Source organism: Diadema setosum, chromosome 13 (assembly GCF_964275005.1).
Source record: "Diadema setosum chromosome 13, eeDiaSeto1, whole genome shotgun sequence".
Taxonomy (NCBI): domain Eukaryota; kingdom Metazoa; phylum Echinodermata; class Echinoidea; order Diadematoida; family Diadematidae; genus Diadema; species Diadema setosum.
Window position 1 is genome coordinate 28,242,724 of NC_092697.1, and position 60,948 is coordinate 28,303,671.

Genomic DNA, 60,948 nt, shown 5'->3' on the forward strand with positions numbered 1-60,948 from the left:
ACTTTTTAACACTTTAAACACTTTAGACACTTGCTGGTTAACATTAAAGGAAACCAAAACCCAAAGAAAAATGTGGATTGCGCGAAAGCAGCAACATTAGTAGAACACATCAGTGAAAGTTTGAGGAAAATCGGAAAATCAACGCAAAAGTTATGAATTTTTAAAGTTTTGGTATTGGAACCGCTGGATGAGGAGACTACTAGACGTTATGGCGCCATATGTGGACAACAATTTATAAAGAACATGAAATAAAAGGAATTCCACAAAAATTCATTTTTCATGAAAATTACACATTCCATCAACTTGATACTGACATGTATTAAGGGTAGCAATCATTCCCCCCTGCTTTCTGAAAGCAGTTAGTCAAGTGCTCTTTCATTATGCTTCAAACTTTCATTGATGTTACTAATGTTGCTGCTTTCACTCAATCCCCATTTCTCTTTGGGTTTTGGTTTCCTTTAATAAAGGGCCCCTGAAATCCAAAAGCATGTTAGTTTGTGTTGATTTATGACACCCTCAACATCACTTTTGAGGTGAAACGAATATCTAGAAACATTCCATATATTTTTAACAATTAATTTCTTCTTATATTTTTCTTCAGATTACTTGGGAACGCCCACAAAAAAAAAAAAATCCATTTAAACCAATATTCCTCTTGTCACCTCATCTGTCAATCATTACTAAAGTACTAAAATGTTTAACAAAAGATATTGGAATGCACCTTCCCCTCGACTCAGCATAACTTGCACGTTTCTGTGATATTAATGTGACTAACAAAAGACATGGCATAAATCAACACAAATCAACATACTTTTGGATTTGAGGGGCCCTTTAATAGTTTGTCTTCCTGTTCTTTTTTTTTCCTATCTCCTGTAGGAATTCTTTTGCAGTTAGTTCAAAATGACTTACAATTTCGACGTCTTTCCCCAACGAGCTACCAACAACAACTGCAAAAAGGTTACCAATTTAAAGTTAAAAGTTGATTCGTATTCATGCATGACACGAAAATAGGTTCAAGATACTGGTGGTTCCCACCTCCCTAGGAGGGCGTTGTTTTGTATCGACCTGCAAATTCATCTACTTATACGTGTCTCTGCATCTGGAAGGTGCCAGGGGCGTTACAATTTCTGATGTCAGCCCGTTAATGCACCCAAGGTCTCGATAAAACAATGGCAAAGTTATATAATGATATGATAAAAACCTAAATGGCATACTCTTCAACCTGGCAGGGAAGCGCATGTTTGCATTATATGTATATATTTGTGTGTGTGTATCGATATATATATATATATATATATATATATATATATATATATATATATATATATATACATATATAATTTGTGCATATAATATTCAATAATGGGACGCATTTTTCCATGCCAATGTAATAAACATGTAGGCCTATGTGTATATTATATAAGAGAGAGTTTGAGCTTTATATAGATCGAGATTTCAGAGCGCATATCATTTTAATACGTGTTATAGTCAGCATCACCCTATTCATACAGAATAGCTCATGTTGTCGTTGCGTCTTATATCAACATTGGCAAGAGTTCTGTGAGAGCATGAGGAAATCTTACGTTCTGTGACTTGCCTGTCATAATTTCCGTTCGAATCTGATGAACCATCCTGTCTCCTTTGCATTTTGCTCTATAGTTCACCGTAGAGGTGAGTGGACACAAAATGTTTGCGCGGTCGTGTACGACGGAAATGCTCTCCAGTCGATCCCATCCTGAGTCTTACGTAATGTCACGATTATTCAGGTGAGAAAAAATGAACTATACAGTCGACTCACGTGGCCTGACTTATATTTTCTCATAGAAGAGGTAGAGAGCATGAGTATATACATCACCACGATTCAAGACAATTGCAACAACACTTTACATTTTTCGGTCGATTTGCAGGACCACGGACAAGGAGCAACAAACCGTAACGACTAATCCATTAGTAACTGAACCGCCCAACACCGCCCATCAGATTACTCCCTAAATCGTCTGAAACACCCGTCCGCCTTTTTTTAATAGTTTTATACTTTGCTTTGTTATTGTTTCATATAGAATATATGATTACGTAATTCTAAAGAGATAAAAGGTTAACAAAATTATGTCAAAATTATTTCGGTGACACGCAAGTCTCTTGCTAAAATCTTAATAGGCTTTCAAATAAACAGATATTATAATACAATAAACATGCAGTGCTCTATTTTGGATAATTTAGAAAGTTGTCCCAATGAAAGTAAAAATGTTGTACTTTCCAGAGAACAAGAGGCCGTTATGTACTGTATCTGCAGTTGCTAAAGGGTTAACATAAATTATAATCATTCAAATTTTTACATTGGTTGTTTCTCTCCCTAACTCACATTTTAGAACTGTTTTGAAGCACTGAATCTCAGTTTTTTGTTTCATTTGCAAAATGGTAAAGAATGCCTTTAACCATCAGCAACTTATGATGGGGAAAGTCTATAGAATGCCATAAGACTTTTTATTTAAGGATAGCCTGTCTGAGGAAATTCCACAAAAGAAGCCCAAGGCAAACAATAATCAGGAGAATTGTGTAGGGTTTTTTGGTTTCGGGGCTTTTTTGTCGCTGAAATGAGCTGCTGTTGCTCGATTGTACTCAGAATCACTTCTTATTTGGATGACTTCTATGTCTCCAAATTTCTCAAACCATTATTCATAACATCATTTCATTTCCCATGTGTTTCATGAATGAAATTCAAATCCATATAAATCGTATATGAATGATAAAATGAAATTATGATCGCATCGTTCTACGTTGACCAATATGTGAATGCCGCAAAACTCGAATAAAAGCTTATCAATATTTTTTTCAAGACTCTCTCTCTCTCTCTCTCTCTCTCTCTCTCTATCTCGTACAGGTACTTACAGCGAACACACAATTAAAGGAGACCTCCGGATGATTTTCTGATTTTTACATTTGAACAACTATAAAATTAGTTATACTGAGGACAGAGTTTCAGAATTTGTGATAATTAGGATGAAGAATAAGAATATTTTCTAAAATTTAGAACAAATTGCAATGAACAAGGATGATGACATGGCAGAGTCACCATAAGAATGCATGAGTTGGGGCTCAAGGAAGCAGAACAAAAGAAGAAGGCATGCATATACATACACGCGCGAGCGTGTGAACGCGCAAGCCAGCGGTATTGTAATGGAACTGCACTGCTACATTTCTGAAATATGTGAACCTCCTATGTCATCATCCTTGTTCAGTGTAATTTGTTTAAGGTTTTTCAAAGCATTGTTTCTCTGCTCAAGAATCGAAAATAAATTCCACAAATCTATACATGGTGTTGTCGATTTATGTATTACATGATGTAAAATTATGAAAATCGTCTGGAATGTCCCTTTAAGGTGTTGTTAGTTATTTCAGCGGTTCGTTAATTCAGAAACGAATGATGAGGACTGTTTGCCGGAAAAACGGTGTGTTTGAAAATCCCCATATCCTTCTCCTTCAAGTCGGATCTTACTAAAGTTTTTAATTCAAGTTGTTTGTTTGATTTCACGCTGTCTAAAGTCAGCACAAACGTCAACTTGGAAGAGCTGTACCATGTTATTCATTCTCCAAATTTTGATATAGGTGCCTATATGTCGTACATCAATCCGTCAAATCGTATTCGCAAATCTTTTCTACAGGCTTATTATAGATTTTCATCTTTTTATCTAAAATCCTTTATGTTCTTTATGACGTATCCACAAACAATGTCACACGAAAGCCTATAGAGACACAGGGCATGAACACAGCACAAGGTGAACCTAGAACTCAATACTCATGGAGAGACTGAAGAAAAGATTAGCTGATCCTAACACAAAACGTAAAGATAAGCTATACAAGTCATCATGACAACAAATGAAAACTGTTTCACTTTTAGTGAAAAATAAGCTGTAATATAAAATTGTAAAATTCGTATTTTTCTGAAACTTCGCATGACGACGTTGTGTTCCGTATTACTATTTCGGATGACATTCTGTTGATCTTCCATTCTCTTACATTTTCTTTTCTTGGTATTTCTCCTTTCTAAATCGTCACCAATATCGTCACCCATATAAGAGCCAAATTTACTTTTCGATCTTGAGTGCCATGTCATATTCGTCTTCATTCTTCTCTCTCTCTCTCTCTCTCTCTTATCTTCTTACACATTACAGAAATATATCAATCCGCTCAAATGGAAATACATTGTATATCATTTTGATGGCTGATAGAATTAGTCATCTATACCGTCAAATCTAATAAAAGTTTGACTTTTTGTTAACAGATCAATAGAATGGTCTACTTGTAAAACTAATCTGTTTGGGAATCATGAACTATTTATTGTATAAATGTTATCAATATGAAGGAAAAGGCAGTTACGTTTATATACGTTTATAAAACGAAATAATAATAATAATAATAATAATAATAATAATAATGATAATCATCATCATCATCATCAAAGCAAGAGGTTCATTTTATTTCATTTCATTTCATTTCATTTATTTATTTCATTCTCATTTTCATTTTCATTTTTTTCTTTCAACAAAACATAACACAAAGTCGTAGATCAAAAATTCAATCATAAGCATATTACAAAGTAAGACAATCAATGGTAATCAACAAACATATAAAGATATGCACACATACTGGAATTACAAAGTTATGTTTGAAAGGTAAAAAAATGAGGTTACAAACGTTTTGTACCTGAAATCTAGACTGTCATGAAAAGTCACCCGTCGCTTTTTCACTTGAAACCAGTTTTCTTCCTCTATAAGTTGGCTATTATGCCACAACCCAGTTATCCAGATTGCTACTATCGAGAATTCTATATCAATATCACGCAAATTGAAAAGAATGATAAGGAAGCCAACCGAAACACCTGAAAGAACCTGACAGAAAAAAAAATAATGGTAAATGGCTCGTGAAGGAACTCCGAAAAACAGGAGTATTGGAATCGTGTATGAGCGCTGTTAACCACCATGAACAGCATTGGTTTGGAAAAGGTAAGCACATCGAACATGTGTAAATAGAGCCTTGCAAAACAAAGAAAGAAGGGGTGGATAGAGAGAAGGAGAAGATGAGAGCTCGACTAGGAGAAATTGAAACATAGGGGAAGGAAGTGAGAAGAGTAAGACAGCGAAACATTATCTCAGCCCTATAGTGATAAACGAGGTGACGAACAATGGAAAATAGAGCAGCCATTTGGGCTGCGAGATGAGTTAGACAAATGCACCATTAGTATACCAGAGTGCTGCTGAAAACGTGCTCAACATTCGACTTATTTGGAAAAAAAAAGTTATTCGATGACATAAAAGGAGGCCTGCTTGTAGCAAACTCGACTAATCGAGGCAGGAAACTTCAAAGTAGCTTTTAGAAGCGGTGAAACCAACTTGCCCCGTCTTTGCAGATGGATAGTCATCTTGAAATGTTGAACACAAGCACATCAAATAACGAACCTCGCTTCCAGCCATGGCATCCAGTATCAATCTTGTCAGTGATCAATTCTGTCCTGACTCTTCCTCCAAATATAATTCTGCTCATCCTGTTGTCAAGGCAACGAATGATCGAGGATGCGACCAGATGGTTGCACAAAATATTCATCTGGAGCAATACGATTCTCAATCTGGCGTGGTGTTCGTGGTCTGTGTTTTGGTTCGAATCGCAAGGAGAGACAATATGCCGAATTACAAACACACTGTATCCACTGGCGCATTATTGCTCGTTTATTTCCACAATGTTTTGCCTTTGCTTGATAAACGTCGACAAATTTACACAAGTTGCGTATCCTCTTCGCTATCCAAACATAATATCGCGAGCGAAGATGAGAAAGACTTACGGAATCATGTGTATTATGTGGCTGCCTTTCTGCGTCATTCAACTTCCGTGGCCCAATCTACCTTTTTACTACTTCTTCTACGATCGATGTGTTGGTGTTCGTGTCTTCGATGATTTCCCAGTATGGATACCTATCTTCGAAAGATCATGTCTTGGAGTACCGGCCGTTCTGACCGGCGTCATCATGCTCGTCATCAACATCGCTCTTTTACGTATCGCTGGTCGCCACGCGCGTCGAATCGATGTCATCAACGTGGCGTCCTCCTCGTATGCGGTTGACGGAAATAGAGAAAGAATCTTACTGGACGTTCAGCAGCGAAGACATAATCGAAGGTGGCGCTGCCGGCTGTCAACGAAGGGTATTCCAACATTGCTGCTGCTCACAAGTTCCTTCTGCGTGTGCTGGACGCTGTATGTGTTTTATGATCTCCTGCCCGACTTCTTCGTGAAAGACTTGTCACTGGTACTGGGAGGAATGAATGGATGGTTGCAGCCCGTATTCTACATAATTTCAACAAAGGAAGCGAAAGAATTATTGCTAGGTTTCGTTCAAGTTTAAAGGTAGAAGCAAAATGATACGTGATTATTTCAGAGACCCAACATGCCCAAATCAAGTCGCCAAACCAGTGAGTCTCGTTTCAGGAGTTTGTCCGTCCACGAGAACGCGTACATTATTTGTAAAGTCTTAACATCAATTAAAAAATGCCCATGGGTTACAAAGGCCCGTATCAATCCCAAGTACGTTACTCATTTTGTATTCAATTGTGTGTTTGGTTTTTTTTTTTCGTTCCAAGCATAATGTTGAGAGCATGAAATAAAAGATGAACATTAGTCTCCGGCTCTTTCCAGGTAGGCATGGTCTTGTTGATATATTTTCTTCGTCACCTCAGTTTTATTATACAGCTTAAATTCGTACTGTCTGTGGGGTTCTTCAATTCTTTCTCATAGTGTCTCTACTGAATTCTTTGAGTTGTTAAATTTCCTTCAACTACAATGTGTAATTTTGATTAAGATAGTACATTTAAGTTTCTATAAGTAATTTTATTGTATGTTGTATAATGTAAACGCCCTTAAAAGAGACATCCGGAAGATTTTGAGACTTTTACATTAAATTTTTTGAACAACTATCAATTGGTTATACTGGGTACAGGGTTTCGGAAGTTATAATGATTGGAGTGAGGAATCAGAAAGTTTTCAAAATTTATGATAAATCACAATGAACAATAAGCATGATGAAATGGCAGTTTCACCATAGGAATGAATGAGTGGGGGCTCAAAAGAGGCAGACAAATTAATGTGAAAATTTTAAGCAAGTGGTGTTAGATTGGAATCATATTGCTACACCTACTTTTTACCGTGTGTGAGCCTCCTATGCCATCATCCTTGTTCAGTGCATTTTTTTTTTTTTTGGGGGGGGGGGTGGAGTATTCGTTTCTCGGCTCAAAGACCACAAGACATTCCACAAACTTATTATCATGAAGCTGTCGATTTAATAATATGCTGCATTATGTGAAATCATGAAAATCATCTGGACTTGAAGATCTCACTAAGTGCTCTGTTTGGTATGCCTTGCAAACGTATGCACGCAAACCCACATGTGTGTGTGTGAGTAAATAATTCATATTATTTTGCACATTTATATCCTGTGTATGCACACATTATGTAGATCTACACAATGGCAGATTATGTTCACACCTCATTCACGCGACATTGACTTCCACACATACCTCTTATACACTGAAATGTCATGATAATGAACAAGATGATAGGTTTTTCGCAAGCGCAAAATTTTCATGTCTGTAATCAATACATCGTCTGATATAAGCACACGTCCCAAAGGTCACATCATTAGAGAACGAGTAGATTTTGATCAGCAGTGATTCATAAAAAGAAAATTTCTGTGACTTGTAACACTGTTGATGTCGATAAAGACAACTTCCTTCTCGTCAATAATTAGGACTGTTGGAAAAAAGTGTAACCCCTCAACATGAATAAAATAACCCCCCGGGCATCAACGGGGTTGGGTGCTGTTTGGGCTTCAGCGCCAGTCCCCGCACACACATACTCAAACAAAACAAAACAAAAAGTGAGTTATAATCGATTAAAACCAGGATATTTTGGTATTTTTTGTTTGTTTGTTTGTTTGTTGTTTGTTGTTTGTTGTTTTGTTTTGTTTTGTTTTGGTTTTTTTTGGGGGGGGGGAGGGGCTTCGTCCCAGCTACCTCACCATCCCTCCCTCCCACTTCCTCTATCTATCTATCTATCTATCTATCTATCTATCTTTATACTTCTGGGGGAGGAAACAGAGTCTTTGACGTACTACTCTCACATTCAGGGGCGGATCCAGGAATTTCGTAAAGAAGGGGCGCAGGACGGTTTAGATTCCTAGCGCCACTTTCCCGTTTAATATCAGCTGACAAGTAAAAAAAGAAAAATTAAAAAAATATATATATATGCATATACAGTATACGTATATGTATATAATATATAAACGAATGAATAAATTAAATTAAAGAATAAATAAATAAATAAATAAATAAATAAATAAATAAATAAATACATACATAAATCAAAAATAAATAAATAAACAAATAAATAGTAAATAAAAGAAATACAGTGCCAGACACGAGTGACCGGCACTGTACTTTTTTTTTTTTTTTTTTTTTTCTAGCGACTGCTAAACCTCGAAAATTTACAGCAGTGGAAGATATTAGCGGTTGGGAAAACGAATATAAAATGACTCACGTGACTGCATGAGACATGTCACGGGAAAACTCTACGCACTCAAGTTGACTGAAATAAAACAGAAATGACAAAATTAGATAAGCAGGTACTTTCTATGTGAAACAGGGCCTCTTTCATAAAGAGGTTATCAGGTTAAGTTTTGCCGTAACTACTGGCAACTGATTACAGCACTGCCTATTTTTCCCTCACATACAGTATAATTTTTTTGTTTTTTGTTTTTTTCGGTCGATACAGGATTGCGTCCGATTTTTTAAATTAGTCTTTATAGCCCTTCAAATGCTTGAGATAGAAATTATGACATTTAGCATCTGTTTGTCAAAATCATCTCTGTCGTTAACCCGTTGAGGATGAGCTGATTTTGTTATAACACGCATATCCCATAGACACCTCCCCGGGTATACTTAGTTTGCAGGCACAAACCCTTGTTGGTCGTAGAGGAGTCTGCGCCAAGACTACTATATGCACCAGTTCGGCACTGTCCCATAGGCCCTGTGTTGTAGCTTCTCGGAGAGGCTGCAGTGTAGTGGTGCGTGTATTAGTCTTGGCGCATGCAGACTCCTATAAGATCAACAAGGGTTTGTGCCTGCAAACTTGGGTATATTCGGGACTGGTTTTCAATGAGTTAAAACAAAACTTTGCTCCTTTTTTTTCTCCTCAACTTTTAGAATATAAGGACAATTTGTTGACATATAGCATCCTTGTGTGCTACCCTTATGCTTTTGAATATTATCTTTTCTTAATTGTTGTTACACAAGAGCGATAAGTCTGTTAAAGCTTGATAGTGGAAACATTATTGTGTTCGTTATCAGTTTTTTACATTGTTTTATGTGCCTTTTTTTTTTCATTTTGATGATAGTCATTGCTACTCAAAGGAGGATAGTAGGCATGTATCTGTCCTGACTGATTTGAAGAGATATATCAATCCTCAGATTACCATTGCTATCACAATTCTAGCACTTCTATGGTTATCATTATGGGCATAGCATGCTACCATAGTATTGTTATAACAGTCATTATGTGAAATTGTTGAAGGAGTACAATGTACTATCAGTTATGATTACCGTTGTTATTATTATCATTATCATTATCATTATCATTATTTCAATCATCATAATCATGTCCGCCTACATTGTCTCTTTGAGATTAAATCATATTTTTTTTTTCAAACAAGAGGATAGCCGTATTGAACCTATTGTAAGGTGTATGTCAGTTCAACGTGACCTTTACGTAGTATGTACAGAAGACCACGATGGAAATATCTGTAAACACTGGCAGGGCAGAAGCAAATAAAATCAGGAACAAACAAAACGGTTAAAAGAACACTGATCAGTCATAGCATAATTATGCAAAACAAATCGTATACGTGCTCTCAGACTCTGAAAGACATTCATATATACAATACGCAAACATTAAAGAAGCAATCTCTGTGTATTCGTCGTCATTAAAGGGGATGGCTAGTAACTGTGGGAATCAGTGGGAATCCTGGGGGATGATTGTTCCAATCTTTGTGGGACTTATTTAGAGTACATTATATATCTATTGTTGTGTGAAAATCATTTGCTTCAGAATAGTCTCATATTCAAGTAATGTGCACGCCCCGTCGCTGTACAGGCATGCTAACTTGGAAACATTAAACTGCACATTACTTGAATGTGAGACCATTCTGAATCTATTGCAATAAGTACAATCCTGTTTACTCGCAGTTCGCTCGATCGATATTATCATACATTATGATAAATGATGATTAATCTAAGTCTATCATCTATCTATCAAACTTGAGAGCCGACACGCCATTCAATGAATTTAAGTGGTTAACACGTCTGTAAAAAAAAAAAAAAGGAGAGAAATCAGTAGTGTTATATCTACCTATAGACACAATGGTTGTTAAAAGTGAAATAACTAAGCAGAGCAGTGTAGTTCTTATCCGTCATTCAGAGAATCAGAAGAAATTGAATGATTTGAATAGCAATTCTAAATTAGACCAGCGGAAAAGACGTGAAGAGCGCCGAATCCATAATCTATGGAGGGTGTGTTCACTGGCAGCTCTTTTTTCTTTTCTTTTTTTCTTTTTTTTTTTGGGGGGGGGTCCTTTTTCTTCAAGGAATCCAAAGCTCACTTCTTGTCGCAAGATAACAATGAAATCCACTGTAGCATTATTAGGGACTACTGCTAAACTCGAGGCAAAAAGAAAAACGGAAGGTGTTTTATGAGGATCAGGGCGATGGCTGTGTGGAAGGGAGAAGTTATGACATGTATCAGGATAAAAGAAATTGTTTCTGCTCTCTTCATCTCTCCCCCCCCCCCCCCCACCGGACCACACACACACACGTCCCTCTAGATCTCCGTGGAGATCCAACGTTGCATTCATATGACTGGTATGATAAAATGCGGGCTGTGAAATACACTATGTATGGCAGTGTGTGTAGTCGTATTGTTGAAACAGTGTCATCACAAGAGTTGGATATCCACGGGTCATACGCCTCATTAGCTAGACATTGAAAAAAAAAATGTCAATGATTCATACACCCACGAGTCACACAGAACTCAAAACATACAGCCCAAAAGCTAGACACTTAACAAATAATTGGCCCACTATAGCTCGACACTAAGGAAAAAAACAAAAACAAAAACAAAAGTCCACGGGCTCGAAATTACATCAATTTTGTCCTTTATGTAATTTCCAGTTCGGGTCCATTTTACCTAGGTAGTGTCGAGATCGTGGGACTTATTTGCATAGTGTCAAACTCGTGTGCTGTATTTACCTAGTGTCTAGCTCGTGGAAAGAACGCAGCTTAGTTTACTTAACGTTGAGCACGGGGATTTTGTTCAGTGTCTCGCCCGTAGGTTGTATGACTCGTGAGCTGTAAAACTCGTGGGCTGTATCACTCATAGCTTATTAGATAGTCGTCGTTGACTAGGTGGAAGAGCTTGGTGTTTCACTTATTCTGAGAGAGATGCTGTATGGTCAGCCATGGCGACAAGGTCTAGGATGAGGTTTGAGACTAAATACAACCAATCACCAACACCAAGACCCCAAGAGTGAGGCAAGCATATAGACGGGTAAATCCGCAGGCCCCAAGGCTTTGCTTCTACGGAAGAGGGCAACGCCTGACGGATAGGTGTGACATATGGGGACAGACTCCGTCAGCTCGCTGCACCTATAGCCTCATCAAAACTGCACGTTTTAATTCTTGAGCCGTAATGGAGTCGTTCCTGGCCAAGTACGTTGTCATGGCCGTCGCGCAGCCATGATCACCTCAAATAATTTACTCAGCGACTGGCTTAGTTCTTCTTTCCACTCTTTGAGTCATTACCACTGACATTCCAAATGGCAATGGTATAATCAAGGGTGCCGGAGGCAGGTTTGGAGAGCTGGAAGCCTCGGGGTAAATGACCACACATTTGAGGCAATCATCAGATGGTTGCTCTCCATTGGATAGCCGCGAACTTAGAGTTGGCTGCAAGATTCATGACTTGGCTGGCCTTTTTAGGATCCACCGCAGCCCATCTGAAGAGGAGCTCCTAAAGGTTGGACAAACATCTGACATGTACGGCAAATTGATCTGGCCAGCACATGCACCCTACTATCAGTAGGTTCAGATGACTACTGGAGGGATCACCGCGCCTTCGTATCTCTCGTCCTGACATCGAGATCAACGTACTAGCTGCCTACCTAAGCAGGTCTCAGCAAACATTCCCTGCCGACGCTTCAACTTCAAACTCAAGAAATTGTAGGCATAAAAAAAAAAATCAGGGAATTCATTGAAAGATACCTGTTGAGCCTCCCAGAGTTACTTTACCTCCATTGAAGATTTCTGAAGCAGCCTTGTCGATGCTATGACTACTGCTGCCAAGGAGACGATCAGCTTTCCTTTGAAGAAGAACCGAGACTGGTTTGACGAGAATGATGACACCACCTCCCGTCTCTTTGAAACCAGACTCCGGATGTGCCTCTTCCTCGAGGACCATGCCACAGCGGAGAACAAATGGAAACGCCAACAAGCATCAACGGAATGTCAGCGAGGAATCCGAGAAGGTCAGGGCGAACATCTAGTGGCTGAGGAAAGCAAAGGTGATACAAAACTGTGCAAACCAACAAGACCTGTGCCACTTTTGTACTGCAACTCAATTAAGCCCCAGTCACGTAGACATGCCGGATCGCCCCGGATCTGATCGGGGTGATCTGGGGATCAGAGATCCGTATATAACGCCTTGGACATCCTTGGAAGTCCATGTAGGTCTGGAACGTCCTGGAGGCCAACACAGCAACTTTTTGAGGTCAAAAACATCCGGCGTCAAGCGGGGACTACCGTGTTGGCAGAGCAATCCAGGATGGTCCGTGAGGCTGTCATGTAGCTTCCATGGAAGTCAGTGTGGCTGCCTGGAACGATCGTGTAGGCGCCCTGATTATCCCTGGCTATGCAATGACTGTCACGGATCATCAAGGCATGCAACTGCACGGACCATCACATTCAAATACGGTATTACAGGGATGAACACGGATCTACACAGTCCCTATACGCGACGAGAACGAGAAGAAGACTGGTGAAAATCCAAAATCAGCTCGCTTTTTAAAGTAAATTTTCGTCTGCCGGCGTGGTCCGTGTAGCTGCGATGCTGGTCCGTGTAGACGACCTGATGGTCCGTGTAGACGCTCTTCTGGCATGGACCGGGTAGTTGCCGGTAGGGTCTGGCACGGTCCGTGTAAGCGACGTGTAGATACCGTGCAGCTGTTCCGGCTTATATCCGTGTACCTGCCGTGTTGATACCGTGTGTACAGTCATCAACGCTCGTCGACGCTCCATCCATCATCGCCGGTATGATCCGGTGATCGCCGTTAAGATCCTTGAGGATGCGTGCTTGTAAGTGACTGCTTTCTTGGGTCCTTTATTTTAGATCACGCGCGTAGAGGGCGGCCTGAAGAAAGCAGCTGTGGCTTTCCGATAACAGACACGCTAGGGAATCCTCGATCCCGCTGGAAGTCCCACTTCGAGAGCCTACTAACGACCACTCATGCACGCCTTATTTTTTATCAAGAACATTTTAAACGTCGAAAGTATCATACGAGAACAATTGTCGCCCCTGCACAATTTGTCGTCTGACCAAAAATTGTGCTGCTCGTGCAGTTCCCAATTTTTGACCTCAATGGCGACAATTTGTGCAGGTAAAATGAAACGTAGCTCCACAAATTGTCGTCGGTCGTTGTCTTCAAGATGCAGAAGATAATGCTAAGATGCACTACGAATTGTGTGGTTGGGCTGTGTGTGTGTTTGGAGTATAATAATATGTGTGGAATACACACTTCCTTGAAACCTCACCGTGACTTTTTACATGGCTTGTTTGCATGGATGTAGCCATGTAAGTTTTGTGTTGGTATTCCAGTGCCTATGTCAAGAATGATATTACCTCCCAAATGTGCTTCGAGAACGGGCGACAATTTGTGCCGTCAGCCCTCTGCACAAATCGTTGCCAGGCGACAAATTGCGCAGAGGCGACAAATTGTGCCGTCAGCCCTCTGCACAAATTGTTGCCAGGCGACAAATTGTGCAGAGGCGACAATATTGTGCCGTCAGCTCCTTTCAAAGGGTGACAATTTGTGCAGGGGCGACAATTTGTGACCGACTCGACCCATGTCGAGTTTCAGCAATCCGCCTTCTCGCATCATGTTCAAGGCGACTTGGCGAGTTTTCATAAGTCAGTCACCTCCTCGCCTTCTCTTTAAACAAGGTGCCTTGATGACTTTGTGTACAAGTCGTGATCCTTATAGGCACTCTTACTTTTCCGAAGAAAACTCTTGTGAATGTTCGATCTGCTCTGGCTGCGTCTACTACATACAAGATTTATTTGGGTATTTTTTGTTCATGTCCGTTGTAATTTCCATAAAGATGGTAAAAACCTCCTTTTTATTTTGATTTGATTTGATTTGATTTGATTTATTTCTGCTTAATTCCGTTACATAATGATTATGTACACGTCATTTATGACAAACAGTATATCAACACATAGTTTTAGTACAATTATACAAGACAAATACAAACAGCTTAGAGAACTTAAACAGAAGGGTCTCCAAAATAAGCCGAGGCTTGACGGTATGGAGACTCTATGCTTAGCTACTCTGGATAGAATAGGAGAGAGAGAGAGAGAGAGAGATAGGGAAGGGTAGGGGGAAAAGGGAAAAGGGAGAAAAGGGAAAATTACAGAGTGTATATATACCACTCCAACTACTTTACAACAATAGTAATTATAATAAATATAATATGATAATGATATTAAAGTTAACACGTTCAGTTGCCTTTGCCGGAGTAATGACCGAATATGCACTATGAAAATAGTAATATGTGAATACAAAGTATTCTACACATAAGGTTATCTAACATGAAATAAAATATATCGTGCTTATTTTATGTGCGCAGTAATGGTAAGGCACATCGTATACATACATATACATGCTCATAATAATATACATGATGTACCTATCCTATACATACACATAAATACCCATGGATATATAAATAAAGCGATATAGATGTATGCACACATACATGCAATATGTATCACGTACATGTTCATATACATTTGATTATAATACAATAAAGAAATCAGGGGGGCGTTTCATCAACGAGTTCGTCGGAGGTTTTCACCGACGAATTTGCTATCAGCCAATCAGACGCAAGGATTTACACTGACAACTGTTAAAAGCTAATGAAATCCTTGGTCTGATTGGCTGATAGCAAATTTGTCGGTGAAATCTCCGACGAACTTGTTGATGAAACACCCCCCAGAATGTTATCCTGGGAAATACTGCTTGAGGAGGTGAAGTTTTACAGCCTTCTTAAATGAATACATAGTGGTCATGTTTTTAATTTCGGTGGGAAGGGAATTCCAAGTGTCAGGGCCGGAGGGTCTGATAGAATGATCCGCGAGTGCGGTTTTGGGGTTAAATAAATGCAAATTTGTGGATTGTCTGGTAGGATAAGAGTGAATCTCTGAATTTGACCGAAATATTCTGTTAAATATTGGAGGTAAGAGGTTTGACTTGAGGCAAAACATAAATACAGCTTTTTGGAGAAAGTTTATGTCATTTATCTTAAGGGATTTAAGCTGGAAAAACATTGGGTTGGTGTGATCTCGAGAGCGTGCTCGACTGCACACTCGAATTGCTTTTTTTCTGCAGGAGAAGTATACGGTCTGTGTTACATTAATTTGTGGGTTGCCCAGATAATATTGCAATACGATATAGTGGCAGGATTAAAGCATTATACAGGGTAAACAATACACGATTTGGTAAAAAAAAAATACTGAAGCTTAGTTAACAGGCCAACGTTTCGGGATACAGGCAAAATAATGTGTTTTACATGATCATCCCATTTTAGGTTTTCATTTATATACACACCGAGAAATTTATTAAATGTTTTCATTTCAAGAGATGTACTATCAATATACAATTCATATTTAATCTGGTTAATCAGCTTTCTCATATTTAAAATGAATGAAATTACTTGCTTAAATTAAGTGCCAGTATATTACTTTTAAACCATGTAGATAATTTCGGTTATTCATTATTCAAAATAGTAACTAGGTGGTTTGGGTCAGTATGTGAGTAAAACACATTTGTATCATCAGCAAATAATATATACTGTAACATGGATGATGCGTTTGAAATATCATTTAATATGTAGATTAAAAACAATAACTGCCCTAAGATTGAACCTTGGGGAACTCCACATACAGGTAATGTAGCGGAGGGTACTGAATCAAAGGAAACAAATTGTTTTCTACATAACAAATAGTTTTCAAACCATGTAAGTGCAGTACCCCGAACCCCGTAATGTCGTAGCTTATATATTATTTTGTGGTCAAGAGTATCGAATGCCTTGCTCAGATCCATAAAATACCAATTACATGTTTGCGATCTGCCAAGGCATTCGATACTCTATCAAATAACTGCATTAGCGCGTGATCAGTAGAATGATTAGTTCTGAAACCGAATTGATCAGGATTGAAGAAATCATTTTATCAGTTTATTTCGATATGTCTTATAATTGAAAACATTTTCAGGGCTAGCTTGATGGAGACTTATTTTGTACAAAATGTTTCTTTTATTCATAAATTCAAAATTCCTCTTGTTACCCAAGGTTTTATAGGTTTATTTCGTTTTCTCCCTGCCTTGGTCTTAGGTATACTAGTGTTGAAATATATCTCAAATTTAGCCCAGAATAACTGATGCTCTTTCGGTATCGTCACAGGTTAAAACATCTTCCCAATCTTCATTCTGCAAATATCCATTTAACCTAGCAACATTTTCAGTGGTAAATTTACGAGTGTAAAATGTTTGTCCATTTCTACGAGGAGGAGGGGAATCAGTCATTACAAAGACAGGGATATGATCTGAGATTTCAGAATATACAAGACCTGAATGAATATTACAATTGTGTAGTCATTGTCTATAAGGGTAGACGAATTGCTAACAATTCTTGTAGGTTTGTCGATGACGGGGAAAAAGGCGTTCGAGTATACTACACTTTTGAATCTATTGACATTGTTGTTATCCTGTTGCAGGTCTATATTAAAATCTCCCATTAAACATATGATTTTACTTTCTCTATTCAGGTTATGTAATATATCATCAAAATCTTCTAAGAAAATATCAATACAATTATTAGGGGGACGATATATATAACATACAATTATATTTTTACTGTTGACCATGTCTATTTCTATACATAATAATTCAGCGGAATTATGAACAAATGAGAGGTCATTTCTGACCTTATAGGACAGAGACTTACAGTATATAAAACCCAACACCACCACTACGACCGTCCTGTCTGTCACTGCGAACAAAATGATAATTAGGAATATTATATATGTCTGGGGATCTGGCGTTTAACCAAGTTTCAGTGATTCCAACTACTGAGAAAGAAAAAGACGTATTTGTCAATAAATCATTGACATTATCAAAGTTCTTACTTAAACTCCGAGCATTACAATGCAACAAACCGAATTTGTCCGGACAGTTTACAAAAGTACGATTGAATACATCCGGCAAATAATTCTTACAATTTATGAGTAGTTGTACATTATTATCTAAGTCAGGCATCATTGTAAAAATAAGTTCTGGAGTGTTTATGGCAAAGATATAAAAAGCAGTTTTAGTACATGAAGCAAATCATCAGCATGATGATGGAGTAGTACATATCATGAGGAGTTTTGACAAATAATAGACAAAGAATTATAGGGAAAATAGCAAGTTCTCAATATATCAGTGCATTCGCATAATATGATCTGAGTTTAAATAATGTAAGAGACAGGGAGTATAACATAATTGATACTATTGTTAGAGTATGTGCTGGATATAGGCTGATTATAATAGATATAAACTCATTCTAGAGTTGTGTGCTGAGGTAAAAGCATGGCGTCCTTGATTGTTCAACTCTTTTTCTTCTCCATCTTGTATTTATGATGTCTGTGCGTTGCACGTGGTGTAAAACTAGGTTTTGTCTGAAGTATGAAAATTGTTTTCCGATTGTAATTCCGTTCATTTAACCTCGAGTTCAAAGGCATCCTAGAATTTAGATTGCCATTGAACATATTGGTGAAGGTCGAAAAATATCTTAGATATTTCCTTTGTCATAAAAGCCCCATAAATTTTAGATGTGACATTATATAGTATAGTTATTAATTTGTTTCGTTTTACATCATCTGTTTTTGCAAATGTCGCTTCACAACTATACACTGAGTTTTATTAAGAATATTTTAAACGTCGAAAATATTATATCAAACTTTAATTCCGTTAGTTTCTCTGATACGGGATTGCAATGTCTAGTTACATAATTCTCGATAGGTATTCATTTCAGTGCAGTCAAACGCATGTACCAACTTGAGGGACGGGACAATGGTGAGAATTTTGGCAGTCTTGATTAAACTCTAACGACATCACCTGTCACCTTGAGTTAAGGAGAAAACGTGCATGGTACCAGGGAGATGGTGGCACGGTTTCTGGCGAACAGAGTATTTGGATAGACTATACCATGATTATTACTTGTTTGACTGAATAATTAAGTCTGTCTCGTGATGATTGCTGCTTGTATACGGAGCAAGCAATTGGGTGAGGCGATGTGTTCTATCACTCTGACCACGAAGGGATAGCGCCATGCTCTAATAAAGATGTCATCAGTTGCATGTCTTCTGCATGGACATGCAATGTGGCCATCAGATGGATAAAATAGTGAACCTTCAACGTTTTTGTGCTGACTGTTGTCTTGATCTTACAAAAATAAAATGATACTGATAATAACTTCATTCACAATTTATATGATAGTAATATAACAGCAGTCTCATATCATACCAAGAGCTGTCTCAATCAGGTCAACATTTGTTCCGGAATTACCCTGTCATTTCCAGTTAGTTTACACCTGGGTCAGGAAGAGTTACATAGAACGGGGAATAGATCTCTTCCATTAAGGACTTTATATAAGCAGTGGACGTGATGCAAACACTATACGTCTTCTTTGTAGGAACGAACCCTATACAGTGGACTTCCGTTATAACCAAGTCCGTGGGACTGACAGTTTTCGTTCGTTATATCGAAATTTCGTTATAACCGTTAATGTCGCAGCCTGAATTTTTACTTCGACGTTGTAACCGGAATTTCGTATTAACCGTGTTCGTTATAACGGGAGTGAACTGTAAGTATACATGAACACGACGGAACGATGCGGAGCTTCTGTTTGAAGCTCCTTATAATTAGTACCACATATCTTACGCAAATAAGGAACACGACCATAAAATTTTGTCGATAGGTTTGTTAATTTATTTGGCATATACAAATAATGTACGCTTTTAAAGTGAATATATTTTCATTCCAGTCGTACGATCATGAGTATAATCAGTAAATATTGAGAAAAAAATAGAACGATTCTTTGAAGTTTAAGGAAAAATAGGACAAGCCATCAATAATGTATGATTTTATTAAGAATGTTGATTGAGTCTATGCAGCTGGCTTAGAAAGATACAACAAACCATGACGATCTGAGCAGGTGAACAAAATAAACAAAATATTACAGAAAAAAAAAACTCTCTTATGTATCTTTCTTATTACGAGTGAAACCAAAAACAAAATGGATATTATAGATATAATAGAAGCAGTAGCAGCAGCTGCTACCCCCGTTTTATTAACATCTTCACTACACACCATGGAGATGAGGGTGAAAGACATGCACACTGGGGGTGTTTCATCAACACTTGTCAGCGCCGACAACTGTCGGCGCTGACCAATTTCAGCAAAATCCTTGGTTTTGATTGGCTGAGATGCTCTGGTCACTGACTGTTACTATGGTGATTCAAGTTGTCAGCGCCGACAAACGTTGATGAAACACCCCCCTGGAGTATAAAACGTTTGTTTCAATGACTGTCATGTTGCATTAAAAAAAATGTAGTGGCGGATCCAGAGGGGGCGCACTGGGCGCGCGCCCCCTCTTTATTTTTCGTTAAAACAAACGAAATAAAAAGAAAGGGGGGGGGGGGCTGTACAGTTGCGCCCGCCCCCTTTAATTCTGTAAAGGCGCCTCCCCTGTACGGAAATCCTGGATCCGCCCCTGAAGTGGCTATTGGGTTACATCCCTATAATGATAAAGCACGGGCCGCGAAATGAGGATATCAGTTCTCGACACTAATATTTTCCCCTGGTAGCCCATTCGGGCCACTTGACAAAAATCGGCGAACTGAAAAAGCAAAAATAATGTATTGGCCCAATATGAAAGTAGACATAGTAATCCATTTTTAGTCTTAGCTGCCCGATCCGGCCACCGAAACATAACCTTAACAAAAAACAAAAAAAAAAAAAAGGATGGAGGCCCGACAACATTTTTGTAGCACCGCGTCACAGCATGTCGAGATCCGCATAATTATTGCAACAGATTAGCAGTTAGGCCTATCACCACATGACGCCAATTAGATACAGAAATCTCTTTAGCAGTGTTACTTCTATTCTGCTGTAAAACCATCCCCGTCAAAGTTTATGAGTCTGATTTCTCTGCTGTATAAGATGCATAAGAATCATATACCTCAAGGTATTTCAGATTATTTGCCATGGTAACTAGGAAGTAAGATTCAGCTATAGGAAATACAAAATGGATGTGTTTTTCACAGTCCGGATGTTTCCACGATTGAAAGTTGGTCTATAAGGAATTTGTCAACACTGTTGAAGTAAATGTATCTAAGTACACATAACTTTTGCGGCTTCTTTACAACTTCCTAAAAGCGTTCATTTAAAAAAAAAAAAAAAAACAAACTTGCAAAATCAAGTTATGATGTTTCAGTCTTGAGAGCTGTTTTTTTGTTGTTGTTGTTGTTGTTGTTGTTGTTTGTTTGTTTTTTGTTTTTGTTTTTTTTTTTGCTGTCGATCGGTTATTTTGAGAACCTCTTTATCAATCAATTTATCCCTTCTGTTTGCTCTACCGCTCCCTCCCTCCGCGTGTGTGCGTGTGCATGTATGTGTGTGTGTGTGTGTGTGACTGGAAAATCTGTTAGTGGTAAACCACTAGTTGCCATACCACTTCAATATTCAGGTAATACAGCGTGGAATAAAAAAATGTTCGCTTGAATTTAAAAAAAAAAAAAAAAATGAACACCAATCGCACATTATTTTTGAATGTGTGTGTAAAAGGCGTGCGCACATATTATTTAGAAAAACAAGGACGCCAGCTATCGGTACTCACAGCTATCAGTGACTGTTGGGATGAGAGTCTGAACGAAACTGCCTCAAAAAAGGCTCAAATTTTGTCATCATGGGGCAAATGTGGACAGCTTATGTAACACACCCTGATACAGCACCAGATCTAGAAAACATCCCGACATTTGATCCTCTATATGGATACCCAGATGGCAGACCAGAGAGGGGTAAGTGAACATTTTGCACCATGAATTTTCTTGTGGTCCCACATCTTGATATCGGGGTTAGCGCCTGGACGCCAGCTTACCGGTCAAAACGTCCCCACGTCAAAACGTCCCCGAGCCAAAACGTCCTCGGGTACGACCAAAACGTCCTCGGGTACGACCAAAACGTCCCCGGGCCCAGCTGGCACCAAAACGTCGTCGGGTCAAAATGTACTATGTCATAATTTTCTTATAAAATCTAAGTATCACTTATCAATTCATAACGGTAAATGTGAAGACATTTTGTTATTTAGAGCAGCATTTAGGTAGGTTAGGTCGCTGCTAGCTAGCTGTGCTGCCGTGCGCGGTGTCTGCTCCTATGCAACGCGAATTCGATGCAACGCAGCCAAACTGATCACCGAGCGAGTAGTTGCGATCAAGATTATTCCCATAAGTAGATAAGTGACAAGAAAAAAAAATGGTGAAAATTCCATTTCTACTGGACTCGAATCTCACTCAGATGCAAGTATTTAGGTTACTGGATAACTAGGGTGAGTTTGTGCATGTTTGGAGGTCATTCGACAAACAGGTGCGAAAGTACACTAGCGTCGCGCGCGGACAAAAGCGGGGACGTTCTGGTACTTGACCCGGGGACGTTTTGGTTGGAACACGGCGGGGACGTTTTGACGTGGGGACGTTTTGACCGGATTCGGGACGCCATGCCTGATCCTGAACTACGTACCACTATTAACGTTAAGTAAGGTTAACGTTGTTAGGGGTCTAGGGACGGGACCCTGGTAGATATCTAAAAATACCTAAAATAGGTGATCCAGACACTCCACTCTAGACAAGTATCAGCTTGTTTTAAAGGACAAGTTCACCTTCATTAACATAAGGATTGAGAGAGAATGTAGGGCCTAGCAATATTAACTTAGTAGGCCTACTAGAGTAACTGCGTCAGTAAGCGGCCGTGCAGCCGTTCGCGGCAGGTACAACATACTGTAAACGTGGAAATTTTCGCGGTACATTAATTTTCGCGGATTTCGCGCTACGCTCGGCTAGCGCGAATTCAAAAACGCGCGAATATATCTTCACAATTTTCTACGCACATTTTGAACGGGATGAATTGTGTGCGCTTCATCGATGATACTGCTACGTAGTACAATGTACAGGCATGTTTACGCTACTAGTACTGTGTGAAGAGACGATACCCTAGATTGCTGCGTACTGTAGCATGCATGTGTGCACCGCACGCATCGATGCTACAGTCCCCCGTGACTACGGTACTAGAGTCACAGCTGTACTACGTATTTGAGTGCTTGTACTCGCAGTCGAGCCGCTCGCTACGTCGCTTGTCGTACGCTGGCATAGCAAGCTATGTAGCAGAGGCTTTGGATGAAAGCAGTGAATGTGTACTACAGTAAGATAACCTGCTGCGGAGCGCGAATTTAAGAACCCGCGAATACGTTTTCGAGCCGCTCAGCGCGAAAAATTAATCGCGCGAAAATATTGACGTTTACAGTACACGGTACTCATAACTATACACAGCCCAGTCGCTGTACATGGTACGTCGCGACAGGGCTGTACGCGCGCGACCACCAACCACTAGGAGAGCGACGTAATCGTATTACGATAGCTTTGACTTTTGATACTTACGTTCATTTTTGTCACCTCAAACCCATCGAGTATACTCTTCAATATTTACTCTACATCTGATGCTATCAGTATTCAAATGTACAAAATGAAACTTACCGAAATTGATCATCATATCCAGCATGTCCACACCGTACACAATCTTTCATGCCAGGCCAAGTTTAGATATCGGGTGGTCACGTGATGTGAATGCCCTTTCAAAAGGTCGCGCTGTCGACCGTGCTGTTACACTCAAGCAGCGTACGCACGGTTACTAGTATACAGCTATAAACTGTACTGGGCTTGGCGGCGGCTGGCGTCTGGTCGGGCGACGAGCATTGAGCTCCATACCACGGTTATTGTGTAGCAGACGCCAAGGTTTGTTCGACACTTTCAACGCACACGCGCTCGCTCTGGAGCACATCCGGTCACGCATGCGCATATAAGTCAAGGCGCCATTTTGTATCCTGCAACGACGAAGCCCGACGGTCAGGAATTGCGCCAGAAAGTGTAATTTTATTTGTTCCACGGACTTATCGCAAGTGGTCTCCATGGACCCAGTGTGGCGGACTATTCTTCTGTAATAGAAACATGCATTTAACGTGAGTAGAGTATTCTGTTTAAAGGAGAAAAGTATACATTTTCCTAAGTTTTGTAGTTGTGTTGAGGTTCCTCACTTCGAGGCTGCATGCCGCGCACGTCAGACGCTGTTTTCGCATCTATAGCGTAACAGCGTCTGGTCGGGCTAGGTAATATACAGCTAAACACAGCATTGCACTGTTACATGCACACTACACATATACTAACACACTAGCAATCAACAAAAACCAACCGATAAAATGGGCACGATCTCTGACGAAAGTGAAATTTTCTCACCTATTACAAAAATGACAACATATCGCATCCAAAATGAAATTTTCGGTACTTCTTAACGTGACAGTTAGGAAACAATGGTCCAAGAAACTGGATTTTTTTTTCGTTTTCTCGATGTTCATGGATTTTGAAAACATATCCTCACGTAAAACAGAATTTTCGCGAGCCGATGTGGGCCGCCATTTTTTTTTCAGAAAGTGGATGTTACCATCGAAAAAAATGAGAAAAACACGAGAAAGACATCAACAACACCGCCAGAAGTGCGATCTTGTTTGCGGCCAATGCATGTGCGCACGCTATTTTCACGTGCTTTCGCAATGGGAATTGGCGCTTACGCAATGTTCGCGAGACATGTGAAGGCGTTCAGCTAAAGATCGCGGAGCACGCGCGTATTGCATAGGGATTGTACATCGTGCCGCAAGCAGAAATACTACGTCGCATATCGCCCTTATCGGCGAAAATTGTGCCGGGTTTTGCCATGGTAAATCATGAAAACTGTGTTGGTCAATGGTAAATTTCTTTCATGAAAACAATTGCGTTAATGAATAATCTTGTCTATGATATATGAAATGGTTGAAAATAATTTGCCTGATTTGTTTACAAGTTGGAAAAACTCTTAACAATGCTTAAACTGCCGCAAATGGGATATTTTACTCTAGGCCTAGTAGAACACATCATTGAAAGTTTGAGGAAAATCGGACAATCCGTTCAAAAGTTATGAATTTTTGAAGTTTTTGTGCAGTCACCGCTGGATGAGAAGACTACTGCAATGTATGTTGTCACATGCGTACAACAATAAAGGAAAATATATCATTAAAGAGAATTTCACAAAATTTCATCTTTTGAAAAAAGTCTTTTGAAAAAAGTAGGCCCTACACATTCCCTTGACTCGACTCGTTACTGACATATGGGTAATATTATTCCCATTATTGCCTTTACATTTAGAAAGAGGCAAGTCAAATGCTCCTTTATTATGCGAAAAAAAGTGAAAATATGTTAAATTTTCTTTACATTTTCTTTATACTGTTGTACTCATATGACATCACAAGCCTTAGTAGTCTCCTCATCCAGCGGTTCCAACACAAAAATGATTTTAAAAATTCATAACTTTTGCATCGATTGTCCAATTTTCCTCAAACTTTCACTGATGTGTTCTACTAATATTGCTGCATTCTCTCAATCCTTATGTGTATGAAGGTGAACTTGTGCTTTAAGTAGCACAGTCGGCATACTCGTGTCGTGAAATAGCGATCTAGAAACTCTAGATATCTACTTTTGTACTGTCTGTATGATTGAATTTAAAGGGAAGGCAAACTTAAAGAGCAATGTGGATTGAGTGAAAGCAGCAACATTAGTACTATAGTAGAACACATCAGTGAAAGTTTGAGGAAAATCGGGTCATCGATGCAAAAGTTATGAATTTCTAAAGTTTTGGTGTTGTAACTGCTGGATGAGGAGACTACTAGACTCTACTAGAGGTTATGACGTATGAGTGGACAACAATACAAAGAAAATATAAAGGAAATTCAACAAAAATTCACTTTTCTAGCATTATGAAAGAGCACTTGACAACAATATAAAGAAAATATAAAGGGAATTCCACCAAAGAAAATTCATTTTTCCTGAAAATTACACATTCCATCAACTTGATACTGACATATGATAAGGGTAGCAATTATTCACCCTGCTTGCTGAAAGCGGTTAGTCGAGTGCTCTTTCATTATGCTAGAAAACTTAATTTTTGTGGAATTTTCATTATATTTTCTTTATATTGTTGTCCACACTCTTATACTATGTCATAACCTCTAGTAGTCTCCTCATCCAGCAGTTCCAACACCAAAACTTTAGAAATTCATAACTTTTTCATTGATTGTCCAATTTTCCTCAAACTTTCACTGATGTGTTCTACTAATAAATGTTGCTGCTTTCACTCAATCCACATTGCTCTTTGGGTTTGGGTTCCCTTTAATGCAAAAAAGTGATTTTCACTTTTAAAGATTTGAGGTATCTTGTAAACCCCTACAATAATATATGCTCTCCACATTGGAAGTGTGGCAGCAGAGCTTGTGATCCTCTCTGTGCCATTTGGTGTGAGAGTATGATGCGTTCAGCTGCTTTGAAGTTGCTGATTTGTGCTACATGTCTCTTCATCAGGAACCAAGCCCCTGATGAGTCTGAACTATGATGTTTTAATTTTGATAGTATGCTTTTATTATGTTCTTTGTATGAAGGCATACATGTAACTCATTGCATACATATTCATGTCTCATGTACATGTACATCTCACTTACTGTAAATCAACATTTCATGGAGGTATACAGTATGGCAGTATCAATTTGTACTACAGTAAAGTACAATAAGCAAGTTCATGTCTTTTCTCTGCAGAGATGGTTGCTACTCAGGAAGAGATGAATCAGGCAAGAGTTCCTCTGGACAAGCGAGACTATTGCGCCCATCTGTACATTGCCCTCATGAAGTGCAAAAATGAGAATTTCCCTAATGTGCTAAAGTGCAACCACGTCAAGCATGAATACAACCATTGTGAATATGAAGAGTGAGTATCCTTTCTGTGACTAAATTCTCTCTTTTGGTTGACTTGTTGCTGCTGGCGATTACCGATCAATTGTACATTTCATTGGATTTCATTACAATTTTAGATAAGTTGCTTTTTAGTGTGTTATACAGCACTGTACAAACAGACTGTGGCTGCGTTTCTCAATTTTCCCACGTTTGAAACGTATTTCAATACCCACTCTCAAACCGCACTTGGAAATGCCTTTCAGATCTTGTTTCTCAGGTAATTGCATTTATTAACTCTGTCGAAAGTTGACTGGGAGGCCTGTCCAGCTCTATTGCACAGTTTGACACGAGGCGCGCAGATGTGTAGTTGCCAGTGGTTGGTGTGGGCATGTTCTTAGCAACTTTGAGTTTACCAGCTCTCAATAAATGCATTTCTGGCTCGACTGAGTTTGCGATCACACTTCTTTTAGAGCTTTACAAACTTGTTCCTTACCCCATAATCAAAAAGAGCTTTGCATAGATCTGTCAACTGCCCAAAACTCCTTAATTCTGCACCAAAAGTGAGTTGATAAATGCACCCTGTAATATTTACCTGGTGGAGTATAAACAAACATAGTAAGAAAATGTTTTATAAATTCACATTGGACAGATGGTGAGAAAGTGATACAGTACTTAGTATTCTTTTATTCAAATTAGTATTATGACTTTTTATGTACACATATTCATGTGGATGGATGGGTACCTAAGATTTAACAAGTGGTATGTCCTGTTACGGGTCCATTGTTTTGTTATACATTATATTTTCAAGAATGAATGTCCTATGGTTGATGTTTCAACAAAGGGGTGTCACATAATTATGTATTATTTTTTTTTATCTACAAGGCAAACATGCATAGCAAAACTTTGGTTCACTTTATCCTTTGTGTGTTCTTCCGTTTTGTTCGTTCTTTTGGTGCAGCTTTGTTCTCAGGATGAAGGAGTACGAGAGGGAGAGGAGACTGCTGGAACGGGCAAAGCGGAAGAGACTAATTGCAGAGCGAGAGGCGATGGAGGATTGAAGAATGATTATCTTTAGCTTTTACTTTGGTGTTCTCATAGAGATTTGTGTATTATTCCCCATGCTATAAAGCTTTATTGTTATGTGCTTGGAATGCAACAAAGAATGAACGGAATTCACGATAACATTTTACACTGCAGGAAGAATAGGTCATGGAGCGATGTACATTAAAGGATACTTTAGTTTCTGGTGTCCTGGGCAGGCAATAACTGCTGTGTGCATGGAGAAGATAACAGAAATTACTGTTATTTCAGAGCTATTATATGGTCAATCTTGGCCCTGTGAATTTGTGTGCCACAGATCTTAGCAAAATGTGATTTTGAGGGTATATTCACAATGCATATTTCAAAGGGCTTTGAAGACAGTTTGATTTCCATAGTTTTCAATAATGGCTTGTAAGAATGAGAGAGAAAGAATAAGTTGCTCGTGGTCGCTATGATGTGACAGGTTTATCTCTATTCTGCCATTAATTGTGAGAATTGTTGTCATTGTACAGGTGGTTTTCACATCAAGAGAGTGAATGCCACACTAGAAGAGTGTCACTGTGGATGATGGGTGAGTTTTAAGCAGAAAAGCATCTTGCTTCCATACTTGGGAGTGGGGTTGTGAATTTCTTGCTTTGTACAGAACATCACATATTTTGAATTGAAAGGATCCTGGATAATATGATTGAGAGTTGTTGTCAGGTGTTGTTATGCAGCAGTCACATTGTTGTGAGAAAATAAAGCCATTTTCAAGCACTTAACATTCAATCTTTGTGTCAACAATTCTTTTTTGTAAATCACTGGCTTGTTCCCACACAAAATTTGCACAACTACTTTTGCAGTAGAAAATTGTATTTACGTGAAGTTTCCTTTAATACAGTTCACAAGTTTGACCAGACTTCATACATGTACACTCTGTTGTCTATTCTATTTAAAGATACCATTCAGGTGACTCTGCTTATAATGAAGTCCTTGGAACGGGCAGACCCGCAGTTTTCCTTTGTTGTTTCAAAACTTTGTTACAATGTACCAAAGGGAGTTTTGCACCATGGACTTTGTTGATAACAATTTTGAGACCTGAATTTGAGCTTTGTTTCACAAATTTTGTATCAAGAATCTTGTTTGCTATAACAGGAGCACCTGTTGATAGATAACTTGTATGAAAGTGACATTTTGCCATAGTTGACCAGCAGAAAAATGGGGTTTCTTCAGCAACAATCTGAAAAGGGTCACACGAGAATACATCTTGTACACTACATGCATGCTGGCACTGGTAAAGATGAGTTTGTGTTGAACAAATACACTGTGTGATGTCAATGGTATATATATCCAAGGTCAAATCGGAAGATAAGGCGATTCCCAGCATATAGGGCTAATAGTACAGCTAATAAGGGAGTTCATGGTTAGCGCATGTCTCATTTGACCTCTACACCATAGACTTTCAAATAACATGGAAAGGACCTGTGACAGAGCATTTTTTGTTGAAGCATGCCACCTTTGTAATCAATGTCAATGAAATGTGTGTGCAGCTTTTGTTAAACATTATTAATGAATCACTTTCACCTGTGCATTCTAACAAGGTGAAACACACAACTTAACATTCCAAATCCTCATTTGCCTGAGGATTCTTTTCGTTTGAAAGTCAATGGCAAATACACAAACATTCTCATTTGACCTTTATTTTTCACATGCGCAAATCGCAACCGTGAACTCCCTTATAGAAAAACAGATAGATAGTATAGATAGATAGATAGATGGATGGACTGTGATGGATATTAAAGATGAGCCATACCAGTAGATGTACATGTACCCTGTAAATTGAGAGAGAGAGAGAGAGATAGTGATACAGTTCTGTATACTGCATGTCTTACCGTATGAAGAGGTCAGAAACATATCGAGTGGGTCACAATAGTATTTAGGGCTGCGTTCGAGCGCTCAAAAGCGAACAAGTACAGGTATGTACATTGTATACCATACAGCGCTGTGCCAGATTTGGGGCGTTTGAGTGCTCTGCTGAGAAAGCATACCTCACGAGTGATTTTTAGAGGGGGTCGCACATGTTATAGCAACATGGTCATTCATGATCACCTGGCATGGTCAAGCTACTCACAAATGTCATAGTCAAAAACAAACAAAAAAAATTAACTCTTTTCATTATGACATATGTGCATGTTATGCACATTCTTCATATATGCCAGCTTCTGGTACAGGTTTGGTATGCTTTTTGAACACAGTGGAAAGTGGTCCTTTTTTGGCTGGGTAAAGTTTGGTAAGGGTACACTTAGGAACATTCGATCACTCCTCTGGCGTGGGTACAATACGGTTTGGTACACTTTAGGAGAGCACCTAAGGTCTCTTGACTGGGAATCTATAATGTAGTCTGTCCAATACAAAAGTCTATAATGGGACTTTTAGAATCTAAAAGGTAATCAAAAAGAAAATCTAGACTACACTCTGTCATTACTTTTTAAAAGAGCACACTAAGTCGGGGGCTGGGGATAATCAGTTTCAACGACATGTGGGATATCTACAATGGCATTTCTCTTCAACATTGTTATACAGATGTACTTACATTCCTGCACACACACACACACACAGTTTTACGTGTAATTCATGTACAGTATTCTGATACAAGTGCATTACACTCTGATCATGTGATGAAGAATGGTAGACTGTTGAATGTGTACAAAAAGTGTGTGTGTTTGTGTTGATGTGTGTTATACTTGGGAGAGAGAACTAAAAATTATCAGTGTCTTTTCTGTTTGATTTTTTTTTTTTATAGGTCTTGCTTATTTTCTTGAAAATGATGACTTCACTTTCACAGACCTACAGACTGTTCTTCTCTGGGTCAAACTTCATGCCTCTTTCACTCTGGCACAATCTCTCCTTTGGGATAACCGCTCAATGAACAGGAAAACTGAAAGCTGAGAAAGACACACTGTTCTTCCAAAACGTTTATCATGGTTGCTTTATAATCAAAACAATCACATCAGAATGCCTGTACCTACAGCAATTGGACTGAAATGCACAGTCAACTGGGGTGCCTCCACCTTCTTCTCATATTGTCACTAATTTCAACAAAGTGGGGCTTCTCATCACACATAGATAAATATTATGAATGATGACCTTTGACCTTTAGGACTGACCTATTAAATTACACTCCCTCTGCATGCAGGAGGCATCTCTCAACTTTTTTTCAGCCTTTCCAAATAACTTTCCATTAGTTTTGCCCAACTGAAGTTACAAATGGAAAATGACATTTTCTGGCCAATATGACAGTGACATTTGACCTTGCCAACAACTTTTAAATAGATTATTTTGCATATTACCTTTCATTGGTACATATACATGTACCAATATTATCATACTCCTATCAGAAAATCATAGCTGAAGTTACAACAAGAAATTTTGATTTTAGCTAAAGTGTACTGTATGTGACCCTTCATTCATTGACCTCCATGGACTTTGCCCCCAAATGAAATCAATGCACATACACACCTGTAGGCCCTAATCTATTTAGCGCACACACGCGACACACCAAGAATTTTTTTTTTTAAAGTCACAACAGGCGAGATCCACATAAGATAGGAAAGACAGCCAGACAGCCCTAATGTCCAATGTCCTACATGGCTGCAGCATAAAAGTAAGCGCTGCATGGTATTCTGCCATACACTTTCTACATAATATATTATCAAAATCAGCTTGCTGCATAATAGAACATTTGGTTCCTATGAAGTAGGCACATGACAATTACAACACACTTGGTGAAGAGCATGCAAAGTTAGCTGCATTATATGCTATTCTGAATGTTTACAACCTCTGCAAAATGTACAAACATTTACCCTTGAAAAGGTACATTTTTTTTTTATAATGCATCTACTGAAAGAGACAATGATTACACAGATGAGACAACAACCACACATTTCTACTTGCCAATATCAAGTACAAAATTATGTTTCTTATAAAATGGGCTTTATGTCAATGCACACCCACAGAGAAATATGCACAAATAATGCATGCCGCACGTAAATGTGAGCATGGGTATGTGTACAGTTATGTGGATATTCCATTAATACTGGGGGCATAGTGTACATTGTGTATCCTTATCATTGCGATGATATGACACTTCTTGCAATATGTGAACCTGCATCACAAAACCAACAAAAAGTTGTCAGATATGGATTTTTATAAAGAGCAGATTCTGAAAAAAACAAAAAACAAAACAAGACTTCAAGCTTTAAAATGACGTATAACTCAATTCAAATCGACTCTCATTAACTATCTAAATATTGGAAAGAAAACACAGTCTGGGAAAGTGTCTCCTGAGAAAAAGAGGCTCTTAATTATAGGGTCTATTAAGGCGCTTAATCTGACTGTCACACACACACTCAAAACAGGATGGGAAACTTCTTAGCAACTACAATGAAGGGATTATCAGATTAAGTGGAAAGTTAACATGCTCTACATTCTATCCATAATTCAAACCACCTTTCAAAGTAGTAGCATCATCCTTTCAAAGGTTATCAGAACTGAAATTGAAGACCGTGTAAAGGAATAGAAAAAGGGACTCTTATGACACGACTCATCATGCTATTCTACAAAAAAAGTGTTGCAGAAAAACTGCTAAAAAACACTTTACCATTTGTTATATGATCCAAAATTTCATCATAATGCAGAAGACCTGCTCTTCCAGAAAATCTGAAAAACTCAATATTGACTAGGTTGTCCCATTTTACCTATTTTGTGTCCTCACAAACAAAAAAAAACAAACAAAAAGAAATCAGTGCATTCAAATTTTTGTTGGTTTTGTGGTGCACGGTCAGATATTTTGTATTTTTTTCATACGATTTTTTTTTTTTAATATGCAAACAATATACAGTGGAACCTCATTATAACTAGGTCTGAGATAGCCTCATAACACGGTACTTCTGAAGGTCCAATTCCCTTAATATTTTTTCCCTTTTTATCCCTGATAAAAACACCTGAGGGAATTTCAGTGGTCCAAAGAAGTTCCACTGTACCAAAATTTATCTAGAGCACCAGAAACTTCTTTATGGTTTCACAAGCTTATTTGACCATCACTGCAGCAAAATTTGCTCCTTATGATACTTACAAATCTTCATTTTTTTTTTCTTTGCAGCAAACAGAAAACGTGGCATACACTCACTAACCAATGTTATTTACATGTGAAGCAAAATTACACGTGAAGTTCAGCACCGGTATTTCATTGATACAGGCTGTGATATGAGCCTTCTGATTCCTGAATATTTGTCGTAATGTCACATTTTCCTTCATGGCACTCATTTCCCAGCTGCTATTCCCCGCCCCCTTATAACATCTGCACATCTTTATACACTATAGCAAAATATAACTTTCCATCTACATTTAAGACTCCTGAAAATACACCAGGTCATATCATAATAAAGACATGACTCTTGAAAATACACCAGTTCATTTTATAACAAAGGCATGACAATGGTTACAGATATGCATCCTACTGGATTACATCGCTTGCATACCAAAAATAAAACTGTGCTCTATCATCATTATTGTCTGCTGGAACTACAGCACCCAAGAATGTCTTCGCTACATACGTGGGGTTGACATAATAAAGTTGCCAGGTACCCACCGCCACCTTCATCACATAATCATCATCATCATCGTCATCATCATCATCATGAAAATGCACGAGCTACAAATTCATCCAAATCTGAACAGCATTAAGAATAAATAGATCACAGCATTTGCACATAACTAATTGCACCTACTGTGTTGAAAAGCCACAAATATCCATGGTTAACCCTTTCATATCCAAGGACAAGATTACAGTGTATTATGTATAAGAACAATAACACTTTCATGTCAGAGCTCCTGAGAAAGTTAATTGACTGTTTCGCAAGAAAGATCAGTTTCTGAAAACTGCCCATGTCTCCATAAAATGGCATCTTGGATACTAATTACAAAATCATTCCTTTCAAGGCATTTACCCTGGCATTCACCCCCATGAAGTACAATTCTGTTACATGTAATACACACTATATCCTGAGAGAATAAAACAGATTATACAACATCCAAGTAGATCCCTGTAATTTGATTGGAGGATTGTTGGTGACGTGATATTCAATAAGTACTCCATTCAACGCGCCGTGCAATTTTGGTTCTATTTTTGCGTGCAACTTGGTTCGATTTTTTCGTTCTATTCCATGGTTCGAGAAATTGTACGGTACTGCATGCACTGTGTGTTGCATTTTGAGGATCGCATGCAGCTAGCGCAGTGTACGTATGTAGGCCTACGTAGTGCTAGAGTATGTGTATGAGCGCTAGCTGTGACCTGCATCTACACTGATTGCACACGCCAGAAAGAGAATCGCAGTGGATCCACATGTAAGTATGGCTATATTTTTCATACATATATAGACTTCTAGGCCTACTTAGACCTACCCAACAATCCTCCAACCAAATAACAAAGATCTACTTGGACGTTGTATAAAACAAATAGTGTATGGTCTTTACTCGTGCAATGGAACGAGATTTCGCACTCGGTGAAAGATGAGGCGCACTATTCAACTCAGCTTTGCCTCGTTGAATAGAGCGCCTCTATCTTTCACCTCGTGCGAAATCTCGTACCATTGCACTCGTGACCATTCACTATTTGTATACTATTTTATGAGATGTCATAGCAAAAGAATCATAGCCAGGTCTTGAACGAAGAATGTATTCGCTATAAGTAACCAGTAAGCAATCCAAAAGCTGCATGGAGGTCAAAGACAATAACCTGCCCCATCCCAGTGCATACCTGCCAACATTTCAAGCTGAAATATCTTACTCATGGATTGCAAAAATCTTATTTTCTATGCAAACTGAAGTTAAAAATCTTACTTTCAGTCAAATCTTCAGAAAATACACATGAAAGGTATATCTAAATATTTTTTTAAAATCTGATTTCTCTGACAGAAAATCTGATTTTGCTATTTTTAACGTAAAAAATCTTACTGAATCTGATAAAATCTTACTAGTTGGCAAGTATGCCAGTGATATTCATGATGTTACAACTTTACCGAACGGAGCAAGCTCTATCATAGGCAGTGATTACCATTGGAACAAGACATCATGCATAGATTTCCCATGCTTTTATTTATTACGATGCAAATGGCACATTACCACCATATTAACGCCTCCGCCACAAAGTGTCGCCAGAGGCAGTATTTCACAATACTGACGAGTTTGCTTTGGGTTACTTTTGCCTTGACAATGAGGTTGTACACAAGACAAATGGCTCATAAATATACCCGTTCATACACTGCTGTAAATTAATTTGCCAACTTTCTGTTAAAGGGACTGTACAGTACTGGTTGAGGTGAGGATTCAGGTTTATAACATTCCGAAGTGAGATAATGAGAAACCGCTTATGAAATATGAAAGAGCATGTAATTTCAAGGAGGATTCAACATTTATTTGATGAAAATTGGTTTTTAAATGGCTGAGATATCCAAAAAAGTGATAATAATAAAAGGTGACAGGCCAAGCCTTTTATTAGGATCTCTTTGTTTCACCTTGTTTTTGGATATCTCAGCCATTTAAAAACCAATTTTCATCAAATAAACTTTTGATACCCCTTAGAATTGCATGCTCTTTGACATCTCATAGAGTGGTTTCTGAATATCTCGCAAAACGTTAAAAGCTAAATACTTGCCTCAACCAGAACTGTACAGCCCTTCAACATTTCTATGATATGACAGTTACCAGCTGCCTGCCGGGACAAAAATCATACCTCATGGTAACTAGGCTGCCCTTGCAAATAGAAATGTTCTTTCTAGGCTGCAAAAGGTTGCCAAGAACCTTTTCACTCTGCACTGTTTATTGGAATTTAATATGTTTCTGTTTTCACACCACTTTCTAGTACAAACAGGAAATTAAACCTATCCCCATAGTGATCAAACACAAGTATAATCAACAAAAGGTTAATAATATCTTCAGGCATGATTACTGTGCAAATATACGTAGACACACATAGTAACTATAATGATCACAAAACCAAACAGCCCAATGAAGCTATGTTATAGACAGTGAACTTCACACAAGTCCACATCACATTATTATCTTCAGTCAACAAATTGCTGAAGTCTATGCAATGAAAAAGTCCAAAATTTGTCTTTTTAGTCCATTAATTGCTGCGCAAGACGTCAGTTGCCGACGCCCACATGTCTTCCCTAGTCCTGTACACCTACACCCGGTTTGCCATTTTTTATTATAAATATAATATAGCAGTGTGTATATATATATATATATATATATATATATATATATATATATATATATATATATATACACACATATATATATGTTTGCCTCTACGGCATTTGTATAGAAACATACATGTACATATGGTGTATGCATTCCGTGCAAATCCTATGCACAAACAAGTTGAATACTATACAAACTGTACCTCTATTTAAAGGACAAGTTCACCTTCATAAACATAAGGATTGAGAGAATGCAACAATATTAGTAGAATACATCAGTGAAAGTTTGAGGAAAATCGGACAATCCGTTCAAAAGTTATGAATTTTTGAAGTTGCTGTGTTGGAACTGCTGGATGAGGAGACTACTACAGCTTGTGAGTCATATGCGTACAACAGTATAAAGAAAATGTAAAGAAAATTCAACATATTTTCACTTTTTTCGCATAATAAAAGAGCACTTGACTTGCTTCTTTCTACAGGCAGGGGGAATAATATTACCCATAACATTTGTCGGTAACGAGTCGGGGGAATGTGTACTTTTTTGAAAAGATGAAATTTTGTGAAATTCTCTTTATATTTTCCTTGTTGTACGCATGTGACATCTAAATTATTTACACACTGCAGTAGTCTTCTCCTCCAGCGGTTACTGCACAAAAACTTCAAAAATTCATAACTTTTGAACGGATTGTCCGATTTTCCTCAAACTTTCAATGATGTGTTCTACTAATATTGCTATATTCTCTCAATCCTTATGTTTATGAAGGTGAACTTGTCCTTTAATATACCACCCCTTTCTTCATCACTCATTTTGTGCTCTTACCCGTGGAACACAGAAATAATCATATACATATCATAATACAGAACATCTCATTGGATTACATGTAGTTTGTCAAGGGAAAATATTGATGCACAAGTTTCCTCTTGTGTTATACCCTTGTTGATATTTCCGGGTGAGGTACACACCCAGGACCATTCTCCTAAGTCTTAAATTGCATGTCAATCAGACAAAGTAAACATCAAGAATGTCTCCCTTTCTTTTCTTTACCTTCTCTTCAGAACCAAAAACATACTTTTAAAAACAAAGTATATTCTCACTTACACCAGACCACATACAACTGAAAATTTAGGGTTCATGCATAAAAGGTTTCAAAGTAGTCCTTAAACGCTACAGGCATGCAGAGCATGCACACAGACGCACATCAGTAATGCTACTATCTGTACTACATATGTGACCCTGCATCACAAAACAAACACAAGGTCGCCAGACATGAAATTTTAGTTAAGCGTATATTCTGAAAGAGCAGACTTTAAGCTTTAAAATGATGTGTAACTCAAATCAAATGGACTCTCCTAACCTATTTAAATATTGGAAAGAAAGCACACACTCGGGAAAAGTGTAAACTGAGAAAAGAGGCTCTGAAGTACAGTGTCTATTCAAGCGCTAAAATTTTATTGAGACGTGCTGGCTGTGTTATGAATGGGACAAAAAACAGGATGTAAACCACTAGAGTAACAACAATGAAGGAATTATCAAATTAAACTGAAATTGAGCATGCCTTATCAAGATATTCTGTCCATAATCAATGCCAAATTTCAAAGCAGTAGCATCATTCTTTCAAAAGTTATTAGAGTTGAAATTTAAGAGTGTGTACAAGGTTTTTAAGGCAAGATAAGGGGATTCTAAAGAAACACCTAATCACACTTTTCTACCAAAAAACTGTTCGAGATAAAATGCTTAAAAACACACTTTCCTGATCATTTTATGATCCCAAATTTTAGCATAATGTAGAAGAAGACTTGCTCTTTCAGAAAATTTTATTATGAACAAGTCAAGATCAGCTAGGGTGACCCATTTCACCTATTTTCAGTCCTTACACAAAATCAGTGTGTGCGACTTTTTGTTCGTTTTGTGATGCAAGGTCACATATTATCTGGAGATGACTTCATGCACAAACCCTCCGACAATGTGCAAACCTACAGACATACGTAACATACATACATCACACCACTCAGCTTGCACAAATAGGGAAGTGGTCTACAAGTTATCTGTCTGTTGTTATGATAGGCATAAGAATCACTGGGGTCTAGGACAATTACCCCCTTGGCAATTGCCCCACATCCTTCCCCTTCAATACCCTAACCCTACTCCTAATCCTGAACCTAACCCTAACCCAAACTCTAATGCTAAATCTAACCCCAACCAATAACCAGTATTAAGCCGGGGGGGGGGGGGGGGGGGGGGGGGGTAATTGCCCTGATATGGAATCGCTGTACTGGTCCTTCTACCAAAGGGCAATTTGGTTCATTCAGAGACACAACAGCTGTCATGATCACTGCTCCGATATGCAGTGCTACTTTTGGTAAGTACACAGGTTTGGGAAGAGCACAACCGAATATAACTAGACATTTCCTTTCCAATACACCTTTTGAAACAATAAAGGTTGAGGCTTTTGAACATGTGTCTCCTTGCTATGCATACAATGCAGCTTGTGTGAAAAATGCCCTGCTCTCGAGACAAAAGAATAAAGAATTGACAAGTTACAAATAGATGATGCTATTAGGACACAAGTAGCTAGACACAAATTATTCTTTTAACAGTCCACTTGTGGTAAAGATGACCCAAAATGTAACATTGTGAAAATCTTTGTGTAACCACATAAACATAGCAAACCTGCCAAATGGAATTGTCTGATGATGTTGCCAGTTTAAACATCAAATTTAAAAAATAAAAATAAAATAAAATAAAAATGTCAGCTGCATGGTACTAATGGTGATAAGATCAATGTCTCTGACTCTCTGTAGTATCTCTCAATATACAGCTCAGTCAACAAAATTCCTTTTCAAATCAAGTTACCACATTGTTGGCCAGTGTCTTGTGGTCATTCTTACAACAAATCTTGCTTCCATGATATCCTGATATTTTTGTTACAACTGAGGGAGGGGGAGATGGCTTTACATGCACTGGGGCAAGATCTCAATCAGAATTGGCATGGATTTTTTGGATCACATACACACTGTACAAGGATACAGGAGAACTGATGGCAGAGACTAAATTGCACACAAATTTCAAACAGCCTCAATGTACCAACATATTTCAGATTCCTGAATAAGATAGCATCATGTAGAGCCATCCTCATGTCGTTATTTCTTGGCCTTATGATTTTAACCCTTTATTTACTTTGAGTGTGGACTGGTACTAGAAAACCTAAAAGCATTGTACACACTAAAGACCCTGGTACAGAAAGGGTTAGTTCAATCATTACTACGATGAAAACTGTGAGGTGTGAGAGACTGAAGTACGCTGTCATTGGGGTAAGACGTTTAAATGCTTTGACTGCTTTGCACAGAAAAACTGAAAATGTACCAATACCCGGGAAATCATACTTGTGCACAGCTAGAATACACAAAAAACAGCCATAATTCACCTGTGACAGCCCCTGAAAGTATACACATTTCGATAAATCAGATCATATCTCTATAACGATTTGGCACTTGCGCTCCGTGCATATAAGTTCTGCTCCACAAGAGCCGGTACTGATGTGTGTGCATTCTAGCTATAGGCATACATTTTTTAGTATTTTTTTTTTTTTATATCGAGATTCCATGTCGCTCAGTTAGCTGATCACACACACGCATTGCGTATCACTATCGTTCAAGACGTACTGGGAATAAAATATTGAAAGTGCGATCATTCGATTGAATGAATCGAGTGATCGATTTCAAGTCTATTTCAAGTCATTTTTGTTTCTGTAAACTCTTTAACATTTACATTTAAACCCCAATAAATGAAAATCACAGAGACAAAAAAAAGTGTAATATTTTGCAGAGGGCATGTGTCAAGTATATTTTACTAAATAGCAAACAGAATCCTCAGAGTATTGATACACTTTTACGATTGGGGCGAATGAAAAAAAAGAAAAAAAAATGTCTGTATTTTCAGTTTTGAAAGTCTCCGATTACAATTCATTTTCAAGGTCATTACACAGAGCAGTTTTTCAATTTCAAAATTTTGCAATATGCCAATTATTTTAACATCATGAAAATGGTTAATATCCAAAAGTACACTGTAGAAGTGGGACTACACTTGAATTGATGACACTGAAGAAAGACGGGAGTCGGATATTGATTTTGAACATTCTTTCATAACAAGAAAACAAAAGAGTTTGTACATTCAATGTACAAACTCTCAATTTGTCTTACTGCTACACTACATCAGTAAATATCGGAAGGAATTACAGCATCTACACGCTTGTATGAGCCATGTATTTTGCTTTGTTTTTATTTGTTGAATACTCTGCTAGTAGTCTAATCATTATATTCTCCAAATAAACAACTCATAAAGACACTGCCTCCTCTAATGGAAACAATGTACGTCATCTCCCAGTTGGGAAATCCATATCTCGTAACATCATCTCTTTAAGTCTCTTTTCATAAGTATGGCATAGACAGTACTTTAATTTCAAGGCGATATTATATACCTCATAAGTGAGATTCGTATCACTGATTGGTCAAAAGTTTATCACGTGACAAGGTGTAGTCCCGTCTATCTTGCCTTAGGGTTTTCATGTAAGTGATAGAAAGGCAAAACCCTCGTGATAGAATTCGTAAACCCTCAGCGACTTTTGCACACATAACAAGTACACTAGACTTCGCGCGCAGTGTCCGCAACCCCTCCACCCAAGGACGTTCACTACGCGCATCGTATAAACACATGCAAAATCATTGCACTAGCGCACAGCAGGCATGTTTCAACGTGGCATGGTGATCGAGCGCTCCTCCGTGATTTGAAGTGAGCTGGATCAAAGATTGTACACTTTGCAATTAGAATTTCTTAGGATCCCGAAGCAGAGACAAATCTCAGCATGTCGGAAATATCGAATTAAAACACGAGCGACGGGAAGCTGGATGTATACTGTAAACTTCTGCCAAGATTTTATGCAGGAGCTCGCCGAAGGCCGTGTGAGTGAGTACAATGTACCGTGCGTACTGGGTAGTGTACGAAATGCACGAAAACCATGCAAGCAAGCGCAGGCTGTGGCCTGATTTTAGGGCTAACGTTTAGGCCTAACAGTTAGAATTTACTTCGTATTTGCCTAGCCCTAGATCTTGGTCTAGTCTTAAACGATGAGGTATATAAAACAAATATTAACTGCTCTGTATTCCGATGGTGGTGGAAATTATCACTCCCTCGGTGCTTTTCATACCGACCCTTCCATCACCCCTCGGCTAACGCCTCGGGGTGATAGAAGGGTCGGTATGAAAAGCACCTCGGGAATGATAATTTCCACCATCATCCTCATGAGCAGTCAATATTTGTATACTATTAAATAATGTTAATACTGCATGTATCATTCCCCTTCTTTTGTAAGGCTTCTACAGTGATGCCGCATCCAACATGCTACACAAACAATCTACCGATACATATATGTTTGAACTAAATCACAAGCAAGGTCAACATCTGTTTTGCAATGTTTCCATTATTCTGTTATTCCAAAGATTTGCTACTCAAAACATGAAATAAGCTTTATTCCAAAGGTTCACTATTCCGAAGCACACGAGTTCTGTGCATCTAGAAGTTTTTCAATTCCAAAAATAAATTGGGGTTCTTTAACGCGAACAAATGTGGCTTTATTCTGAAGGTTCATTGTTCCAAAGGTTCAATAGTCAGAAATGACATTAGGATTTATAGTTCCAAGGGTTCATTCATCCAAAAGTGAAGTCAAGTTCTCTACTTTGAAAATGGAAAAAAAAAAAAATGCACACTATTGGACCTTCTGATGAGCCCTACATGTCCAGTAGTTGTTAAGTAGAATGTGATATGTGATGTTTGATAGTGCCCTACATAGCAGGCATCTTATTTCCCAACAAGTTTTATGCAATTCACTAGCCACAAAAGATTGATGGATACTGCTATGGCCTGATTCATCAATTATCAATAATCAATTTTAAACATTATGTGCAACCACCATCGAATATCTTCCATGAGTGCAATACTGTTGGCATACCATTTTGGCTAATACTTTTTTCTTTTTTTTTTTTTTTACATTTTTGATGTTACCCAAATGAAATTGTGCTATCACAGGGTTGAATAGTCCAGTTTTCACATACAAATATGCATACCTTTTACAGCAAAATTTGACAGTTTCTGCAGGCATATGAGAACATACCTCTTCCCTGTTTAAGTATCAAAGTCATATTCTCTGATTCTATTTTTTTTTTTTTTTTTTTTTTTTTAATGTTGGCTTACATCCACTGGAATAAGCTGCACATACTGTAAGTACACTAGATAAAGATAGCAAGTACTATGCGATTTCCTGAAAATAAGAAAATGCCTATTATAATAAGGAGTGGAAGTATGTCCGTATTCTCTGAGATGATTCAGAGAGCAAAATTGTTTGGTATTAACATTTTGACACTTAATATCAATCAATATCTTCTTTCAATAACTGTAACCCTGAAGTCCAATTAAAGTTCAATGACTGGGGGGAAAAAAACAGCACCTTTTGGCAAAAATTTGTCCACCATTCCATGAAACAGATGATGCATATACCTTGTCATGTGTCAGCAGTAACTATGAAATCTAGTGTAAGAAAAAAAAAAAATCTTCACTGCACCATGTGGATTACACCAATCCCATAGTTACCTAATGCACACAATTCCAACTGACGCACTCACGTAATGATTTATGTGCATGATTTGTCTACTAATGAGCAGCACTTAGATGGACGAGCACCTGGGGAAACAGGCACAAACTGACTTATCACTGCACAAGTTAACAACAATGTCATTTTGAACCATCAAACGGGACAGTGCATGCTCCCTTTACAAGAAATAAGAATGCACTGATGATACAAGAAATTGAATCTCCACACCCATTTGATTATTACAGAAATGTCAGTGTGTCTTGGTACAATACCTAGATTATGCTACGTTTACACCACCTTCCAAGCAACCATGGCAGCCATGTTTCAGGCCACCTTGGACAAAATGGGATTGATGTGAGACAATGAGAGGGGACGGGATGGGCAAACATGATAGGCAGTGATTGCCGTGAATGCCATGTCAGATTTTCAAACTGTCGAAAAAAATTTCAATGGCAGTCCCAGTGCTAATGAGGAATATTGTATGCCGTGATAACACGGGGTGAACGCAACAAAGCAGGACAGCACGTTATAGGCTGCAACAAAACTTGGGAGGTGGTCCGTAATGGGACGCGACGGAAAATATTAAAGGACAAGTTCACCTTCATTAACATAAGGATTGAGAGAATGTAGCAATATTAGTAGAACACATCATTGAAAGTTTGAGGAAAATCTGACAATCCGTTCAAAAGTTATGAATTTTTGAAGTTTTTGTGCAGACACCGCTGGATGAGAAGACTACTGCAGTGTATGATGTTACATGCGTACAACAATATAAGGAAAATATAAAGAGAATTTCAAAAAATTTCATCTTTTGAAAAAAGTACACATTCCCTTGACTCGTTACTGACATATGTTATGGGTAATATTATTCCCATTGCCTTTAGAAAGAGGCAAGTCAAGTGCTCTTTTATTATGCGAAAAAAGTGAAAATATGTTGAATTTTCTTTACATTTTCTTTATACTGTTGTACTCATATGACATCACGAGCCTTAGTAGTCTCCTCATCCAGCAGTTCCAATACAAAAGTTTTAAAAATTCATAACTTTTGCATCGATTATCAAATTTTTCTCAAACTTTCACTGATGTGTTCTACTAATATTGCTGCATTCTCTCAATCCTTATGTTAATGAAGGTGAACTTGTCCTTTAATAGTCTAGCCTGACCAGATGCCATGATGGCAAAGTCTGATTGCTAAATGTTCACCAGAGCAAGGACTGGAATGAACAAGACTAGAAAAAGAATGGTGGAAAACAACTCATCTACCCACAGCGCACTACATTTCAGGCAAATGGGGCTGCTGTGGCAACTGGGATTACGGTGTAAACGCAGCTTTAGCCATGTCCATTTCATAGCACGGGACAACAGTGGAAGAAGGCGTTGAGAAGGGGGAGGGCGTGGGTAAGAAGCTGTTAACATATTATGTAGAAGACATGCCTTGAGCTTGTTCTCGGATGGCACAAGCATTATTCATGCTTCTGCTGCTGGGGAGAAGAAAAGACATGGCGGTTTTCGTAGCATATTCAAATCATATGCACACCTCTCATAAACAAAGGTTGTTCTTGACAACCTGAAAACCTGTCTAAGACTTGTACAACATACCTTAGTAACGAGTAATAGGCAAACTGGATTCCAGCAATTGGATTTCAATCAAGAAGAGCAGGTTAATGGAATAGCTCGTCTCTGTATTCCCACGAACGAAACATCAATAGATTTGAATACGTTATGAAAACCGTCTATTTGGGTGAGTGGTACAAAGTCTGAAAGCAACGTTCCCAGCACCTGTGTTCATTCCCAACCAATACATTAGCATGTTTGCTTCTGGGCTGTTTCAGAGCATAAGCTAATCTATGCAATGATCACAAGATGGGTACATAAATAATACATCAAGGTGTGAACTGAGTCGCCCCTTACAACCCTTCCTCTGTAGTGACTGAGTGAAAGCTTGAACCAACTGACCGAGAAAATAGCTGTGAATGACCCGTGCAGCAATCAAGAAGAAGATAAAAGCCAAGGTCAGGGGTCAGAGGTCACCACTGGTAGCTGAAACATGGACAACCATGCACAGTCGTAACATCAAACACTGGACGATCATTTTCTCTGAGTGACAGTATCAGGTATGACATATTAACACAAACAATCTGAAAACATTAACAAAATTAAATGATACAAAAATTTCATTCAAAAGGTATAAAAATGGGTAGTGAAAATAGTGCTATCATAAAATTTCATTAGAACATTTTGCAGCTTGCCAAAAATGATATTAGAGCATAAGAAATACACTGTCAAGCATGCTACCCTTTCTTTCTAAATCTAGATAATACACTCACACACAAAGAAAATAACTACCTAAAAGGTCCTTCAAGAACCATAGAAAGTCTGCCACAACTATATAAGATTTTTCTTTTTTCATTTTTTGATGAAATTATAAAAATTATGACCTTGTGAGGATGATATGAATTTGGCTAATTGTAGATGGCAACAGTTTTTTTTTTTTTTTTTTAAGTATAACGAACTGAATAGGTAGTCGATCACTACTACACCCGACAATGGCATCAAAATTTTGATCCATGATCTGCATCATGCAGATACTGACCTTCACGCATAACATTCCACACACTCCTGACCTGTATTCAGCTCAGTTGTACATAGGTGTTTTGCTTATCTAGTAGTAGCAGACACAACTGCACAAGAACAAGGTTCGTCATATCAGCCACAATGTATGGTAAAATTAAATCCCATGTATAGATAAATACATGATAAAAAGGATGGCAAGTCAAAGTATGAGTCATACTTTCTATTTCATTCTAAAATGAGGAAAAAATAAGACAGAAAGAAGGAGGAACAGGCAAAAAAACAAAAAGAGAGAAGACAAGCTGTATCAGTGGAGCTTGTGGACACCATTGCTGTTTGAGTCAGTCTTCCGTCGATGGAGTCCGTTGCCATTGGAGATGGCAACTTCCTTATCGGCAGAGCCGTTCTCAGTGGACTTGGGAGGATGCTGACCCTTCTTGAGGTAGGCTTGTATGTAGAAGTTTGCGAAGAGGAAGAAGAAGATGAAGCCGTAGCTGGCGATGACCCAGACGAAGAACTTTGGGTACGGGCAATCGATGAAGAGCAACTGGCTGCAGTGTAGCATCACTAACGTGAACTGAAGCTGAGGTGCATGGATAGGGACAAAAAAAAAAGGATTACATAAGCTATGGTCTCATCAAAAATTATCAGTAGGACATAAGTTCTGAAGGTATTGGGACACCATTCCCATACCTAGGACTTTTTGAAAGACTAACTTGGCATACCTTGTCATGTAAATCCTTTATTATACACACTACAGAAAATGACAGATTAAGAAGTTTTTTCCTCTTACCAAAAAACATGCTGGAATATAGTTAGCTTTATCTTGATCCTCTGCTGGACAATGCTACCAAATAGTATTCTTGGATTTAAAAAATAAACATAGACATGCTCTCTGTGAGGTGGGGTTTTTCATAGACTCTGGTGAGTGGTAAGGTCACTTCTCACTACAAGAGGAAGAAACGTGATAACACAAGACATGTACTTCTGGTGCATAATGCAGTGAAAACTGCAAGTGTTTGTGACTAAATGGCACCGTCATGCTTGATCTGGAGTAACTGTCTAATTACTTGGATTATAGACAGACCTCACCTATGCTATACATCATCCTATCCAGGTTGCACTGAAAAAAAAAAAAAAAAAAAAAAATCAGATTGCTTACAGTCGCATCAATCTGCACAGCAGTGTGGCACACCAGATATTTGAGACATATCAAGCAAAGATTTAAAAAAAAAAAGACACCAGTAAATCCAAATAAAACATCTATAGAAGGAGGCAGACAGATGGTAAAGAGTCACAGATGACAAAAAAGGGAAAAAAATGATGTGGATGAAGCATTTTGTTGAGAAGTCAAATCAACTCACCAGCTGCAGCTTTGTCATGTATTTCTTCCACCACAAGTATTTCTGCATCTGAGGACCAAAGGCTGCCAGGCCGTAGTAGGTGTACATGAGGAAGTGGATCATACTGTTTAGAAATGAGTGGAAGGTTCCAAAGCCACCTGGGATGGGGAAAGGCAGGTGGGGGAGTTGATGAGGGGAAGATAGAAGTTATATCCCTGCATCATACAACATTGAAGAAATATATTCAAATTGAAAAACAATAAATTTTACTCAAGAAATGCATGACACCATCACAATGAACACAGCTAGTAAATATCTCGCAACTTTCAGCGGGAGTTCAGTACCTCAATCAAACATGGACTCTTGAGGCAATAACACATAGTAGGAAGTTGTTGGCATTGCAGGAAAAATATGTTACTGAATAGTTGCTTACTACATACAGTTCCCTTTTGTTTTGTGACAGAACAAAAATTGTAAGTCCTGCTTACTATGCGATTCTGCAGCAATTAACTATGTGCATTTATTCATCTGCTCTCACACAAATCAACCAAGAAAACACAAGGAAGCTTCCACAATCAAACTAGATGCATTATTAATTGAACAAAGGCTTATATACATAGCAATACCACAGTTTGCATCAGTACTGCCCGAGTTAGCAATCTCAAAAATAAAGAATGAACATCGTGCGGCAGAAGAGGTACAAAGTCACTCACTAAGCATTTGGGGCAAAAATACTCACACAAAGTTACATACATTCAGAGACTGTACAATGGTCTTAATATGCATAGATGTCACTGACAAGACTGAAAATACTCATACTGGAAAATACAGTATGTTAAACCTTTCCATCATGAGAACACATAAAGCTTGTACAAAGAAAGTGATGGCTGTACCTGGCACAAACTTGACTCCGATCCACCAGGTGAAAGGCATAATGGCATGATGGAAAACATGGAGAAATGAGATCTGGTTCTTCTTCTTCCTCAAAATGAAGAAAAACTGAAAGAAAAAATGGAGAAAAGGCAAAACAAAAACATAATAAACCTAGCTGCGCATGGCCATATACACACAACACAAATGAGTATAACTACATAAAAATAAGTCGGTTCAAAATTACATTCTACGCATGAGCAAATCGAGGTCAAATGAGAAAAACGACACAATGACATACACACTGCGTTCAGACGATCCCCCGCTTTGCTGGGAATGTTCCATTTGCCAGAACTTTCCCTGGTAATCCCGCTCCCCTGGCAAGCTTGTCGAATCCAGCAACAAAATTCTGGTGGGGGACTGACCTTGATCTCTCGCATAGCTATTTTCCTCAGAAGTGCACATGCTCCAAATGTGGTGGCAAAGTAAGCAATCAGGCGCTGCTGTACGCGTTGCTATCGTATAAATTTGCAATAGCACGCCCCATACAGCACCACGTATGGTGACCACACAGCTGAAACCACCCTTTCAGCGGGGTATTTCAATGCACATGTGGACGGTCGACCGTAAAACTCTCCAAACTGCCCCCGCAAAGCGGGGGATCGTCTGAACACAGGGCTAATGAGCAACATCACGGGTAGCGACTGAACAGTTTTTTACATTGCAGTGATGGAAAGACATTGCAAGCATTCAAGGGAGCTTGTTAAGATTGGCATGCTGGATCACAAGAGCAGGCAAAATCTTGATTTACAAAAATTTTGCATTGATGGTTCAAATTTTGGGGTCATATAACATAACCTTGTACTGGTCTTAATAGGGAATGGTAATGAGCTCTATGGCCTTTGCCAGCAAGGGTGCTTCAACAATTTCTTATGATGGCAAGCCTTAGCTCCCAACACTTGCTACAGAGTGAACCACTCTCTGACTAAACAGAAACAAAGTAAATAGCTGGGAAACAGTCATTTTGAAAAATTCATTTATGGAATAAGCCATAACGATAGTAACATATGGAAAATAGTATGTGGATGGAAGAAAAAAAAAAAAAGAACCTGCCGCAGAACTATCGTAGAACTGTCGTAGGCAGTGGTGTTTGCATTTATCCATGCAAATTTTTATCAGTATATATCGGCTGGTGGATCATTTCTAATAAATATCCCTCACAAATTTGCATGGTGAAAGAAGAGTTAAAATGAGAAAACTATTTGCAGGTAAACCATGGAAATAAAGCAGAGTGTTAAACGGTGTGCCCACTGTCATTCCCATGACGACAGTAGTAGTGTACATGGGCAAGATTCAAAACTGCAAAAAGAGAATCTGTAAAGGGGGGGGGGGGGAGATATGATTATACTCACCGTGTCCCACATTTCAATGAACTTAGAAAAATAAAACCACCAGCATGTATGCAGCATCTGGGTAGGATGGGAAAGATGATAAGAGATCAATGAGGAAAAGTCAAGAAAATAAGGCCATTTTATCCATATTGGACCCTAAAGACCAACCCATCATCACTTTCTTGTAAAATTTGTTTTGCATGAAACAAACAGGTGCAAGAGGTGGAAAAGTCACACACACACACAAAAAAAAAAGATCATGGTCATTAGAATTCAACATATCATAATTATCTTCTAATTCACATTATTTGGTAATCCACGAGTTTTTAAAGCCCGTATGCTATATTTACACCATGTCCCTGTCAGCCGAGGCAGCCCCGTTTACCCAAAACACAGTGCGCCATGGGTAGGTGGGACATTCTCCTGTTTTTCCCTCTTCGCATTCTAGTCTTATTTGTTCCAATCCTCGCTCAGGTGAACATATAGCTATCAGATGCTGTTTTCATTGTCTGGTAAAGGTAAAGTACAGAATATCTTCTGTCGTTTCCCACCACAGACTGCTTCCAAGTTTTGTTGAAACCTATTACATGATGTCGCGTTTTGTTGCATTCATCACAATTTTAATAGTACACCATGTATGGCCTACAAGGTTTTTCACCAGCACCGGGACTGCCGTGGTAAATCTCTTTTATGTTAAAAAATCTGGCACAGCAGCCACAGCAATCACAGCTGTCACGTTTGCCTATCCCATCCCATCACATTGTCTCAAGTCTGTCCCATTTTGTCCATGGTGGCCTGAAACGTGACTGCCATGGGCACTGGGAATATGATGTAAAGGCAGCACAACATGCAACTGATGTGAAATTGCAAAGAAATTTATGAAGTCACTACTACAGAGACTCTTTTTTCTTCTTCTCCTCTTCTATATATTCATTACACAAGAACTTGTAACACATGCCGACAGATCCACTGCTGACACTCAGACTAGTAGACGTAGCAAAAGTTGTGCCCAGCAGAAAGTTATGAAACATTTGCTGCATTCCCCTTTCAATCATAGACATACATACATTGTACCTTTCAAAAAGAAAAAAAAATATCTAAGAGACTTTTATCTAGAGACTTTTACTGATGCATTTTTGTTTCCACTCATTGTCACAATTGCTAGTATACGTACGTACTCATCCATAATATGGTAACATTTCACATGCATTCCCGTAGCCGTTTCATACAAGCTGCCACATCCCATTCTGTGCCAGGGACTCTTGATATTGTGCACAACACTATGGGAATTTTGTGCTTATCAGCACTCAAAGTACACAAAGGGTTAAATAACATTTATCACATTGACTACACAGTAACCTGGAGGGTCCTCCATACAGTCTGCAGAGGTTTCCGAATCTGGAAGCCATTTCATAAAAAGATGATATGATAGCAACTCTTGCTGGAATGGCAATTGTCATGGTAACAGCAAGAATCCAGCTTCCTGATTGGTTGTTGCTATTGTACGTTGCCATTCCAGCAAGAGTTGCCATCCTAACATCTTTTATGAAATGGGGCCCTGGTTGTGGGAGGAGGTTTACACCAGCAGACTTACCACCAATGCTGTGGGACTGGAGCCGTAGTCTACTAGCTGGCAGCCGTAAGTGTACCCATTTAGCCAACCACCTCTAGCAAACTGAGAATATAAAAGACAAGAGGAAAAAGAGGGAATTTAAGAGAAAAATCATCAACAGTCAAACTAGTATTACACACAGTGCCCAAGACTGCCTTCAATGGTGAAGGCTATATATAGATTGATCCAAAACAGACCCTAAATAAGGAGATTCAATTAAAAAGAAAAAAAAAAACATACAAACAAAAATGCATTCATTCATTTAATAATTTGTTTCCGTCTCAATGTATAATAACATTTACAAATTGTAGAATACATTTTGTCATACTACATCTTAAATGGTGAGATGATGAGAAGCACACAAGAGGCTGGTTGGAAATGATCCTTTATATGGCGTATCAAGCATATTAACATTGAACAGTAAAGCAAACTAATCAACAGACAGCTGGACAAGAGATACGTACCAATCCTTCGATCAAAACAAATGACAAGCAGTACTAACTGTAAAAGTGTATATGTTCGTATAAGTAATTTTTCACGTTCAGCCAGGTAAGATCAGTTTCTCATGGTTTTTTTTTAATTCTGCAGGATCAAGACATTACAAAGCGGTACATATAACAGGCAAAAATATTCATGTGCTTTTATTTTCACGCTAGTTTCTGGTTGTGCACAATGTGCGCAAATTTCAACATTGCGAAAATTTGCACTTTTACAGTACAGGTTCTGTTGAACAAGATAATTCTAGTAGAGGATACAAACTTATGCATCTTGTTTTTTTGTTTGTTTGTTTGTTTGTTTGTTTTAGGGAGACAAGTATAGGCTATTTAACTCATATGCTTATGTTACAGAGCTATGTATTTCACTACTCAGTGCAGTTTGCAGGCACAATTTTTGACATTCTGGGCATGCCTCTGGCAAGCTGCCTGGTTCATATCAAATTTGTGTACATCTGTAATCGGTCTATTCTTCTTAAGAGAAAACACTCCAGTATCGATGGCATAATTTTACATACAATTTTGATTACAGCAATAACTAATGTGCTGTAAATGCAAAAATATGTAGTTGTAGTAGTAGTACACTGTAGTACTGTGTTAATTTTCCATTTTTTTCCCCTGCTTTCAGCTAGCATGATTTCTAAAGCCAGCAAAAATATCTGCAAGATATAAGTGCTTTTGGCTGGCATGAATTCAAAACCCAGCAAAAATTTCTGCAAGATTTTCTATGCACATTTTGATCGTGATGGATTGTGTACTTCATCAGCTCATAAATACTCCTATAGTACATGTGTGTGTACTGATTTGTGTGTGTGCATGTGTCCTAGTATATATTTCAGGTTGTGTGTATGCTTGTAGCTTTCTATGAAAGCAAGCACGGAAATGAATTGTTTGTGTGTATATTGTTTAACAGTCAAATGTGTGTACTTATGTAATGTGTAATGTACAGCGCTCATCATCTGGAATGAGGCATAATGAAAGCACATCAGTATTCACATTGCGCAGTGAAGCAGCACATCAATTTTCATGCATGGAATTGTGCGATTTTATATGAAAACATTCAGGGAAGAAATTATGCAATTTGAAATTAAGAACCCATGGATTTTGTTTTTTAGCAACTTGGCACAATAGTTTAATCACATAAAAATGACGACATTTACAGTGTTTTCGAGTGCTTTCCTAAAGCGTACCATACCATACCTGCCCCAAAGGAGTGCTCGGATGTTCCCAAAGTATACCATACAGTACCATGCCGATCCAAAAGTGGACCACTTCCTAAAGTGCTCCAAATTCAAACCATATCCGTACCAGAAGTCGGCATAAGAATGCCAATAACACGCACTTTGTGATAATGCAAAGAGTATACTCTTTGTTCGGCACACCTGCATGTAGCGTAAGCATGTGAGGTGCATGACCCTGTTGCTGCAAAACGAGCGACCCCTCAGACTCAAGTCCAGAAATAACTCATGAATTACGCTTTTTCCACAGAGTGCTCGAACACTCCAAATCTGGCATGGTATGGTACGAAACAGTATTGTTTGGTTTGGTTCACTTTGCTTTTAATCACTCCAATGCGGCCTCATGGCACATCAATTCCTTGCTGTCTATTAAAACATACCCCTACGACAAGACAAAACGACAGCAGCACCATGGCCAGGTTGTACACGATGAGGACTTCCCGAAGCTTGAATGGCTCCCGGTGCTCCATGAGCTTGGGCCCGAGCCAGACAATGATGAGGTAGATGACCACCAGGAAAGTGCCGGGCCACACGCTGTCCATCAGCAACCAACCATCCACCCGGGGATCTGGAGAAGAGGAGAGACAGCATGCACACCTCACTAGAGTCAATGCGCTATAATACGTTTGGTGTTTTTAGGGTCTATCTTGTTGTTGCTGCTACGTCGAGGTCACTGTGGTACAGTGGACGGGACTCTTGACTTTCAAATGGAATTCCCAAGTTTGAATCCTTCCACAAGTTCACTGTAAAACAAAAACCATTCGCAGCATGGAACTCTCGCGAATAGGAGCCCACGGCCTTTCCTGGGGCATGGAACTTTCGCAAAATTGCCACTGGCATTCAGTGCATTGTGTAGGAAAAGCAAAAACTTTTGCGTGCATTTTAGTTTTGCAAATTTAGCTCCCGAAAGAATTCATGAAGGTTTCATACACATGAAAATTTCTGGTTTTACAATATTGTCTTGGCTAAAACATTTTCCAAATGATGTCCCTCTGGATGTAAAATTTGTACCACCAGGTGTAATAGGTAACAGGTGGTTACCCAGCCACTGCATAAAGGGCAGTGTTCTCTGGAGGAATAGTGCTACATGTCATATCCCACTGAAGACGGACTGATTTTCCTGTAACAATCATTTTCCATTCACCCTAGCCTAAGAATGCTTGTGACTAGTCTTCAACAGGTAAAACATTTACATTTAAGAGGCTACCATGGATAAACAGGACCATATTATCATCACTGTTGTTGTTGTAAATTTACAGACATTACCAGGGGCCACAAAACTTGTTGTTGTTTCTTTTTAGGGGGATGGGTCAAGGGTCAATGTACACCCCATCTCCCATCTCTCTGGGCAGACCACCTTCAGAGAGTCATGGGTTTTGTGAGAGTTGTTCCCCCTTCCCCCCAGATTTCCCCATTCCCCTCCCCCATTTTCTTTTTCTTTAAAGAGTCAAAAATGTGTGCGTGGGAAAGGGATGCTGCACTTACCTCGATGCCTGTCCACGAACTCATCAAACTGCTGAAGGTAGTTCCCAAGTACCTGTGCCATCGTAGCTGCTTAGTGCCAACCTCTCTGCATATATACTGACAAGAAAGTAACATGGGCATCAAACACCTCTCTGATGAAATTATTACTGGGTATCTGAAGTTTACAATATGCTTATACTGACTAGTTGCAATGTTTGCTGCAAAAAACAAGCAAATAAAAAAAAATAAAAAAATAAAAAACAAATGGAGGCAGATTTGGTAAATTCAAAGGCAAAAGGTGGCAAATCCAGATGGGTCTACCAGAACCTGTTTCCGGGGTTTAACTCAGGAATGGCTTGACTCTGCCTTGTAGTCCAGGCTAGAAGGCACCCAACCTTGTTTTTTGATATATAAAATGTTTTTTTGATGGTTTCTTATCAATTCGAGGGTGCTGATTCCAAATCCGATTGCTGCCACTCGCGTAACCTTGAGCATTTTCGGCAAAATGCAAAAATTCAAAATGGCCGCCTGATATGCTAATTCGGCCGTGATAAACACAATAATGTACATCATATGATAAATTATTCCACCAAACTTTGTACATTTCTGTTCCTAGAGTTACTCCATCTGCATTCGCAAGAGAATTTTCATTTCATATAGGTTCATTTAGTATTTAAAGCTCATTTTTTATTCAAAATGGCCGCCATTCCTATGCTTATGTACTATATGAATGGCAAAACATATGCATGGAAATATAGATCAAATTTACTGTATTTCCAGTCCCGTACCTACGCTGTCATGAAGTGTTGCATGTGTAATACAAATATGTTGGGTGTCACTTACAATATAGAGGGCCTACATGTATATTTGAGCATTTGATATTCATAAACTTTACGATGTTTGACACAATTTCTTATATATTTCATTTTGTCTCAACAACAACTATAAGTTCACTAAACGTCTCGCAAGAAATCAATATACAATACCATCATATTCTTCATGGAGGTTGAATGTAAAATTATACTAACACAATATATTAAGAAGAATAGATGCATGGTATTTATCAAAATGTTGAAAATGGAGGGGAAGCTAGAAAGCAAAGCTTCTAATATGCATTCCCATAAAACCATATCAACAAAGTACAGAAAAATCCTACACAGTAAGTGCAGAGATACATGGTTGCAGACAAAAACACATCAGACATTAATGACGTAACTAAAAAACCCTTTCAGTGTAATTTTTTTTTTTTTCCAGCAAGGAGTTGGGGGGGGGGGGGGAGGGAGGGAGGAGTCCTGAGGCGAGTTTGAAATGGATCATAACCTCCATCACTTTGATATGATATAATTTAGAAGTACCGCCTTGATATTATCGAGCAAACTTGATTTTCTTCTTGAATTATCAAAACAACAAAAACTGGTGAAGGCCTAAACGAAACTGTCCAAACGCAATACCGTACAACCTATTCATTAAACATCAACCAAGGAGCAATGTGAGATACCTCTTTCAGTTCTCTCACAGTTCCCAGGTGTTGATAATACACAATTTGACATCATGATCTCATTCAGTCTTGTCTTAAAACTAAAACTGTTATTTTTATTGTCTTTAAAGAACCCTTTAATTGAATGTTTGGCAGAAGGCGACATCAGCCCCAAATTTGCAGAATTCTCAGGCTACAGATGCATATATTAGTCCTGCAATTGCTTTAATTGCAACCACATCTGGTGATGTTCAGCACTTCCTCAGGGGTCAGAGGACGATTATTTGCCATAGAAACAGAATGAAGACATGAAGACTTGCTTGATCACCACCCGTTGAAGACCTATGGCTTTGTTGCCAGGCCAGAGACAGTTGTAGGTAACTTGGGTGGTATCAGAGATGACATCCGACCAGCATCTGCACTAACCTGTTTTGGGGTCAAAGCTTTGAAGTTACGGGAGGGAAATCTAGGCTTGTGGGATTTCAGACGCATTGATGGCAGGTTGTTCAAGGGGGCATTTCATGGAGCGTTTGGTCAGATCTTTTCTTTTTGACAAACTGTTATAAGCTACTAAAATTCCTGCATCTGATTGGCTGAGAGCAACTTTGTCAGACAAATTTGTCAGACAAAACGCTTCATGAAATGCCCCCATGCTATCGTGTTTAGAAAGTCAGGGTATTCGTTGACGGCACTGGTGACACTTGCCATCCTTTCCTTCCAGCGTGAGGGAGAGTGATCGAGTGCCAGTGAAGGAGGGTAGACTTTCTTAGCCTATGCTTGGAAGGCTTGCCACAGAGGGCTACCTTGAACATAGCGTTGGTAAGATGGAAGGCATGGGTCTGATGATAATCTTATGAAGGTTGGGGCAAAGTCTCCAGAACGTGAAGTACTCCTCTATTGTCTTCAGATGGGTCAGTACTCGGCTGATGTCATCCAAGGACTTTCTATGAGACGTTAAGTCAAGATCATCTGCAAACTTCCTACGTGAAGTGAATGTTATATCACCATGGAAAAAGAGCTCTAGTGGAGTTAGTTTACAGCCACCATTAAGGAGGCCATCATTCAGAGTCCTAACACAGCTGGTCTAGTTACCTACATGTAAGGCAATCCTGAATCTGCAAGTGCTGAAGATTAAAGACAAGCAGTGTGAAGTTGTTATAACACTGCTTTCAGAATGAGGCAGCACTGTACAGATCTCAGAGTCTCCCTTGACATCATAATTATACGCAAACACATTCACTCCGAAATAAGACAGTGGTAAAATTCATCTACCATATATAATTCATCTGGGTTAACATGAAAAACTTTTGGGCATTGTTTTCATTTCAAAGATTTGACGACAGGAAGTGAGGTGATCCCTTTTTTCCACTTTCCCCCGCCTCATGTTCCTTCTCGGATGAGGGGACTGAAAAGTTTGTATAATATCGCTTTTAGATAATGTAGAACAGGACAGGTAATTGGAAATTTCATTTGTGTTATCATTTAGGATTCATCCTTTTAATTCAGTAAATCAGAGTGAATATTATGATGTTGAACATCTCAAGGCAAGTAGGTATCAAATGTTCATAATATGTAATGATTCCTGATAAACAGCTTTGATGTTGGCGTCAATTCAAGCTTTGGTGGACTTTTCCAAATTCCTAGGGAAAAATTCAGATTTAGGTAGCAAATTTGGATGTTTGCATCAAAAAATAAAACAGTTTTTGTTACTAACAACCTTCTGATTTATAATCAGCACATAAATTGATAAACAGCGTACCTGAGTGACAAAAATAAAAGAAAAATTGTTTGTTTCCATGTACCCTTTGCCGTTCATATTGTGCAAGGGTATATGAGTGGGATCCATTTTGAAGTTTTGTATAAAGAAGAATATAATAAGCCTAAAAACAATAAATTTTCTGTTTGTTTGCTTGTTTTGCTAGTGGCACTCATCAGATTTGCATTGCACATGCAAAACTTGATAAAAGCGTAGGTATGTGACTGAAAATTCGTCTTCTATTTCTATGCATATTTTTTGCCATTCATATAGTACATGAGTTTAGGAGTGGTGGCCATTTTGAATTGAAAGTAAGCTTGAAATATTAAATGTACCTCTTCAAATGAAAAATTTCGTGCATGTGCGAGTAGAATTACTCAAGGAACACAAATTTTAAAAACTTTGATGGAATAACTGGTCATAAAATTGACATAACTGGGATTATAATGGCCAAATTAGCACATCTGGTGGCCATTTTTGATTTTTGCATTTTGCCGAAAATGCTCAAGGTTGCGCGAGTGGCATCAATAGGATTTGGAATCAGCACCCTCGAATTGACAAGAAACCATCAAAAAACATTGTATATAAAAACCAAGGTTAGGTGCACTTTCTATGGAGCCTAGCCTGGACTATTGTGACATGACCCTCTGTTCGCTTCTCTTGCGATTATCACTATACAGCAAGAGGGAATTTCACATGGTCTAATGAATCTTACGACTGATTGCTAAATGACAACAGGCAGAATTCCATAACGTGGATGAGCAGCTACAGGTCACATTCAAGGCTATTATTGCCATTGAGGACGGGCTGATTTTGCTATATCACAGGTTTCCCAAAGACACTGACCCAAGTATACTCAGAACTAGTCCACAGGAGGTTGATACTGGGTGAACATGTGCACTTGTAACAGCACTTTTTTGCTTGATTATGTGGTGGTGTATTTTGTTTGCTTGAGTTTTCTTCTATCACTTTATCATTGGCAAAGCTAGCAAATCTGCTGACAAATTTATGTCCTAAGAGATTTTGTTTTGGATGGGCAAACACAAAAGAACTATTAAAAGTGCGAGAAGACTCACAGAATTTTCCCAAAGTGGGCTAAAATATTGCCATTCCTGCAAAAGGAATTTTCCAGCAAAGGGTGAACCATTCATAACGCTGAAGAGAAGTAGGGCACTCTGCATGATACTGTCACAGAGAATCCAGCCAGAAACAGCTTTTGATACTCCAATAACACCAGTCACTGTGCACATCCATACAAAGTAATTTTTTTTTTCCCTTCATAAACTCCGGTTCAACAGAATGAACTTTTCACTTTACTACAGTGGCATACAGGTAGCATAACACCCATTTCATCTATGGGATTTTTACTGACCCCATTGGCCCACTTTAGTGGGATTGCACATATTTCAAGATTTGCATTGCAATCCATATTGTCAGATTTTTGTCAGGTGTAGACATACAAAAATCTTTATCGAACAGCATGATCGGAATCACACTCCAAATCCAAAGAAATCTCGCAATTACTTCGGAATCGTTGCAATAAGTTGAAAAATAGCATGGTAATTTGAGACGTGGCGAGTGTGTGAATGCTGGAATCTTGAGATCTTTTATCCCATCAATGAAAACACATATCACAACAGCACACGAATACAAGGGCAAGGGTCACAATTTTGGTAGACAAATTTTCACGATCAGCAATTAGTAAACCCGTAGTGGGATACAGGGTATTTCTGTCCATCTGAGTGGATGTAAAAAAAAAAAAAAAAAGATCTCAGTATTTGGATTGAGATCCACATCCCGCTAATTTTGTCTGTGTGAATGACATCAATTCCTGTACTACGCGTAGGAGGGACAGTCTTCTGGTAAATCTCGTTATAGCTTCTACCATCAAATTACAAGATTGTCGACAATACCAGTAGCGACACTGGTGATAAGCAACAGATAAATGACACCAAGAACTGGAAATGACTGTCACCTCAAATCACAGACAACTGCTGGAAAAATGTGAAACTTGTGATGTACAGCTGTATGCACACAACAAACCAGTGGGCATTTCCACTTGATGCACAAAAGTTAATCTTTGAAAAAGCAGAGAAAGTTGAGATTGCCACCATTGTAAAATTTGGGGATGTGCAGCAAATGGAACATCTTTGTTACCAACAGGAAAGTGACAACTGCCCCAGCAAACCTGCAGTGACAGGGCTAATTTATTAGAGTCACACCAACCATGGTAGAGTTGTCAGGAAGTGTCACACAGCAACATGGAGGAATACTAACAAGTGGGTAGCAAACTACCCACTGCACATGTGAACTTGTTGCAGCAGCAATAAAGCTGTCTGGCCACCTGTTACAGCCAATTGGGCTGTCACCTTGAATCACTGAGGTCTCTATCAACAGCCTACAACAAGCTGCCATCCTACTGCTGCCACTCACATTACTACCTTGCACCACTGAGGCCTCCAACAGTGTGCAGTTACTTGCCACCTGTTGCTAATATACGATGCAAAATGCAAAATGAGAAAACACAGAATATTTACAGTTGTTGCCAGTAGGCCATCATGGCCAACTTTCTATTAAGTCTATGTGTTGTAAACACATTGTAAACCTCCAACATGTCACATTCTTCTGAGACTGCATCGCACCAGCACTTTTCAAAAATCTGGGGGGTTTTTTCAAAGCAATGTAATCTTCTAAATTATAGAAATGTTTATGGTATACAAGTGTGCAGTGATCAAAGTTGTAGAGAAAATTCTAAGCTTTGATGTGATCTAAGGGCAAACTTGTGAATATGTACATTCAATTTCTTGAAAATGGCCTGCAGATACAAAATTGTCAAGATCTGGGAGGCATGACTTTTGCAGATGCTACATGTGCACCAACCATGCCAGGAGATTAGAATTTACTTGAAACACACCTATGGAACGCCGCTATCTAATTACCACACAAGGCAAGCTATCTGTGTGAGGAATGGAATTGCAAGCATTAATGTGGCATTTGGTGGTGATCGGTTTGTTCGTGCATTTGAGGAAAATATGCGAAATTGGCATGCCATCGACTGTAAAGTCAGGTGTTCCAAGGTGGCACATACACAGCTCTAAGTAAAATCTAAACTGCATTTAACTCACCAGTCCTCGGCCTATGTCTGCCCTGGTATAACCCTCTGGGTGTGTGCTGGAGACTGGATGCTTGTTGCTGCAGTAGGAAATAGAATGAATTGCAAAACATACAGGTGATACTTGGGCCAACACAAATCTCTGAACAAGAGATCTAATTGTTATTTTAGTACTGCAAACCATCCATGGCAGACACCACCTAGACAACATTGTCGAATTCAGTCTGTAACTGCACATCTCAGCAACACAGCTTGCCCTTCACTGCCGCATATAACAATTGTGCACTTGAAAAGCAGATAAAGGATACAATGCAGTCAATGGCAAAAAGAAATATTAGTTAATACTTCTCTAAAAGCCTTAATGCACTGAATGTACTTTTGAACTGTGAAGGACACACTGTCTGCTTGTAAAAATATTCACAGAATGATTGATGGGGGGGGGGGGGGGGGATGAAGAAAACATGTATGCCATTGGGTGGTATGTGAAATGAATGCGCATTCACCTCCACAGATCAGACACCTTCATCATGACTCTTGGAACCCCACACCTGCCTTTCATTTCATGAGAACTGTTCACATTCCATTGAGATCTGGGTATTCATAGACTGTGGACTCATCTAAAGTGGGTCCAAGCAGTCAGTCCGCAGCACCCGATAATTCGCTCGTATTTATTCAACTCGTATGCAAGCCCGCTCTAGGCTTGCATACGTAATGCGCTGCGGAAGGGGATTTTGTCCTTGGGCTTTCGGCACCAAAAATACACCTTATGTTCACAAATTTGGTATCAAATTCAAGGAAAATATGTAAACTATCGCCACATGTTACTCAAATTATTGTAAATGAAAAATATCATAGCGTAATTTGAGCTTGAAAAATGCTAAAAAAAAGTAATTCTTGCAGTACACGTTCAAGACGTCAAAAAAATACCAAATTCACCTTGCGTCTCAATGAAAATGCTTTATTTGGTAGTCCATCTCCTAATCTTTGTATCCATGTAAATATCTTGACAATTTGTTGCTTAATCCGGTCAGGAACCAGTAAAATATACATCAATGTCAGTGCTGATCAGCTTGAAACCGTGCAATGTCAAGAGTAAGCTCTCTCATTGGACAGCGCATGCATTCAGCGCTTGCATTACGTCATTACGCTGCTACATAACGGTTTCATGCCACTTGCGGTTTCTTGGCACGCGTATAATTCAAGCGCTGAAT

The 60,948-nt window shown here is 38.7% G+C and overlaps 2 protein-coding genes across 2 annotated transcripts; one reads left to right on the forward strand and one right to left on the reverse strand.

Moving 5' to 3' along the window:
* The first annotated feature begins 21,285 nt into the window (after positions 1-21,285).
* LOC140236771 (NADH dehydrogenase [ubiquinone] 1 beta subcomplex subunit 7-like) lies at positions 21,286-28,290 on the forward strand. The gene is made up of 3 exons (XM_072316700.1): positions 21,286-21,480; positions 26,347-26,515; positions 27,440-28,290. Exons 1-3 carry the CDS (start codon positions 21,369-21,371, stop codon positions 27,537-27,539), a joined length of 381 nt encoding a protein of 126 aa, XP_072172801.1. The 5' UTR covers positions 21,286-21,368; the 3' UTR covers positions 27,540-28,290.
* Positions 28,291-45,287: 16,997 nt separating this feature from the next.
* On the reverse strand, positions 45,288-60,170 carry LOC140236919 (very long chain fatty acid elongase 7-like). Its single transcript, XM_072316857.1, has 8 exons — positions 59,751-60,170; positions 53,414-53,509; positions 52,309-52,496; positions 50,179-50,259; positions 48,606-48,662; positions 47,217-47,322; positions 46,345-46,481; positions 45,288-45,563 (listed from the first exon to the last, which is right to left on the reverse strand). Exons 2-8 carry the CDS (start codon positions 53,472-53,474, stop codon positions 45,288-45,290), a joined length of 906 nt encoding a protein of 301 aa, XP_072172958.1. The 5' UTR covers positions 53,475-53,509; positions 59,751-60,170.
* Between the last annotated feature and the right edge of the window lie 778 nt (positions 60,171-60,948).

Coding starts and splice junctions, on each gene's coding strand:
- LOC140236771 (XM_072316700.1), top strand. CDS start 21,369: ATGGGGCAAATGTGGACAGCTTATGTAACACACCCTGATACAGCACCA. Junction 21,481..26,346: donor AGATGGCAGACCAGAGAGGG/GTAAGTGAACAT, acceptor TTTTCTCTGCAG/AGATGGTTGCTACTCAGGAA. Junction 26,516..27,439: donor AACCATTGTGAATATGAAGA/GTGAGTATCCTT, acceptor CTTTTGGTGCAG/CTTTGTTCTCAGGATGAAGG.
- LOC140236919 (XM_072316857.1), bottom strand. CDS start 53,474: ATGGCACAGGTACTTGGGAACTACCTTCAGCAGTTTGATGAGTTCGTG. Junction 47,323..48,605: donor TCATTGAAATGTGGGACACG/GTGAGTATAATC, acceptor TTTTTCTTTCAG/TTTTTCTTCATTTTGAGGAA. Junction 46,482..47,216: donor CGGAGTCAAGTTTGTGCCAG/GTACAGCCATCA, acceptor TCCCCATCCCAG/GTGGCTTTGGAACCTTCCAC.